This window comes from Carex rostrata, chromosome 22 (genome assembly GCF_964058835.1).
Source record: "Carex rostrata chromosome 22, lpCarRost1.2, whole genome shotgun sequence".
NCBI classification, from domain to species: Eukaryota; Viridiplantae; Streptophyta; class Magnoliopsida; order Poales; family Cyperaceae; genus Carex; species Carex rostrata.
The window spans coordinates 4,575,466-4,647,554 of NC_135939.1; the positions used below are offsets into that span (position 1 = coordinate 4,575,466).

General features: G+C 33.0%; 6 protein-coding genes across 7 annotated transcripts in view; 3 read left to right on the forward strand and 3 right to left on the reverse strand.

The window, feature by feature from the left end:
• The first annotated feature begins 7,049 nt into the window (after window positions 1-7,049).
• ACL5 (S-adenosyl-L-methionine-dependent methyltransferases superfamily protein) lies at window positions 7,050-15,052 on the forward strand. Its single transcript, XM_078323789.1, has 10 exons — window positions 7,050-7,292; window positions 8,039-8,105; window positions 8,268-8,362; window positions 8,667-8,769; window positions 11,898-11,986; window positions 12,954-13,110; window positions 13,300-13,375; window positions 13,562-13,620; window positions 14,149-14,285; window positions 14,871-15,052. Exons 1-10 carry the CDS (start codon window positions 7,153-7,155, stop codon window positions 14,941-14,943), a joined length of 996 nt encoding a protein of 331 aa, XP_078179915.1. The 5' UTR covers window positions 7,050-7,152; the 3' UTR covers window positions 14,944-15,052.
• A 1,412-nt stretch (window positions 15,053-16,464) lies between these two features.
• On the forward strand, window positions 16,465-17,607 carry LOC144573775 (protein BIG GRAIN 1-like). Its single transcript, XM_078323524.1, has one exon. It carries the CDS (start codon window positions 16,559-16,561, stop codon window positions 17,435-17,437), a length of 879 nt encoding a protein of 292 aa, XP_078179650.1. The 5' UTR covers window positions 16,465-16,558; the 3' UTR covers window positions 17,438-17,607.
• A 9,872-nt stretch (window positions 17,608-27,479) lies between these two features.
• On the forward strand, window positions 27,480-28,446 carry LOC144573748 (uncharacterized). The gene is made up of 3 exons (XM_078323495.1): window positions 27,480-27,834; window positions 27,948-28,068; window positions 28,182-28,446. The coding sequence occupies exons 1-3, from the start codon at window positions 27,489-27,491 to the stop codon at window positions 28,444-28,446; spliced, it is 732 nt and encodes a 243-aa protein (XP_078179621.1). The 5' UTR covers window positions 27,480-27,488.
• Window positions 28,447-37,727: 9,281 nt separating this feature from the next.
• LOC144573861 (phospholipid:diacylglycerol acyltransferase 1-like) lies at window positions 37,728-42,808 on the reverse strand. Its single transcript, XM_078323630.1, has 6 exons — window positions 42,007-42,808; window positions 40,910-41,132; window positions 40,545-40,828; window positions 39,655-39,994; window positions 38,752-39,017; window positions 37,728-38,360 (listed from the first exon to the last, which is right to left on the reverse strand). The coding sequence occupies exons 1-6, from the start codon at window positions 42,462-42,464 to the stop codon at window positions 37,880-37,882; spliced, it is 2,052 nt and encodes a 683-aa protein (XP_078179756.1). The 5' UTR covers window positions 42,465-42,808; the 3' UTR covers window positions 37,728-37,879.
• An 18,948-nt stretch (window positions 42,809-61,756) lies between these two features.
• Window positions 61,757-63,089, reverse strand: LOC144574362 (Mitochondrial substrate carrier family protein). The gene has a single exon (XM_078324318.1). The coding sequence runs from the start codon at window positions 62,973-62,975 to the stop codon at window positions 61,908-61,910; it is 1,068 nt and encodes a 355-aa protein (XP_078180444.1). The 5' UTR covers window positions 62,976-63,089; the 3' UTR covers window positions 61,757-61,907.
• Window positions 63,090-71,340: 8,251 nt separating this feature from the next.
• The window catches only part of APC11 (anaphase-promoting complex/cyclosome 11), a 2,146-nt gene continuing 1,397 nt past the window's right edge, over window positions 71,341-72,089 (reverse strand). For both annotated transcript variants that reach the window (XM_078323968.1, XM_078323969.1), the window contains one exon: window positions 71,341-72,089. This exon is cut by the window's right edge and continues 129 nt beyond it. In XM_078323968.1, coding sequence (XP_078180094.1) covers window positions 71,941-72,089 — 149 coding nt within the window. In that variant the 3' untranslated portion in view covers window positions 71,341-71,940.

Here is a 72,089-nt window from a genome sequence, read left to right on the forward strand (position 1 = left end):
TTGCATCAGTGTGTGTGTGTGTGTGTCGATCATAGCAGGGTATCGATCAGCATTCTGGACATAGGGGTGCAAAAGATAAGTCTTATAGTTGAAGTGAGTTTGCAGAAAGAATTAATTAGGCAATGACATTACAGTGAAGTTATGGACTAATAGATGGATAGGAGATTGTCTTAAGTACTATATTACAAATTAAAATATATTATCTATAGCTGTAGATAACCAGATCACAGTAGCCAAAGCTCTAGAGGGGAACACATAAATCTAGAATCTAGAATCTAGAATTGTGGGCTATCCGAATGAAATGATCATCTTTTTGTGACTTGCTCTTTTATTAGCTGTATATGATCATGGATTGGAGAGTTCAATAATTTTCAATTTGCATACACAAAAGTAGATGAATTACAGTTGATTTATTCTTCAATTCCCTTAAAAAATAAGCTGTTAGTGGAATTAGTAAGAGGAGCTGTTATTTGAACCATGTGGTTAGCTAGAAATAATCTTGCTTTCAAGGGGTACAAACTAATTAGTCCCATAAAATATAGGAGCTCAAATATATTATATATAGTTGATCTAGGGATCTGCACCATGCAAGGATCTTAATTTTGAATTTTGACAACATATATCATCGAATTTCACTATTTTCTCAAAAATACAGACAAGAATTCGATCAATCGTGAATTCTCAAGAGTCTACTATTATTTTTGTTTCTTAGAGGAGATGAATAAAATAAAATAAAAAACTTTATTTATTTTATTCAATTTGAGAAATATCAAGATTCATCAGAGGTCTTTGTTCCATATTATGATGTTTAGACTTGTTTTTTATAGGTTCGATCATTCTATAAGACCAATAAGTATGGTACCAGAGAGTTGGTAGTTTTCCTGAACTTGTGATTTTAGTAAAAAAATATCGGCGGAGTGTACACACTCTTATAAAAAAAAAATTAAAAATTAACAAGAGTATGGGTGTCAACGGGTACGATACGGGTCAGGTGGATGCATTTTTATACCCGTATCCGTTACGATAACAAAAAAAATCTTTATCCTTACTCGTATTTTCGAATATGGTACGGATCGGGTAAATGAATAAAAAAATATCATTGACATTTTAATTTGTGATTTTGTTACATTTCGTAAAGTCCAGATGTAAAAATTATCTTTAAATTAGAAAAATAATTAAGAAAATTTTCAAGAATATATCATGCTTTCTAATAGATAATTAAGTTGTGTAGTTAAAATATTTCATATTTTGTGATAGTAGATGGTGTCATGAAAACTTAATTATTTGACAAAAATAAATGTATATATATATTGTCAATTTCATAGCTTCAAAATAATTAGAAAAATTAATAGGGATCAACATGGAATATTTAGAATATGTAATGACTTGTATATAATAAGCTAAATATATATTTCAAGGATGTTATGTAAAATTTACCAAGTTCTTGCGTGGCATTCTCTAGCCGACAAAAGAGATGCTGACTAAGCATCATAACCATGCCCTCTATTTTAAATTACTTCTCTTGTTCTAAATAAAATTACACCAAGCTTCTTAATTTCATCCTTATCCATTTTACTGGAGGCTTTTCGTTCTTTCTTTTACCCACGTCAATTACACTCCTCTATATGAAAATTGAAATATAATTTTAGAAAAGGGATCAAGGGTGAAACTCGGTGAAGGGCTGCAGATGGTGGTGACCCTTAGTTCCTTCTTGCATGTGTGAATGCTAGGACCCTTTTGTTGACCCTTGAGTTGTGGTATACTTAGGGGTGCAAACGGATCGGATACGGATCGGATAGTGGTAAAATTATATCTATTTTTATTTTCCGGATACAGATACGGATCGGATATTAGACGGATACGGATACAGATCAGATATTAACTGGATACGGATATGGATATCCGCTTTTTATAATAGTGAATGACATAATTTTTTTCAAAATATATATTAAATTATATAATATATATCTACTATTCTGATACGGATAATTAAAATTCAAAATCATATCCGTATCCGTATCCGTATCCGCACGGATATTCAGATATCAGATATCCGTATTAAATTTTCGGATACGGAGTCGGATACGGTCGGATAATATCCAACCCATTTGCACCCCTAGGTATACTCTCTTTTCCTCACTTGTGCTTGTCTAGTTATAGTTAATGGAAATATTTATTAATATCTCTAATTGTGTCATCTACTTGTGCTTGGGTTATAATATGAAAAGTGAGCTTATTTGCAATCTATGTGGTAAACCTTTTACTCAAATATGCCTATTTAATTGTTGCCTTCATATATAGTTATCATATTTTACTTATTTCTAAACGGTATATTTGATAATACTTTTATGATATATATGATTGAAGTCAAATTGTGCATATGCATATTAGCTGTGTAGATAAAAAGTTGGAAAACATGATTTAAAAATGGATGCATTTGTTATTTTTTAACACGAGTCTCCAAATTAAACAAATAGCTCTTATATATCATTCCTATCATGAAATTGGGTTATTTGGAAAACTATGTAATATGTTTTAATATCTGGTGCTCTATATGATGATCACTGTACTGTCTGAACCTTGTCTTTTTCCTCCTCTATATATATTTCTTAAGTGGAACTAATACCAATCAGTAGCAATAAATTATTAGCTACAAAAAAATGACGATTTTAAGTAATTAATTTCAAATTGGAAATTCTTTTAGACGTAGATATGAATTCGACCACTTGAATCGAACTGGCTTGTTGGATGCGCGCGGTTGCAGAATGGTAACTTGGCTTCGAATCACATCGTACTCTCCGTTATCAGATGCGGAGTTATTGGACTTGTATGATATTACATTTTTAGATTTAAATTATTATTTGTTTGTCATGTTGAACAATTAATTGTTGCATTATTTGAGATGTGTGAATCATGTGCATAGCCCAATCAAATTATAACTGAATTTTGTGTGATACTGTTGACCTATCATTTTGTACGGTTTACCGTTTGTATGAATCTCGTATTCTGAATTATGGTTGAGTCACCACAAGTTTATGTTTATGGAAATCTGTTGAGCTCTGCAAAGTCTAGAGTCATGACTAGACTTTGGTTACGGAATCCTTATGCGCATATGGTGAACGGCCCTCGCTAATCCCAGTACCGGTTGGGAGGGGGAATCTGATTCTGATTCTGATCATGATTCTGACGGTGATTATGAGTGACTATAAAGAGACGTCTGATTGATGTCATATTCAGTTTGGGACCGGAATGACAGGTTTGTTTAATGTGTTGAGAATTACCAATTCTGAGTTTATTACATACGAAATATTATCTGACTATGAATCAGACTTTAATTAACTGTATAAGCCAAAGCACATCAGATGAGGGTCAGTGGAGGGTACTAAGTACCGGCAGGTGCGGGTTTAGCATGGCCACCTGCGTGACAAGTTGGTGGATCATCTGTTTGTGTTACCATACCTAATAATCTGAGTTTAAGCCAAATATATCTCTGTTGAACTTCATTTGAAATTCTACGAGTTAGGATTCGATTGAATATTGTGATTGAGCATATGCATTCATTTAATATATATACAAATTGAACTGTTAATATCAAGTTGCAAGGATTTAATTCTGAATATGGATTAATTGCAAGTCCAGTGGCCTGATTGTGGCAAATTCGCACTGGGAGATAATATTATTATTATTTATCATTCCGACCCTTTGGGTTATTTTCAAGTTTATTATACGGATACAAAGAGACGGTTCTATATCACATCTGACAGCATAACCACATGAAATTGAGAATTTGGGATGTTGAAACTGACAGGATGCGGGAGATATTTCTAAAATATAGTTTGTCGTATTCTGTCAGATAAATTTTGTAAGAAATACTGGGATGTGGTTAATATGTAATGGTGTAATTGGTAATGCATATAAAAGATCCACTGCTTTACGTATATGTTTTAATAAATATACGTGGCAGATTGTTATACCCGATTTGGAGTGTGACAGATTTCGATAAAATATTTTTCAAAACAAGAAAAAAAAAATAATGAATACAACTAATTTCTATCATAATTTTTTTTTTTTTTTTGAAAACTTGGTAGTAGCTACCAAGGTTCGTGAGGGGGAATCGAACTCTCGACCTTTGGGTATAACAACTCTAGGACATTTTCCTAGCCAATTGTGCTACCTCCCCTTTCTCAATTTTTTTTTAATTTTTATTAAAATACAAAATTTTATTGTATCATGTATAATCTTCATACAAATATATATCTATATATATAATTTTATTTTTAAAAATTATTTTATACGAAAACGGGTAAGATAATAAAAAATAAAATTGTAACCTTTATCCGTACCCTATAAGCTAACGAAAAAAAACTTACCCTTATCTGTGTTTTTGGATACGATACAGATCAGATAAATTAAATTGATAAAAGGGTGGCACCATTGACATCCCTAAACAAGAGGTACAATTAAAGTAATATAAGTCAATTAAGAGGAACTTATGTTGGGTAAAACATGTCATCGAACGTGTGCACTGGAAGGTACCATTATGGACCTCAATTCTCAAATGTCAATTAAAAGTGATCTAGACCTAACAGAGACATTGCCCTTCTTGATTCCCTCATATTATTGTACGTAACTTTCGGCCTACTATTTATGAATTAATATGGTACTGACATAATCTTGTAAAACGAAGTTCCATGATTAAATTTAAGCATATATATACTGAATTGGAGCTAGCGCTGTGACCTGTAGGGGTGCGGAACTTATCCGAAGCCCTTTGGATCATCTTCGTTCAAAGAGGTGCATGCGGTATCCGCGTGATGCTAAATTGCTAATCAATCAAACCGTCAATTAATTATTCTTTAGTGAAGAATAAAGTATTTTCTTTGCATTGTAAATTCAAATGCAATATGTACTTAATTAAAATCTGCATTACCCTAAAAATGGAGGACTCTATTATCTTCTCGATCAAATGATGTATTTCTTATCAACAGGATGGAATCAATTAATTGGTTCAATGAGAAATGTATATTAATTTGTCAGTCCTATTTCAGTTTGTTACTATTCGATAACGTATATTAATGTAAAATTGAAAATAACATAGTTTAATATTAAGTAAATAACAATTTTATGCTCGAAAGTTAGTGAATTTTACATACGATATTATAAATTTCTTCTATTGTAAATTAATAAATTTATTTATTAATTAATACTAATAATTATGAACTATGAGATTGTGGAATAAACTATTATGCCTATTTTAAGTACTCTTTTTTCAATATAATATCAATAATAGGAGCAATAGTTCGTTTCACAATATTCGTAATTCAGAATTATTAGTATTAATAATTAAATTTATCTATAATTGAAGAAATTTCTATTATCATATAGAAAATTTATTAATTCACTTAAACTAAACTATTATTTACTTAATATTAAATTATGTTGTTTTTTATTTTGATTTTTTAACAAAAACAATTGCTTCCATCTGAAATATAACATATCAGAAATAGAATAATGGAGGCCTCCATTGTTTAGATAATGGAGATTTTAAATAACATGTTATAAGTTGGATTCAACGTTCTTTTAAATAACATTTTAAATAACATATCAAAAATAACTTTATTGCATCATTAAATGGTAACTAAATCACGGTTGGAATTAACACAACAAGAATGAAACACCTTTCGCGAGGATAAAAAAGTGACTTTTTGCGACGAACTACTCTCATTCTTCAGCTTTTTCTTTTTGCGACGGTACTTTTCGCGAGGGAGTACCGTCATAAATTTGTTTTTTCTCTCGCGAAAAGTATCTACATTGTTGTAGTGTAATTAGCAACAAGCTAAATCGTGCGTTATATATATATCCACACCTCTTTGGAGGAAGATTGTCCAAGGGCTTCGGATAAGTTCCGCACCCGACCTGTAGAGATTATAAATAATACTTGATTGAAAAATTAATACATAAATGTTTATATGGGAACTTAGTCTAGGGTTGTAAACGGATACGGATAATTGTAGATACAGATATGAATATATTTTGTATATGATAAAATAATGGTGGATACGGATACGGATAATTTAATGAAGGTGGATATTCGTATCCATATCCGCAATTATCCAAATTCGAAATTGTTCCAACTAGCTCTGACTTTACTGCTCCGGATATAAGTTGTTATATAGTTATCTCATATTCATTTCAATCTTGGTTATGGAATAAATGATAATACCATCTGGTTTCCAATTTAATCTCTTTTTCGCTGATGATGATGTTATACAATAGCGTTATTTTCTTTCTTTTTTGCCTATATTTCTTCACTCTCTATTTTTTTTTTATTCAAGACTTTAACTCGTGAATATAGTATATTTTTAGTCTCTGTTAATTTGGTTTTAGCCATTAATTGTTTCAAGACAACAATAAGGCACTCTTTTATATCTTAAAATGTATAACTCAATTATCCGGTAATTATTTGTTTCGTATTCATATTTGAATCTGTATTCGTAGATTATTCGCTCCGTATCCATATCCATTTAAAGTGGATTTAGTATGAAATTTTGATATCCGTTTATTATTTGTATCCGCACATTGAAAGAATACAAATATGGTATTAGCATTATCCGCTCTGTTTACACCCTAGAACTCACTATATAATTTTTTTATTATTACTTTCTTTATTTCTCAAAATGAAACCTATGAATATGGTTGTATTAATTAATTAATTATAGATAGAAACCACGGAAGGGCGCTTTTTTATTTGCTCGCGTGCACCTCTCCACTCAAATCCCATTCTCTCATTGCAATTATGATTTCGTATTTTTTTTTACCCGCCGTACAATTTATTTCCTACGGACAATTTTAATTGAAGCCCCTGCACTTCTGGTATTTGCGAAGCCAACCTTGTATATGTAATGTTGGACGAATTTTAGACAAGGGTTCTAGGTCCCTATGTTAAATCTTGGACTACAATGAAGGTACATTTTGCAAATATCACAGTACAGTGCACATTATGATTTTCATTTATCACAGTCTACCAGTACAACCACCTTGTTTTCACCTATCTATCACTATATATACACACCAGACCTTTGGGTTTTTCAGAGCATATCCTCCCATTCTATAGTCCCATATCTGCCACCTGTCAGTCGCTCGTTTGCTAAAATGGGAGAAGCTGTGCTTGAGGTGTATGCAACAAATGGAAGCAAAGGATGTGGTAACCATCCAAAGAATGGATTGGAGAAGTGTGACTGGTTTGAGGAAGAAGTTGACAAGGATGTCAAGTTATCTTATGCTTTGAATTGGTGAGAACTCTCATTCCCATCTCCCTTCAGTTTTTTTTTTTTTTTTTCATTTTATAATTTCATATATGACACTGCTATATATATATATATATATATATATATATATTTAATTTGTTCATGCATGAAAGCAATTGAAAGGACCTTTTATTTCCCGGTTGGTTTATTTATATATAAATTATATATCTTTAAGGGAATCTAAGATGATTTTCATTTATGATTTATGGATACTTCTTTGAATTGTCCCAAATGAGTAAATATACGTACCATAAGAAACTTCAATCATTTGCAATTTTATTCACTTCTTAAAGGAAATTTTTTATTGAAATTTATAATTTTTGGTGTGAATAATCATCATAAGCAAATTCATGTTAAAGTCTTTGTTCAATATATACTTTTCAAAAGATATAAACAATTTCCTGCTTGAATGGTTTCATTAATGAGTTTCACCCACTTCTTCTCAAAAAGAAGAAAAAAAAAAGATATAAACAATTTTACCATAAAGTATAATACTTTTCGAAAAAAATATATACACATCTGAAAAACAGGTAAGAAACAAGAATAAGGGAAATGGACAAACAATTACCATATATTCTTGTATTTCAAATTAAGCTTGTCAACTTAATATTAGAGACAAATATTATAGCACTAACAGCTAGTATATATACTAGGAAAAACTTAATTCTATTTTACACCAAGAACAACAAAGCTTTTGATTTGATAATGCATTTTAAATTTGCTATGTGCAGCGTGTTGCATGAAGGATCAAGTCACTATCAGGACATTGTGCTTCTAGATACAAAGCATTTTGGAAAGGTCAGAACAATTTTTTTGATGGTTAGAAAGGTCAGAACAATTAATTGTATGAATTGTCCTAGCTAATTCACTGTACTAGGAATCATGTCTTTACAATATAGAGATATGCATTTGCTAGTTACTCATGTTGATTAATTGGTTTCATTAAATTCCATTTCCTAGGCGTTGGTGATAGATGGAAAAATGCAAAGCACTGAGATGGATGAGTTCATTTACCATGAGTGCTTGGTTCACCCGGCACTTTTATTTCATCCAAAGTAAATATCATTTTCCTGTTTATAAACATGCATGGAATTAACTTCAATTCTTTCCTATATATGTTTGCAATTTATCAAGAGACACTCTAGTAATACCAAATCCATCTTTAGTTTTATATTGCAACGAATTTTTAAAATTCCAGAATTTAATTATACGTAGCTTATTGCACTTATCAGGTACTTCTCATTTTAAGTGATTAAATGAGAATTAACATTCAATGTGTTTTTACTTATTTATGGTACTTTTAAACACAAGGATATCTTCTACTCTAAATTTTAACCTTGTTTGTTTTAATTAATGCAGTCCAAAAACAGTGTTTATAATGGGAGGAGGAGAGGGATCCACCGCAAGAGAGGTGCTCAAGCACAACACCATCCATGGTGTGGTCATGTGCGACATAGATCAGGTTCTATGACATATATATGATACATGCATGCATAATACATTCAATTTTTTATTTTTATTTTTTTGACAAAGATTCCAGCTAGTAATGCATGCATAACGAAATACTATTAAAAAAGGTAGATAAGTTGATATCTACCATCTAGTAGTGGTGGAAAAGGTGTCAACACCATATACGAGTTGGGGGCTGGCGTTACCTAGTGCATTCCCTCATTAAGTCACTAATTAAAATATAAATATGATAAACATAGGATTCTTGATACTGCGCATATATCCTCTCTTCTTCTTCTTTTTGTTTTGGGGGAGGAGGTGGGGTTGGGGGTTGATTGGTTGTAAGCTCTTGAATGATTGCATTAAAATATCATAGTAAATTACAAGTCTATTGATATTCTTATTATACAAAGATAGCATTGTATACACTAAACTACTTGTAAAATATCTCACTGCTAAAAATTAAAAAAAAAAAAAAAAGAGAGAGAAAGTAAAACTGGTATATATAAGTATAGCGCACTACTGCTTATACTGCGCTACACCTATATGTATGATACTGATTAGTTTGCCGTAGAATTTAGATCTTTTTTTAGTTTTAAGATTATGATAGCCGATTCAATTAAGCAGTTCAACGTGATGTTCACATTCAACAGTGAATCAATTTGTAAAATTTTTAGATTCCATAATTTTTTTTTTAATTATGTGAAAATAATATTATTTTAATGATATAGAAATTTCAAAACAAATATAACATTTTCTTATCCGAAGCATAATAAAAATAAAATTGAGATTTTTGAACTGGCTCATCAGAACTCCAAAATTAATATTATTTGAATTGCACCACTACTGGCTCCTCATGCATAGCATCATAAGGTTCATCAAACATACATTTTTTTTTGGGGAATAAATAAGTAAAAGAATAATATAGTAAAAACTTGAATTGAGCATTTTAGGCATTGTTGGAGAAATTTCGTAATCTGTAAAAACCAATGTTTTAAAATGCGGTTTAATTTGTTCATGCATGCGGAAGGCCACTACATACCGCTTATGCGGTATGCAAACGCATATGAGGATTTTAATGCGGATTTTAAGATAAAAATTCACGTATATATATATTCATATTCCTATTCATATTGTTGAATTTATTTTCACATAACCAACATGAAGTGTGCCTTATTGTATATAAAAAAATTACAATAATTTGGGATGGGGATAGCAAAACTCCGCATAATGCATATGAACTTTTAATTACATGCACTGCATATTACGTTTTTAATCCGCATATCCGTATATTCGGACCACATATGCGGCCGCATGCTCAAAACCTCATGGGAGGGAGTGCATGGCATTCTAAGCACAACACTGCCAACTACATAAGCATATGCAGCCGCATATACGGTTCATGCGGCCGCATTTTAAAACACCGGTAAAAACTATATTCATGTTGTAATTCTCATTGAATAAAAGCTGAAAATTTTATAAGTTGCTACATAGAATTAATCCCAGATATCAAACTGAGACATAATGAGAAAAGCCTTGCATACATAACTACTGATTAATTAATAGCTAAAGGCAGCAGTGAATTGCAGCTTCAACGGTGCATTAAAAATTAAAATGGACCACCTAGCTATCCCCGTAACCTTTTCCTATTTCTTCCTTGGAAAGACCACTTACTATATGAGGACCGCGCGTCCAATATTTGAAAGATTTTACAACTAGCGCGTGCAAGTATTTATATATAATACATCAAGTATTCATATCTTAATATTTAAAAAGAAAAATGAACACATCACTCATCCATTTTTTACATGTTTTTAGAGGTGATTTTTTTTCTCCATTCAATATATAACCAATATTTCTAACAATCTATGAGAAACTTTGCAAATCTAAAACCACAAACGTCTTCTACACAATTTTTTCTTTCAAATGAGATCCATGATGATATACTTATGAGTTTTTCGTTGCACAAGTATTTATACCTCGTCATACAAATATTCATATCTCATCGAACAAGTATTCATACCTCATTATGTAAATGTAAATAATTTATATATCAAGAGTATTACAAGCATATGTGCATACCTCAATTAATTTTACAAGAATAGTCGAATAGTATTGAATATTGCATTATTGCTTTCTAGTTCAATTTATTTTTTGAAAATAAAAAATAGTTGCCCCATGTTTCATTGTCGAAACAAATAAACAAAATTTAAAAAAAAAAACATACTTGATTGAAATGTTACAAACAAAAGAAAACAAAAACAATATTTAAAAGAAATAAAACATACTTAATTGAAGTATATTCATACATATATGTTGAATCCATACATATACGTTGAAGTATTCATACCTAAGATATCAAGTATTCATTCATACACGTTGAAGTATTCATTCCTAAGACATCAAGTATTCATTCATATACCTATAATTTTTTGAAAATTTGTTTTTCTGTCATTTCTTAGTACTTAGTACGCACTGGCCTAATTCACCATTAATGAAGTTTTGTTCTTTGCAAATAACTCGCTACTGCATGAGAAAGATGAACATAGACATGAAAGGGGTTAATTGTATCCACAGAGACAAAATTAATTGAGTTCGATCCATTTAGCGCTCATTTTGATACGGTCAACAGTGATGGATCTAATCCGACAGAGGCGTGCTTGATTGGGATGGAGTGACGGAGGATCTCCGGCAAATTGTCCACTAGAGTGGGAGCAGTAGGTAGAAATGAAAAAGCAGAGGCGGAGGTGGAAGAGGGAGACGAAGATAGGAGAAGGAGGCCAAGGTGGGGGAGGGAGGGAGAGAGAGGAAATAAATAAAGGGAGACAAAATCTGCTAATTAATTTGTTGAGACCACTGGATAGTTAGAATTGGTAATTATAGCTAGAAAAAAGAAGCTAGTTAGTTGGAGAAGAAATGAAAATTAAAATATATAATTACTCAAATTAAAATGAGAGCTGCAGTGTCATAGAGAAAGAAATAAAAGAAACAACATAAGCAAACAAAAAAAAAAGTACAATGCATCCATCATATAAACTTCTTTGATGAAAACATATTTAATGGAAGCACAAAAAATAGAGGCATTTAAACCCTCCTCTTGATGAAAACATATTGACAAATTTTGTATATATATTGCTGCAGGAGGTGGTAGCTTTCTGCAGAAGATACTTGACCGTTAACTACAAGACATTTGTCAGCGATAAACTATGCCTTGTCATAAATGATGCCAAGTACGTATATAGCTATATATCCTTTGTTTATTTATCTTCTTTACCTTTTCAGGATTCACTAATAGATTTTTCTTTGTAGAATTAGATGAAGATCAAAGTACTCAAAATCAAATTAATATCCGCTGAATTATTACCAAATCTGTTTCGAACCTTTTTAAATAGAAGTTTGTTAGTTGTGCGTTCTCTAGTATACATATATACCTAGAATTAACTCATCATACAAATATTGATTTTCAAGTTGCATATTAATCTAACAAAAAAAAAATTATGAGTTTATAATTAACATTGAAAATATTCAAACTATATTTACATTGAATGAAACAAGGAACAAAGCAAGAATAGATCGAGCTAACCTTAATATTGAGAATAGTAACTAATTCAATATTTTGTTAGGTTAGTGAAATAGTGAAAAACTCCATAAAAGACCAACAAAAAATATATAGTTCATATTTGTTAATCTAAACACACCCAAATCAAGAATGGTAACTCGAAATAATGCTAATTCGGATTAGTGATATTTTGTTAGGTTAGTGAAATAGTGAGAAACTCCATAAAAGACCAACAAAAAATATATAGTTCATATTTGTTAATCTAAACACACCCAAATCAAGAATGGTAACTCGAAATAATGCTAATTCGGATTAGTGACTATTCTTCACCTATCCAAACGCACCCTTATAATGTATAGGATATCACACAATGCAATTGCACTACAGGCAAGGATCTAAATAATTCCAAAAATATTACATAAAATTGCCACCACCACCACCACCACCACAACAACAACAACAACAATAATAATATAAACGGTATTGAAAAAAATGATGTGTTAGTGAAATTAATTTCTGATGATAACCTTTTAAAATGAAATAAAGATCATATTAGCATCACATGTGGGCTAGTCGTTTGTTGGAGTTGCAATACTGGAGACCATTATTAATCAAACTTTATTAAATGATTATTACAGGGCAGAATTGGAAAAACGGCAGGAGAAGTACGATGTAATAATAGGTGATTTATCTGACCCGGTGGAAGGAGGTCCCTGCTACCAGCTTTACACCAAATCCTTCTACCAGAATGTGGTCAAGCCTAAGCTTAACTATAGGGGCATTTTCGTCACCCAAGTACATACAAATTATACTTTATTATTTTAACAAAAAATATGTTGACCCAGTTTTTATTTCTTCTTTTACGTGCTTTTTGTATATACAAATTATTTAATTACGTTTTTTAGTTAATAAAATTTGAACATTTTTCTTTCTTTCTACGTGCTTTTTATTCATTCTTCTTTTCTTTCTTTTTTAATATTTCAGGCTGGACCTGCTGGTGTATTTACCCACAAAGAGGTGTTTACTTCTATTTACAACACTCTCAAGCATGTCTTCAAATGTAAGATTTAATTGATACTTTTGATTATTACCACCAGTGGCCACTCAATTGTTTTTTTCATAACGATCCGAATATACCTGCCGCAATTGATTTATTATGGTCATTAAAATGGAACTATTACGTTATATAGATATATGAATTATCTAAATTTAACTATTGGTTTTTTTTATGTAATATTTCATATAGATGTGAAAGCCTATACTGCCCATATTCCATCTTTCGTAGATTCATGGGGCTGGGTCATGGTATGTTGTACTTATTTCATTTTCATCATGTTCTATATATCTATTTAATTAATTGTTGATTGATTGCTACATATGAATTTCAAATCTGTACTTTTAAGGACAATGCTCATGCATTTTCTTTTCTTTTTATAAAAGAGATTAATCGTAGTAGATAAATTTATCCAAAATAATTAAAGAGCTTCTTCTATTTCCTTTATATATCATCCAATTTTCATATAGCATTACACTAAGACAAAATGAAATAAATCTAATATGCTATATATGTTCTCTAACCTATGAGCTTATTTATAATAAAAGAGACCTATCCATTATATAGAAGCTTGCAAAATATGACAATATATATATCCAGCATGATGAATATTCATTTTGGATTTTATTATTATTATTAAGCATGATATCCTTCTTTATAATTGGCCTCTGTGCTGATTTGCTGCACCAGTTTGCCAGTATTTTGATAGTTATCAAATAACAAATGAATGAAAGAATGCACAAAAGAATGAAGACATAAATCTTTTCTTTGTTGGTCAGGCATCAGATCATCCATTTAGCCTTACTGCAGAGGAGATAGACCTAAAAATAATGGAGAGGATCGAAGGAGAACTCCTCTACCTAAATGGAGACTCCCTCATCTCTTCCACAACCATGAACAAAGCAGTTCATCAGTCGTATGTTCCTCAATAATTGTTAATATTTATTTTATTAATATATTATTGAACAGAGGAAATTAGGCTTTGTTCTAGGGGTGCAAACAGATCAGATATTATCCGACCGTATCCGGATCCGTATCCGAATATTAGATACAAATAACTGATATCCAAATATTCGTGCGGATACGGATACAGATATGGTTTTAAATTTTAATTATCTGTATCCAAATAGTAGATATATATCATATAGTTTAATATATATTATGAAAAAAATTATGTTATTCACTGTTATTAAAAAAAATGGATATCCAATCTGTATCCATTTAATATTTGTATCTGTATCTGTCTAACATCTGATCTGTATCCGAAAAATAAAAGCGGATACGAATATGATTTTACCACTATCCGATCCGTTTGCACTCCTACTTTGTTCATACTCTAATTATGTGCCTCTTTGAATATGTAAGCCATTACGGCCTTCTATTTAAAAGAAAAAATTGTGATATTTCATCCGTTGTAAATAAAGAGGTGATTTCTAGTTGGTGGAACATTGAAATACATATCTGATTTTTCTAATTAAGTTTCCGATAAAAAATTATGCAGATTATTGAAGGAGACCCATATCTACACAGAGGACAATGCACGGTTCATCTATGGACATGGAAGGGGAGGATAAATGAATTAGAAGTTTGAGGGTTTGGATTTTTTTTTTCTGCTTTATTTTAATAGAAGAATGGAAATAATGTAATGCTTATTTGGATTGTGATAACAATAACAAATTATCCTGGCCCATAATTCTTAGTTATTAGTCCTGGCCCATAATTATTAGTCCTGCTTAATTATTAGTCCTGGCCCATAATTCTCTGCTGTTCGATAAAATTGGCCGGGCTTCTTGCTTTATTTTGTCGCCTATGGGCTACGAGATGAAGTCCACATGCCAAACCTATACAGTCATTTCCTTTTCACTTCGAAATTTTTGAAATTTCCGGAAGATTTTTGTATTGGAATAAAATTGGCTGAAAACGGATCCAGATTATCCGTTCCGAATCTGCTCCGAATTTGATCCAAATTTGAATTTGGATAATAATTTTGGATCTGGATTTGAAATATTAGAGTAGAACTAGGGTGTTCCTAAGTTTATCAAATTTTTTTGTGAAATTAACTCTGAAACCTATAAAATTGATTTAAAATTACGAATTCAAATTGTTGAGATTCTTCTATCTTATGAGTGATGCATCTATATGTGAAATTTTTTAAGTTTTGAATTAAGCTAATATAAAATTAAGTGGTTAAAATTAGAAGGTTTATAAATTAATATTAATGTATTCATTTTCTATCTTATGACTCAATTATCCGATAATTATTCACTTCGTATTCATATTCGAATTCATAACTGTAAATTATCCATTTCATATATGTATTCATTTAAAACAAATTAAATTTTAAATTTGACATTCTTTAATCATCTGTATCTGTATTCGTATTGATAATGAATAGTGGATAAGAATATTTTTTTCTCAATCCTATAACAGTTACTGAATTTATCATTATCCTCCTAAATTTTAATCAATCAAACAAGAAATAAGACAGAAAAAAAAATTATATTTATTTTCTCTCATTAATCATCTAAATACAAAAAAATTAAATATGCTAATCTTCTTTCCTATTTCATTCCAATCCCTTCTATTCTTTACCTCACATTACTTCCTCTACTCTCCATTCAAACAAGATGTAAATTTATAAAATAGTTCTCCGATACTATTTTGCTATATAATTTTAGTCAACGCTTTTTCACAGGTCAACACTTTTATTCGTCTTAGCCGTCAGACAAGCACGATATAAGACGTCCGATGGAAATCAGATCGTACAGATTTTGTTGAGGCTTCCAGCGAATCATTGCCTTCATCTGAACCCGACCCATTATAGAGGACGAAGACGCCGCACCCGCAACAAAAGATTAGTAATTCCAGATCCTTTGTGGCAAATGCAACCACCGCACTGTGCAACAAATCCCGTAACTAACATCCTACCGACTTGACAAGTGACAACTTACCATTAAATCGGGTTCATTTTCTAACAATATAATTCATCAGTGACAAACAACAAAACGTTACAAACCCTTCGACTCAGAAGATCACTAATTATGGCAAGAACATGCCACCTCACCAAACAGGCCAAATTATCTCTCCCCACTTCGTTGCACAACTCCATCGTTACACTTAATAATAATCTCAATAACTAGCCTTCACCCACACACCTTCCATCTCTCTTTCTCTCCTCTCCAACTAATCATGGACTATTGCCTGGAGAGGCGGCCTCCACCTCTTGTACCACCGCCACAACAGCGACAGACATCCAGCCACCCCTCCTTCTCTGCCACTCTTCTCGATGCCATCTACCGCTCGCTCGATGGCACCACGCCTGAGACTGAAAGAGCTGCTTTGAAGCATTCAAAACCGAGGCCTGAACTTGACCCGCTACCCCAAAAGAAGAAATCACACTCTGACTTCTGGTGGGCCTCGACGAAGAGAAAACCGGCCCCACCTAGCTACACTTCATCAGACACCTCCAGTTATGGCTTCTCTTCTGACGCAGAGTTTTCCCAGACTAAACCCGCAAAGGTGAACCGGGTTCAGTTCCACCCACCAGCTGCATTGCCTCCGAAATCTCCACCGCAGGAGAACAAGAAGAAATCAAATCCATTCCGTAAGAGGTGGAGAGAACTCAGAAAGGGACGGACATGTGCAAATAGCAAGAGTATTGGTGCTTCTGGTACAAGGGGAGGTTCAGGTTCACCACTTTCCAATTTTCTCAAGGCAATTTTCTCTTCTAGTAGGACACAAAAGAAGAAAAATAATATTATGAGCATGTCGACAGCACCACAACAAGGAGGAGTTGATGTACCAACAGTTCTAGAACCGGTACCACATCCAGAAGACACAGAAGATGTAGATATGGAGGCAGAAGCTGTAAAAAGAAGAGTTGATGAGATATTAAGAGGCTTAGAGAAGCAAAAACAAGAAGAAGGAGAAGGAGAAGAGGAAAATGATAGTGATGGTAGCTCAGATTTGTTCGAGTTGGAAAATTTGACGGAGATAGGTGCGGATGAGTTGCCGGTGTATTGTACCACAAGTCTGGTGGCTAACCACCCAGCCATCTGTTGCAAATGATTAAGTTCGTGGTATCAAAAATGGAACATCGCATGAATATAATTAAGAATTGTACTATCAATTAATTTCCTTTACATTTTGCTCCTACCTGAAGTGTACTTTCTGACTTTCTGTTACTTCTTTTTTTGGATCATGAACTATATTAATGCATGTGTATGTAGCGCTCCAAATCGGAAATAAATCCAAAGGAATAACAGCAACCAGTTATTTCTATCCCAACAGTTGATTTTAGTTGAGATTCGTCCATGAATTTCTATTTTTTTTAGATTAGTGCATTGAAAATTTTGAATGGTTGAAATCGACATAACAGATTCCTGTTATTCCTTCATATATAATACAGCAGATTTATTTCCCTCCAAATATGTCTGATCGAGGATAATTAGTTATTCCACATTCATTTTGTTATTATAATTGGGAATAATTTTACTCTTCGTGCTTCCATATGAGATGTAATTAATTAACCAAGTTTCAATATTTTCGCAAGTAATTCAACTGCTTAATGCCTCCTGGATTTTGAAATTTAGTGAAAAAATACAGATCTAGTTCTATTTTGCTCCTCTTTGTAAATTGTTTGGTCCCTCTCTAGAACTAGAAAATATGTCAGATCAGTTCAAAAGCATTGTTAATAAGAAATTTACGGGTTCAGATCAACTTTATTGTTTTCTAATATGTAAAATGATATTAATTTATTATTGTTATTATGTAATAGTATATTATTTTTATTTTTTTTATTATGTTGATTGTTTATTATTTAGTATCCGATTAGTTAATGGGTTTAAACTCAATAAGTTATTTGAATTTGATTTATGCTCCTCTCTGACAGAAATTATGCGTCTACCCTATATTTGAGTTAAGTAATATGTTATCTTATGCTAATTAGGCACTTAGGTCTATATGAATTAATTAGGTGGCATTTTGAGGTCTATAAGAAATTAGGTAGCGGCTTATTCATTTAATAAGGATGACAATATTATTTGTTTGGACTGACACTATGCTACGTACTATGCATGCATGGCGTATTTTGGTATGTATTATAAGTCAATATTTTTATTTTCGAAAGTTCAGATATTCTGATACTTTCTAAGATCTCCGTATAAATTAAAACATAATTGGCAGTTAAAATTGTATAGTTGTATTAAAAGTTTACTATTTGTTTAGATAGGTAAACATTTATCTGATCTAAAGATTCTAAATCATTTGAAAGTAGTAATATTTTACCTATTAAAAAAAAAAAGTTCAAATGTCTGGTGTCTTTTATGTTTTATTGTACCTCATATATTTTATCTTCAATTTTGAAATCTAAACAGTAGATCCAAACCGATTTCAACATCATATCCATATTAAAATGTGTCTCAGACAAAATTTTATATTTTTTGAAATATTTTTATTATTTTTTGTACATAAGTATAATTAAATTCATTGTTTTTAGATGGTCTAAAAATAGTGTCATGTTAAACAGTTCAGATCGACAATTTAAATTTTGAAAATGAAAATATTAGTCTATAGTACGGAACAATATGTGGTATGCCTAGTGCCCTAGTTAAATAATATAAAATTAAATTAGGAAAAAAATATTCAAGATATAATTATCAAATTTCATAAAGTCATATCAGAGTTCGACGAGATAAAAAACGAAATACGGAAAAAAAAAATAAAGAACAAAATAACAAGAGATGGATAGAGAAATAAAATGTGTGACAAAATAACTAAAAGGAAAAAAGAAAGGCAAAAATGTGAGCGAAAAAAAGAGACAACATTGGAAAGGAAGAGAAAAAACAAAATTGTTGGATAATTATGCATTTAGAGGGCATACTTTGCAAAATATTTTGGACCGGGGATCATTTATTTTTTAATTTATTATAAAAAGTATTAGTCATATTTATTTTGAAAATATATATTTTGTTTTCAACACACATGCAGATTAATTATTTACATATTTATATTTTTTTAAGAAAAAGGTAAGGATCAAGCCTTCAAATTTTATTTATATTGATACAAGCTTGTGTCGATTTTACATCCGGTAACAAGTTTATTTGAATTAAAATTAAAGAGAAAAAGAAAAAAAAATGAGAGGAGGGATCCACTTACCCTGTTGTTTGGTGACATTAATTACATCTTACATTTTCAAAGCTCAAACAATCAATTCAAATCATTCAACATGATGGATATATTAAAATGTGCTTGCATGCAGATGAAATTTTACATTTATTTTGAAATTTTTTACTATTTATTAAGATGGATACAAAATTTCAATGTCCTGAAAATAACGATTTTGTAAAATACTTAATAAATAGTAAAAAAAAATTAAAAAAAATGTAACATTTCATAGGCAGGCATATTTTAATATATTCATTATGTTTAACGATTTGGATTGACTGTTTGAACTCTAAAAACTTTGCATCAAAAATATAAAGTGCAATCGGATATCACCAAAAACGGTGTAAGTGGATCCCTCCTCAAGAAATAAACCAAAATTAGTTGAATACAAACATACATAGAAGCAAATAAGAAATAATAAAGGAAAATTGCTACAAACAGAGGCAAACCGAAGCATTGCTAATTCTTGCTGGTTAGCTGTTAATTCTCAGCTGTACCAAAACATGTGACCACCTGAGTTCGCCTTGTGATCAATCTTTTTTAATATTTTCTGTATTTGTGTTTAATTAGTAGAAGAAAAAAAAAACAACGAAAGGATACTCCGAAAGACACGTAAAATTTTCTATTTTTTTATTTTTTTTACTTTATTTTATTTTATTATGACATGATTGAAATAACAGAGAGAAATTAAAAGATGTAATGTAATTAGAGTGAGTCTATGGTACTATGCATATCACGGGTTGTCACCGTGCTACGGCTCTATATTTGAGTTTTCAAATCGTAACGGTTGATCCGAACCGTTCATCTTGTTCTCCATATTAATATGTGTTTGGAGACCAAATTTTATATTTTTTGAAATTTGTTTACTATTTTTTTAGATATTTAGAAAATCACTTGATCTGAAAATTCTGGACCATCCAAAAACAGTGATTTTCAACAAATCTAAAAAAATAGTAAAAAAATTTCAAAAAATGTAAAATTTGGTCTCCAAACACATATTAATATGGAGAATAAGATGAACGGTTCGGATCGACCGTTAGGATTTGAAAACTCGAATATAGAGCCGTAGCACGGTGCCAAATCGTAATATGCATAGTACCATAGACTCACTCATGTAATTATACCAAACTACTAATACTACGATTTCTTAGAAGATTTATCCAGAAATTTGCAGTAATTTTATGGTCCCTATCTGTACATCGGTAAAAAAAAAACAAAATCATGTAATATAACTTATTATACAAAAATACAAATTTTGAATTATCAAAAATAGAAAAATTGAAAATGAAGGTTCAGGCCTACTTTATGAGAAAAAGGGTTGTATAATAATTGAATATCTGTCTACTTCAAGAACAAACAAAATTAAACAACTCTATATGTTATATAAATTAATGTTGTTGTCTCAATTTTCATAAATTCAAAGTATGGTTCATGACGAGTGCGTATCCTCTGAGATATCTCAACTTTTGCGTGACCGACGTGTCCAGTGTCTATTCGGGGGTGATGTAGGGGGTCAGTGTCATGTGGGCTTTGAGATTCGTGCAGAACGTCTTTAAACGGTTAGGATTTTCCATAAAGTCACGCAAAGTTTGAGATATCTCAGAGGATACGAATTTGGTTCATGACATTGATCCCTATCATGTGCAAATCTATGTCCATATTCAGTTGTACAAAGTCATCAGTGTTTGTCTGTCAGGAAAATGACCTGAATGAAAATGACGCCTGAGAGTCCCTTTTTTTATTAATCAAAAACAAAAATAAAAAAATATCGTGAAAGAAAATCATTTTGTTGGAAAATTAAAATTTAAGAAAAATGGAATAGTTTATCCCGTTCAGATATTGTAGTTGGACGAGATAAACCATCACGTCTCGTTAATCTTTACTCTAATTAGCAATCTAACTAAAAATAAAAAATGGAAATGATAGATCATCCCGTCCAGCACTGTAACAAAAAAATTTCATATAAGAGAATAAGAAAAATTGCTACAGGGCTGGACGGGATATCCCGTCCAAGATTTTTTTTCTGCTTAGAAGATTAGCAGGGCACTAATCTAGATGGAAAATTGTGTACCGTCCGGTGGACGGGATAATCAATCATATTTTGATTTTCCAGCAAAATGGTGCCCTTTAATTGCGATAGTTTTTATTTTATTTTCGATTAATAAAAAAATTGGCTTGAGACTTCAACTATTATTACAAGTATATTGTAGTAATTTAATCATGAAATCCGTATAGGGTAAATCCTTCGTTGTAATAACAAGGGTATAGAATTTGAAAGCTTGACTGTCATCTTTCTTTCAAAAAAAAAAACATTGTAGTAATTTATACAAATACTTCGACTCTTTGCTAGGAATGTAATTTTGTGACGGATAGGATTGCGTCAAGACTTAGATTTTGTATTATAATTAAGTCAAGTTTTCACATGTCCACTACTAAAATTATAGAGAATATCAATGACATGTCACACCGTGTCTAAACATGACGTGACTGATTACATTAGTCACGTGTAACTATTGTTTCTAACTTTAAGTTAGTTTAAGAAAAAAGTCAATAATATGAAATAAAAAGTTGAAAAATATTGTAAAACAAAGAAATATAGTTGTAAGAAAAAATTATGTGTAAAATACTAAATTTATTCTTAGATTTGAATTGTTATTCTGAGACAAATAATAACATATATTTTATATTATTTTGTTCATGTGTAGCCACATTTGATCATATTACGCGTTGTGTATGGTGTGTCTTGTGTCATGTCGTTTTTCTTTTTTTGTAAATAGTCATGTTACCTAATCAACGCGCACATCACATTGTATCTTATTATTCCAGAACTAGTACCGTGCTGTAACTGTTTCACATTCCTTCTCTCTTTGTTATTTTTTTTTTTTTTTCATTCAGACTTGAAGAAGATTTAATGTCATAACTTTCCCATGCTTGCATGTAGGGATATCAATAATACTATCTTCTTCTTAATTTTTTTTTTTTTTTTTATTGTAATAGATTATTGTACCATTCAAAGCTCATAATATCGCCTTTCCTCCGCTGATGCAAGGGACCGTGGGCTTTTCGTAAATAATGACAAATCAATCATTATAACAATCAATTATATAATTAGGGTGCAAATAAAGAGTTTTTAATAGTTAACAAGAGATAATATATATAAGTCACTTAAGAGAAATTTATGTCAGGTAAAAATCCATAGATTTCAGCCAACGTGCACTGAACGGCACCTTAATTATGGACCTGAAATTAATGTCAATTAAAAGTGATCTTGACCTAACAGAGGCATTGCCCTTCTTGGTTCCCTAATTGGAACTCAATTTCTCTATCGAAATGTATTTGCAAATTTGATGCTAATTTTCCACTAAACTTTCATGCTACTATATGAATTCATATCCTCTGCATTAACTCAAAAAGGAATCTTTTGAGTTAATACATCTAGATCGTCCGATTAACTTTAAAATTTGTGCGAATTAAATCCGCACTAATATTGAAGATCTCTTACGTTTTAGATGAAAACCGAATTGACTCCGTTTACAATCGGACGGCTGATGTCTATTAACTCAAAAGATACTCTTTTGAGTTAATGCAGACGATGCGGACTCCTACTATATAAGCCATTTTTTTAGGGGCATTTTAGCCCTTTTATCCAAATAAAATTCAATAATGTTTGAATTCGATTATTGGTATTGTCATTTTGCACAACAGAAATTAATGATTGATTTAGGACCAAAAAATTAATTATAGTGCCTCTCACAAATGTTTTAACTTTGAAGCCATTTTTATCTTATTATCTAGACGAATGTTTGAAGGCTGCAAATAAAAATTACGAAATCCTGTTACAATTTGTGAAATATTTTTTGTGACGCTCTTAGAAAAAGTTCATAGTTGAACAATTGCCAATGCAACTTTAAAAAAAAAAATTCACTTTAAATAATTGGAGGTCAAGCTTAGCAAAGGAAAATTTTGTGTTCATGTTCTACCGGGTCTTAGTCGATCTTACTAAATGTCTAAATCAATCATTATTTTGTTGTGCAAAATGACAAAAACAATAATCAAATTCATATTGCAGAAATAATGAATGTGCTTGTGGATTTGTTTTAATTAAACATTATGTCTTACTCTTGGTTCCAAGTTCCAACAACCCACGTTACGAGCACAACTTCGAGGGGTCGTTAACCCGCTAGAGAACACCTAACAATCATTTCGGCTGTTGGAGGTATCAACTATCAACATTGGTGAGTTTATTCATTACTGTCATTTTGGCATTCGGCTGTTGGGCCGGTGTATCAAGATTCGTGAGTTTATTACTGAGGCGGGTCACTCGCCTCGCCCCAACAGTCAAAGCGGGATTCGTATCCTGCCAAACGGACGGTCCAGATTTACTCTCAGCTGATGCTTGTTCGCGATGGCGCACGGGCAGTATTATTTGTGCTTTGAGATTTGTGTCAAGTTAAAAAGAATAATTTTGGACTGTCTGATTCAATTTGAGGGGATGTGAATTCTGATAAGAATGAGGCTATGGTACTATACATAGCGCATCATGGTATGTATTTGGATTCAATATTATTCATTTTAATGTTTAAATAGTTACTTTATACATGAAGGCCATATGAAATCTACTTCTAAATGTCTCAAATCACCACTTATAATTACTTCTAAGTTCAATAAGATTAAAAAAAAAAGTTGCAGGGGTGTAAAATATAATCCTTCAATTCAAAGTCGTTGCACCATATGGCAATGCATATCTGCAACAGAGGATCTCAAATTCCCAATTCATTGTGGATCTCATAGAAGACAGGTACCTATCCCGAAGTAACCCAAATTTTGAGTTCCGATCTGGACCGTCCAATCAAGATTTAAACCAATCCGGTCAGAGGTGTAACGCCCTAGATTCCTTTAATATTTGTGCCGTCGAAATCCAGATTTATTTGGTTCCGAATTCAATAGGACACCTGGTCAACCCCTCACCTGGAGAATTCGTATCTCTCCAATAACTCAAAAGGGTTATCTTTTGAGTTAATGAATCTCGCCCGTCTGATTTTAAACGGAGTCAATCCGGCCCCTGCTTATGATATAGGAGCCCTTTAATATTAGTGCGGATTTAGGCTACACGAATCTTAAAACAGATCGGATGGTCAAGGTTCATTAACGCAAAAGATTGTCTTTTGAGTTAATGCAGAGGATACAAATTCTCACTGGACATCGCTGCATTGGAAACAGAATTCACAACCTCTGAGATATCTCATATTTTGTGTGTTTTCATGGAAAATCTCAACCGTTTAAATATATTCTACACGAATCTCGAAGCACAAATAATACTGGCCCCCGCGCTATCCCCGAATAGACATTGGACAAATCGGTCACGCAAAATATGAGATATCTCAGAGGATACGCACTCGAAACACTTAGAAACGAGGGATTAAAATCTCTGTTTAAACTGAAAATTGCAATGATGAAACAAGGAAAATCTATGGTGGGGGCCAATCACCAGTCCAGAGAGGACGGTAGATCACCCGGCACTTTCCTTCCCACGTGGGTACCTGGAGGTAGTGTATTTATACTCGGGCGGGTACGGGTACCCCGGGTATACCCGTCTCGGGTACGGGTACCCCGGGTATACCCGTCTCGGGTACGTCTCGGGTACGGGTACGGGTATACTCGGGTACGGGTACGGGTATGGCGGGTATAATTTTCAAAACCCATACCCTACCCGTCCTATACCCTTACCCGTGTACCCTTGACGGGTACGGGTAGGGCGGGTACGGGTATTTTTTTTTTTTTTTGCTGTTTTTTTTTGCTGTTTTTTTTTTCTGGTTTTTTTGTTTTTTTTTTTGTTTTTTTTGTTGGTTTGGGGGGGGGGAAAAAATCAGATTTTTTGAATTTTGAAATTGGATGAACAGTGGTCGGGTATACGGGTACTCGGGTAGTCGGGTACGGGTTTAGTCGAGTACGGGTAAACTCGGGTAGGGTATGGTCGGGTATTGGTCCAAAATAACGGGTCCGGTCCGGTTTTTGCCCGTACCCGCGTACCCGAGTACCCGACCCATACCTGGGCTCGGGCACGGGTACCCCGGGCAGCGGGTACGGGCGGGTATACCCGATCCGGGTTTTTGCCAAACTCTACCTGGAGGTGCCGCATGTGATATGGCCACCCACACGGATGCTCATGATCCGAGGAATTTTTTATTTATCGAAATTCTTAAAGGCAAATAGAAAGAGTATGCGAGGCATGTTTTGTCACAACACGTTTAGGCATGATGTGATTATTCGTGTGCCGTAATTATTTCTTGATATTTTAGTCATGGTACGGTACATGAAAAATTAACTTGATAACGACACGGTACAGCACGAGACCAAAATTAGGATGTATTAGTCACGTCACGACATAGCACGACACAACATGTTTTTTCCACTCTAGCTCCATCTATCTCTTTTAAGATCTCCAACCAAGGATCAAGTACGATTTCCACAAATGAACGCACTGAGTTCAAAGTAAAATCCATTTTCCGTGTAGCTAGCTGGGGTTAAAATTATAGAAAGAGGTTGGGCAAGACGGCCATATTTGAAAAAAGAAAAAGAAAAAACACTTCATATGACCATATTTATATATTTCTTATGGGACGCAAAAGAACAATGACCGAGTACCTTGACTACCTTCACATGACAAAAAAAAAAAAAAAAAACATAATAACAAAATTAAGAAAAATAAATGGTTTAAGAATATGTTGGGCCTCGAGTAGTTTTCTCATTACATACTGGGCTTTTCATGGATCAAGATTTCAAAAATTAAATCGAGCTTTTAAACCGCAGGGCAAAACGGGCAGATGGAATTAATCACGTTTCTAAAAGAGGCACCGAGTCATGTGGCCTTATCCGAAAGGAAACTTCACATGGACTTGGTCTATTGTAATTGTCTCTGAAAAGGGCAAGGGGGTCGGACTCGAACTACATGTCACTCTATACCTTGTCCATTGAAACAAAAATAGAATTTCTCATGCGACTAAATTGAACCTGAGTATAATTCGTTGAATCTAAAACGAGAAGCTAATCATGACTTGAGCATTTGAAAAGAGATTTGTATACTTACCTGCAGTCTAGGCACATTGACAAATGAATTATTTGATTTCAGTTTGGCAAGTTCAAAAATTCATGATTCGAAAATAAAAATAATTTGAGAATAATTTGGAGTAAAGATTTTGTGAGAAAAAAAAAAACAATCTTGTGAAAAAAAAAAAAAATATTGTGAGAAAAATTAAGAAAAAGTTCATAAAATTCACAAATTATTTGAATTTAATCAGGTCAAAGTTTAGTTAACCGAATAATTCAATGTTCGGTTCAACATAACAAAAAAAAATAAATTATTCAGATTTAATTCGCTTACAATTCACAAATCTTGTGACTATCCTCAATCTAAAGTCTAGACTCTAGAGACTCCGGATTTTATAATTTACTAAAGACTCGCTACAGGATAACACTCGGTAACCGCCTCAGCAAATCGGAACTAGTATCCAGTTGTCTTCTTCCGAAATTCCGATCCAGTACAATACCTGACTGTGTACAATTAGATCTGATTCGTTAGTTTTAATCTGGCACAAATCTGTAAACGATTCCCCTATTTACCCGACTACCGTGATACTTTTGTCCTGCTGGACCATTGTACTCAGTCCGGTACCTGAGGAGATACGAACTCCTCAGTTTCGCACCTTTCTACCTAAAATTTCCAAATCAAAAAGTGGTTACTGACACTCTCATCCTACCGTACACCTGCGCACACACCCCTTGCCCTTGGTCCCTCCTCTCCTACATAAAACGCACCGCCATTCCATCAAAATTCTCTTTTCTGCAATACTACTACTGAAACCCCTGCGTTAGTCTCCGCCTTCAACCAGCATAGAGAAAAGAGGTGAGGGGCCTTATAGGCCCTATTGTTTTCTGTGCTCTCACAATTGCTGCAATGGATCTAGAGGAGAACTATGATCCGGACTGTGATGTATCTCGTTTCCTTGCTTTCCCTGATCCACCACTTGAAGGGCTCGTGTTATCTCCCTGTGCCGAGCAACAGTCTCAGCACATGCTTGATGCCAATGCAAGACAATCTTTGTCGTTGGTTGCAAGTGGAATAAATAGTGTTTCTCCGGTTCCAAGCATGCCACTGCCTCTTAGTGTTGAAGGCGTCATCATTTTGGCTCTGGAAGGGGTTAATGCTGAGCCTACATGTGAACCGATATTTGAACAGTATTTACCGGGACAAAAGGACTGCACTGGTTGTGTTACCTTGAGAGAAGTGACTCACTGTAGTGGTGCGTCTGAGATGAAAAATTGAAAATTCTAAGTTTCGTAATTCTCTTTAAAAATGGATCACTAAAGATAATGTTCTAAACTTTTTTAATTTCATTATTTTCATCGTTTGTAGCAAGTCGAAATCTGACCTTCGCAGTCCATGGTGGACTGGGAACATTCGATCATGCAGTGTTTGATGTTGAGTACTTTCAAGAAGGTGGCCAGTTATTCAAACGCGAACTCTTCTATGTGAAGTAGGAAATTTCACAATCGCCTTTGTGCCATTTACATACTTGTATTCGAGAAAAATTGTCCCTCTCTATCTGCCTTTGCTTCTTATTTTTTGTTTTTGTTTTTGTTTTTACAGTTTAAGCACAAGATCACATGACTGGGTAAAAACCTTCATGGTTGGTTGTGTAACTCGTCTACAAACAGATTTAACTGGAACCACAAAGGACTCTCTGTGCTCTTTTTATGATACCCTTTGTGCTGATATGAATACCCCCATTGAGGAGACAATGGACTTCGACTTTGGGCCGACATTTTACTTTGAGGATTCGGACTATTATTCCATTCAGCTACTTCCAAACTTTGAAATAGGAGGTATGTACACAGCATTGGTAGACCTTTAGAAATTATGTTTTTTTTTAGGGTAAGATGACAACCAGCCATCTTACAATTTTCATTGATAAGAAAGTTATTTACAGTGCCTAAGTGGGCTAAAAGTATAGATCAATAACTAAATTACAGAGAAAGAAAATATTATACACAATTGGCTCACACAGCCTATACTTAGCTACCCTAGCAGTGATCGATCCATTGCCTGATCTCACTTCTCGTTTCTCTCATGAGGATTTGCAGGGATTTCGACCTTTGGTTGAAGATCCTGTTGTTCCTCTCGAGCCATATAGCCCACAGTCCCGCTGCCCATACTGTATCCCATGTTTTCCTCTCAATCATGTCCAACCGTAGCGACACTATTATCCACGATGCACATGCGATCTTGCACCTATCATTTGTTGGCCACTGTTGAAAGATGTCAATAGAGACCACCAGTATAGTGATGTATATGCACATTCCCAGAATAGGTGTACATCTGTCTCGATCACTGTACCACCGCACAATACACATCCCTGTGTTGCTTGGGAACCTCTGCGTATCAGGATCCCCTCTTGTGAGAAGTTTGTTTTGTAACATGACCCAGAGAAAGACCTTCACCTTAATTAGGCAGTGTTTTGATCTTCCACAGCCTTTTTTGATACACGCATATCTCCCCTGTGTGAAAGGGTGGTGGTGGTTATGGGGAGAGGGGGGGGGGGGGGGGGGGGGGGGGGGGGGGGGGGGTGCGCAGTCAATTCTTGATATAATATAGATAATATAGTATGGATTGTAAGTAATCTTTCTTTCATTTTTCTTCTTCTTATTTGTTTAACTAATTCATGATCTTGAGTGCTAGTGAAGCACTGACCTGCTTGGCTGCTTCTAAACGTCCTTTATTTTTCTTTTTTAAGGCATGCAAACAATTTTTGAGTTAAAACTAGTAATTTCTATTACACAAACATTCTTACATATATATCCAACATTGCCCTAACTAGCATTAAAATGCAAATAAAACTATGGTTAATGGGAACTGTTCTATTACAACTCCTGATTGGATAAATTTCTATTGAAAAGCATGCATGTAGGATAATTATTTCAGCAGAGACAACTAGGTCAATTCTGGATATAATATATTTATAGTATGAATTGTAAGCAATGTTTCTTTCATTTTTCTTCTTATTTTTTTTTAAAACACTGACAGCGGCTGTCCGTGTTTTCTTCTTCTTATTTGTTTAGCTATACCATTCATAATCTTCAGTACTAGTGAAGCAGTGGCCTGCTTTCAAACTTCCTTTCATTTTTTAAGATGCAAACAATTTTTGAGTTTAAACTAGGAATTTCTATTACATAAACATTCTTACATCAATATATCATACATTGTCCTAGAATTAAAAATTAAAAATGTAAATAAAGCTAATGATAATGAAATTTTTGTGGAACTCTTCTATTACAACTCCTGATTGAATTATATTTCTATTAAAAGAACATGAATGTAGGGTTATTTCAGCAGACAACTAAACCAATTCTCGATATAATATAGTTTTCTTCTTGTTATTTTAGCTATCATCCATGGTCTTCAGTACTAACTAATGAAGCAGCAACCTGCTTGGCTGCTTCTAAACTTCCTTTCTTTTTCAAGGCATGCAAACAATTTTGAGTTAAACCTTTTATTACACAAACTTTCTTACATACATCCTGCATTGTCCTAGCATTAAAATGTAAATAAAGCTATGGCAATGAAATTTTTGTGGAACTCTTCTATGACAACTCCAGATTGGATAATATTTCTATTAAAAAACATGAATGTAGGGTTATTTCAGCAGACAACTAAGTCAATTCTCAAAATAATATACAATATGAATTGTAAGCAATGTTTCATTCATTTTTGTTCTTCTTATTTGTTTAGCTATCATTCATAAATCATAATCTTCAGTACTAGTGAAGCAGTGACCTGCATCTAACCTTCCTTTCTTTTTTTAGGCATTCAAACAATTTTTGAGTTAAAACTAGTAATTTATACTACACAAACATTCTTACAGTTACACATATCCCTCATTGTCCTAGCATTACAATGTGAACAAAGCTATTGATAATGATAACTTTGTGGAACTCTTCAATTACAACCCCTGATTGAATATATTTGTATTATACCCAATAAGGCTGAATGCTGCTCAATGTATATAATCTCTTTAAAATATTGGTAATCGTATGTCGTTGTTATTGTTGTTGTAGTTTCTGAGGTGCTCAGGAAGTTTTTTAAAGTACATGGATTTGAATATTGTGTTTTGCTATTTTTTTTTAAATAAAAATACATAGGGTGAAATATATTAAGCAGTTTATTAGTTAATGTTTTAAACGCAAGAGTACGTTTAGATCTCTCGAATGTATCTCACTTTGGCATGATACTTGGAGTTTGAAGTATAATCTATTTCATTAATAAGCAAAATAATGTTTATATACAATTCAAATTAATAAGTTGGAACTGAAACATCCAATTTTCACTAACAGAGTGTATTTTCTGTAGAATTTCTCATAAATATATTCAATATGTCAAACTTTATGTGTTTGAAGACAGACAAATGGTGGTGTATGAAGACAGCTCAAGTAGAAGGAAGAAGATAGTGCAAGTTCTTAGTGACTGTTATAATAGTAATATAAGCTTCCATTGTGTTTAGCAACTTATGTTTTGTGTGGGACATATTTTTTAGGGGATCTAAAACAATATATAGGTAAGGAATAGGACTGTGAACTGCACTAGACTAGGAACATGCAAGCTAATAAGTTTGGTCAGTCCTCAGAACAAACAATTTTGAGGAGCTAGTGCAAGGTCATGGATCCGGGGTACTATTAACAATATAAGTTGTAACTTAACCTGACTTGCTTATGTTAATGGGCATTAAAATGCCTTTTTTCAAAATAATAATAATAATAATTGATTATTTTCAAATGTAAAACTAAAAAAACTAAACTATTGTCTTTCTAAGAATTTTAATGAGTTTCATATTTATTTTTTTCAGGATTATAAATTTAATACTAATCATCTTAATTATGTTAAAATGAAAAACTAATTATCTTTTTTAAATATTTTTATAACTTCTCTATTTTGCATGTAGAATCCTCAAGGACAAATGATGATGTACTGAATGACAATGGTTCCAAAATTGATTTGCCTATTGGAAATGAACCAACTATTGTGATACCCAATCCCACAGCTCAAAGACCATCTGGTAGTACAAGTGCATCAACTGCAACACCAACTGGGGCAAGCACCAATTTCATAGAGGTCTCTGGCAGCTCAAGTGAAGGTCCTACTATTGTTGAATATGCCCCACTACATGACTCAACACTTGAACCTTCTGATGTTGTCCAACGAGCACCAACCAGAACACCCCTTGCTTTGCAGGTACCCTTGAAAGAAATGATTTTAAATAAGGGTTCGATTAGATCTGATTGCAATAAATATATAACAATGCGAATGCATTTCATTGCTATATGCGTAACAGCGCCAACGAACAGCCAATATGAGGCTGGTTGAACTAGTAAACTACTTGCACCTTCCAATGGCTGAAGCTGCAAGGCAACTGGGGGTTTGTTCTACTGCATTGAAGCATGTTTGCCGGAGAAATGGACTTGCACGTTGGCCGAGCCGCCAAGTAATCCCCCCCTACTTATTTAATTTACATATATATATATTTTTTAATCTCCTTGTGACTTTCTGTCCTACATAAAATTATATCATGACTCAAGCTTGACTTATGTACATTGATTTTACAGATTCAGGCTATTGATAGGCAGATTGCTAAGTTGGAACGTGACATGGCCCGTGGAAGTAGGCGGCATGGATTGTTTGGCATCAGGGAGGCAATTCAATCGCTTCAGGTAAAGAAAACAGCAATTTATGAGAAGATGCTTAATGATAGTTGATGACACTATTATCGTGTTAAATATATTTAATTAAGACTGAATATATGTTGAGTATATAAAGACATTATTATCATGCCAAATCTATTTATTACTGATTATATCTTGAGTATAAAAAGCAATTGTTTAGTATGTAGACATGCTTGAATATAGTACTTATGAATAACTGTTATTTGATTATGTAGGGAAATATTTATATATATTTATCCAGAAGAAGATAAGCATATGCTTGAATGATCCCATCAATAAATGCTATTTGCTTGTGGCGGGGATAAATAGTTGTTCCCGGCCATGACAATTATTATCAATATATAAATGTGATTTTCCATATATATTTTTTTTTTGAGAGAAGTGGGTATACCCACCGATTTCCATTACTAAACGAAAACCATAGTACATCGTTTTTGTTACCTGGGCACCATTACATTGGGAGTCTCTACATTAGCTAACAAAACGAAATAAGAACAAGCATACAAAAGTAAGGCATCAAGATAATACGTACCCACTTGTATGGCAACAACAAAACAAAGTAAAGAAACTAACAACATCTCCTAGCCAACTAATCACATAGACCAAAGCAAGTAAAATGACCCTGCAACAAGTAAAAATTACAAAAAGTTGCATCCTTCAAACATTAGACCCCTGCATCTTCAATATCATCATCCTGAAAATGATCGATCCCAAGCATAGGGATTATATCCAGCCCATCCACCATAGGGATAGTAAGCAAATCTCCTGACAGGCCCTTTATATTTCTGATTAGTGCACCAAAATTTAGCAATTGCAAGGATTTGTGTTTCTAAAGTACTAACCTGTTTGACAATCCCCCTCTTGAAAATTACCCTGTTTCTCTCAATCCATATAGACCATAAAACAGCACCTATAACAATCATAATTAAATTGGCATCCTTAAAAGGGATGCATGCACCTATGTCCCACAGCTCCTCAAGAGTTGTACAAATAAAATCAAAATTATTATATTGTGCAATCCAAGCCCATAACTGATTAGCTAAAGGACAAGTTAGAAATAAATGAGAAACAGTTTCAGATGAATCACAAAAGACACCTTGGATCACCCTGCCAACCCCTTTTTCTCAAATTATCCCTAGTCAAAATGCAGTTTTGTTTTGCCAACCAAAGAAAAATTCTGATATTTAAAGGTATATTAGCAGACCATATACTATTAAAAGTAGAAGTAGGTATGCCCCCAAACAGTAACCATGCATATAAAGAATGAACACTAAAGCGACCAGTACTAGTCCATCTCCAAACAATTTGATCATTGGTATGACTCAAGTGAAAATTCTGAAATTGCGATAATAAAGCACACCATTCGGTATGATATATACTCACTAACTGCCTACAAAAAGCAATTTGCAAACCATTGGACGTAAACACCTGTGAAACTAAAATCTCTTTATCATATGCAATATCAAACAAGTTAGGATAAATATTGTGCAAAGCACAATTACCTATCCATCTATCAAGCCAAAATCTGATGGAATGTCCATTCCCAACTTGCCAATCAGTACTAACTTCTATAATTCCTTTATTTTTCATGATGTCCTTCCAAAAAGGAGAAAACAAACCAAAAGTACCAACTACACTATATTTATGTTTAAGAATTTGCTTCCAAGTGTAAGTGTATCGTCTAAAAATCTCATTAACCACTTAGCTAGCAAGGCTCTATTCATGACTTGTAAATCAAGTACTCCTAAACCACCTAATTTTTTACTCCTACATATATACTCTACTCCAAGTAATTAAGGCATATTTTTTCCTAACTGTGTTACCCCCATACCATAAAAACCGTCTTCTTAACTTATCAATTCTCATTCTAATTGTTGTTGGCATATTATACAAAGATAACCAATACAAAGGTATAGCTGAAATAACGGAGTTTAACAATGTCACCCTCCCCCCTAAAGAAAGCAATCTGCTTTTCCAAGACTGTAACATTTTCTCAATCTTTTCCACTAATTCATTCCAACAATGCATAGGCAGTTTTTTCCAATGTAAAGGAACCCCTAAGTAAGTTATTAGTAAACTAACCAATTTACATCCTAATTGAGTAGCTAACACCTGTCCTTCTTGTTGTGATAAATTTAAAGCTACCATTTCACTTTTATCATTTCCATATATATATTAAAATTGTTGTTGCATTAACTCTGCTTAATTGCATTGATAAATGATCGATGACTTACAGTGCTTACAATGTACTAAATTGGTTAAGAGTACAGGGCCAATGCACCAAGGTCAAATCTATGCGGCTATTTATACGAAAAACAATATGCAACTTGTATGTGTGTGTTTGTGGTTCGTTTTACTTGGCAGCAGAGAGAGAAATTCATGTTTTTTCTCTATTAGGATTATCCTACAAACAGTTATGGACTTTGTATTGGTTTCGTTATATCTAATGAAACTGAGCACTATGCCTTTTTGTCAAAAAAAAAAAAAAAACTTGTATGTGTGCGCGCGCGCGCATATGTGTGTGGCAGTGTGGGTGTGTGTGTCCATACAGAAATCTACATATTCGACCATATATAACAAGTAGATGTCCGTGGCTTAATTTTGACTATAAACTGAATAGAACGTTGTTAAAATATTAATGTAATTCTTGACAATGTTATCCACAATTTTTAGAACGCCACTGATATAGATGGAGTCTAAATTTCACCTTACATTTGCATATGCATATGATAAAGCAATAATAAAATATATTTTGTGCGTATAACAATGTTAAATTTAAAAATAAATTGGTTTGGTATTTTTAAACTTAACAATCCTACATGATGCTTCTTTGAGTTAATATTCCATTGTTACCATATATTATATAGTAATTATTAGCATGGCTTGTTGCTTTTTTGTTAGAATATACTTCATTAGTTATTTAGTAATTATTAGCATGTCTTGATGCTTCTTTTGTTAGAATATATCTCATCATTAGTTACGTCAGTATTATTTTAAATTCAAAATGAATTGATACATTTAAAAAAGCACAACTACAATCTAATTTTTCATCTAAGAACTTGTTTAAATAAAGACATTTTTATGAAAAAATTTAAATAAAGACAATTTCAACAGATCGAGCTAGGAGGAAAATGTTTTAGAAGATTAATAAGCGCAATCTTTTACAACTCCAGTAATGCTTCTTCAACAAGTTCGTATAATATATGATGTTTTACTTGCCACCTTACACTAAAAAAAATATATGATGTTTTACAAGAACAAGTAAGGGCAATTTTAATTTGATTCAAAATCAGTTAAACATTTTGTTTTGTAATATGTTATGGCAATCTCAAGGTTAAAAAAATAAAAAACCTTAATAAAGTTTATGAATTGGACTGCAAACAAATAAAGTTTAATCTTTGGCCATGAATAGAATAAATGAATAATAGTTAATGCGAGTATATATTAAATGTGATTCAGAAGAAGAAAATAAAACAGCATTTGTGAATTGATTTGCTGATCAAAATTAAACTTCAAAAAACCAGTGGCAAATTTACCCCAATTATATATGCTACCAACCATGCCATTAGAACCCTAAACATTAGGGTTAAGAGAAAGAGAGAACTAAGAAGAACAGGCCGGGTGAGAAAGGAAATGAAAGGAATAGATTAATTGGAGAACTTAGAAGAGGTATGATTGAGCTTTCCTTATCATTGTATTTCTTATAATCAGAGTGTTTAACTTGATTCTCCCACCGCACTTCGCTTCTGATTACAGGAAATTTTTGAAAGAGAACTCTCTTTTATGTTTGATGAGTTGCAATTTTTTTCTGAGCATTGAAATATAAATATGAGCAGACTAATAATTGGTATACTTGCGTGCACACATTATCCTTTTAAATATAAATATCGATCATATTTGTAAACCAAACAGCCTTTACGGATAGATGCAGCCAAAAAATACCTTATGGCTACATGAGGAATACCTGCCACATTATCCTTTCAAAAGAAAACAACACGCTTTCTTTCCCGAGTTTGATTTTATCAAGACTTCTATATATTCTGTGCATTCGGGTTTCTTGATTTATGTCAGATAGGTCATAGGTGTCCACACTGTTTTTAATCAAATTTATCATCTTTAGGCCATGGCCTCTTTAAACTCTTTTGCTGGTAAACTTATATTCAAGTTTCCTGTTTTCTGCACAAAAGGAGCCATATGCAAGGTAACCAGCTGTTCGTGCCAGTACTTTTCATCCTTGTGGCAGATGTATTGTAAATATGACCGAAGCCACAAACACCATTTTTCCTTACCTGTTATTTGTGAATTGTGAGCTCTCTAATGCCTTATGCCTTTCTTCACTTGATATGCTGTTGAAAGTCTTGCGTCATATTTTTTTTGTTCATCGTCTTTCAACAAAGTCTTGCATCGCTTTTTTTTTTTAGTGAAGACCCGTAGGCTTAAATTGCTCTTCAATTTGTTTTTCCCTCTGAGACAGTGGGTTGTTATCCCTTCTGGGAACTCGATCACCAAAAAAAACCGGACAGTTTTTTCAAAACCAGTGAACCAAACCAACCGGTCTTTCATGTTTTTATTGAAGTTTGAAGTTTTGAACTAAGAGGGGCCCATTTGGTCATTTATTCCTGGTAAAAGAAAAAGGCAAAATGAACCTAACATGTGATATTTCGTGAGCAAATTTGTGTAGTCTTTTGTGTTGCTATAATGTATTCCATTTTAAACAATTATGTATTTAAACATGATGCTTCGTCATAATATTATTTCTTTTTTTAAAAATAATTTTGAACTTTAGAAAATTTAATATGAATTATTAACGGTTCTTTTCTATCACAATACATATTTTTTTAGTCTTTCATCTTTTCTTGTTGATTTTTATCTCATCTATAGACAAATTAAACTTTTATTTGACATATTAGTTCAACAATACACATTTTTATTCCCTTACACTTAGTTAAAATTAATCAAAGACTAATTAATACTTTTATTTTTATTTGGATAATAACTTTTCTATTAAATAATTCAGTGCTATTTAAAAATCAGCTATTTAACCAATTAACCCACCGGTCCGACTAGTAAACTATTGACCCGAAGTATTACCGAGTCGATGTTCAATCCGGTTCTGATAACATTGCAATTTAAAGTCAAAAAGCCCTCTTTTGGCACTGATATTGCACCAACATATTCTGCTACAAATTTACAAAAGGCCTCTTCTATAAAAGTAACTCAACAGAAGGACTCCGTTGTTTTTTTTATTAGACTTTTCGGCTAGCCATGGGCCCATGGATACTGACTGTTACAATTTTCATTGTTTCTTTTATTATACTTCAGAAACAGAACGTGATAGCTGTTTATATTTTGTTTTATCATAATATATTATGCGCTGCAATTACTGCTCTGGAACGATGATGCACTTGTTAAAACTCAAATATTGAGAAATTAAGAATTAATTAGATGCCATCGGGAATTAGTATTCGAACATGTTATTTCACTAGGTAAACCCCAATCTCGCAATAAACTTCACCTTTGTATTTGTACAAATATAACCATTATTTGCCATCCTAAATTAGTTATTCGACCCCATTAGAGTTTCAAATTTATCTTTTCTGACCATTTGAAAACTTCTGAAAAAACCTGATCACCTATCTCCTCCCCAGTGGCCCCTGCTGCAACTCTGATAACATCCTCAATTAGAGCGAAATTTCCCATTATATCCACATGGGCCCCACTCTGCGAGCCCCTCCCCTGCAAGAAGTTACTTGGAGGTGAATGGCTATATTCTCGTACAACAGTTTTGATACCAGCTGGGTTAAACCTGGTTTTACCCCGCCATCCTCTGGCACACATGAACCCGGCGCTCAGGACTGGTACAGTCTCATCTCCATCTGACAAATAGACCCCACCTTTTAGGCAAGGGTTGTTGGGTCCACCTTCTGCTGATGTGTTGATCTGGAAAGGTATGGAACACTCAGCTGATGAAGCCATCTTGTACACATATGCTCGTTCTGTTGGCACACCAACTCCATACATGGAGAATATTTCCATCTCAGGTGCATCAGGTAACCTATTAAAATATATTGCGACGAAATTAGCAAAGAAGAAATGTATTTTCTGCAAAAAATTGCAAATGATAGCCAACATTTCATCTCTAACAAAGCCGCCTACGCATTTGGAATATGTATCCCAAATAATGTGCATGTCACAAGTGAGCCTTGATGCTTACTAAGCTCAAAACTGATATTGACTTTTAACTTTCTCAAGTTTCATTTTTGCAAATGTGCCGAACAGCATTTGTAAATTGCAAATATGTAAATGTCAGATGTGAAATCAAAGTTGCAATAGAACCCATCAGAAAACACGCCCTCACATGTAGTCGTGAATCAAGCAATAATGCTTGCCTAGAGGGTTTCATATACAGATAAGAAATGAACACAGCACTACATAGGCACACTCACTTGGTCTCCAAGGGGTTGGACCAATACTTGTAGTGGCTGTACTTTGGGTCTTCCAGGTCATCAGCAATCCCATATGAGAAGTGGTCACTCCCACGACGCATCATTTTAGGAGCTATAAACTGGAGGAGGTCGAGAACTGAGCCGGCTGTGTACACCTTATAATCAGCCACAGCTTTCCTCCCAACTGACCCCAGCTCATGGTATTCTGTCCATACCTCCTGGCACGACGCATTTGAATCCGCCATCGCATTTCCTTTCTTGCTATCCTGGAATTTTGTTTTTGTAATGAGGCTATTACTAGTTTTCTATCAGTATGGTTTCGATTTTTATGATATTTTGAGATGCAATAATTTAGGCATTCATCACGATTGGACAATTGAGAGGCAAACTTAAATGTCAAATGAATAATTTACACTTTTGAAAGAATCGAAGTTTATGATAGACGAAAAACTTTGTTGGACAATTCAGAGGCAAATATAACAGTCCCTGTCGTTTGAAAGGGACGCCAGAAATTTTGCATTATCATTTTGCTTTGCCATTTTGGTGCTTGGTTGCAGAGGTGATTTTTAATTAAAAATAAATTGAGGCCTTACTGCACAGCAAGGGAAGATTATGGCAAAGTTGTGTTAGATTAAGGCTTAATTGGACGTCTATAGGGAATCAGTACTAGCATACCTTACAGAAAAGCTTGAACAAAATATAATATAGCAGCTAATTTTGAACTACCATGTCAAAAAACTTTAGAATGTAAAAGCAACGCTCAGCTGTTGATAGATACAGTGATAAGTCAAAATTTACAGAACCACACTGCCACCTTTGCTCGTAAAATTAAGTTGTACTATACTATGCTAACCATAGCATGCACAGTGCAACTACTAAACCATTCAAAAAGTAAGAACATACCCGAAAATCTAGTTGTTCTATGACTGATGAAGCTGCCTCTGCTACATCCTTCCCGAAAGAAACCATTCTCCCATAATTAACCCTCGGCCTCTCTACACCTGTCTTTGTCTTGTTTCCATTTCCATTTGGAGAACCATTGTTACCGTTCTTCTGTTGCTTTTTCTGGCCGTTGCTACACTCATACCCGTCTTCTGGGGCCCAGTCGAGGCCTCCCCAGATGGTGTCTCCACCTTTTGGGATCATTGACATGGTTGCATCCCATGTACGCGTCATGCGCATGACGTGCCGCAGTGTTTGTAGCCCAAGAAGGTCAAAATCCAGTACATCAGGTGCAAGAGCTCTGTTAGTTAGAAAGGCACTCACCTGATATTAAAATGCAATTTAAAGTAGAACTCTAACAATACTACAGCCAGTAATTCATCAATCCATTAGAATTTGAGATAGTTATTGCATTGCAACTGTTATCACATTTAAGTCCCTGAAGTCAAAGTGCATCAACAAAGTAAGTTAAATTTAGCCCACTATTGCTTAAAGAAATTTGAATTCCAATTGAGTATGGTAATTTAGTTGACACATATTGAATGCGCCAATTTAATAATGTATCGGCAAATATTTTGGGCAAGAAGAAATCTCCAGTGGAAGTATTAAATGGTAGGAACACTCACCAAAACAAAAGTATATATGCTTCAATTAGGAAAAAAAAATGAATTAACAATTCAGCAAACTATTTCTGCAGTAATAATTACATAGCAGTGGGAGATTATTTGGAATAATTATCAATTTTAGGAGGCCCTTTTTTTCTTTCCAAAATAAAAAGAAAAACAATTTCAGTACTCTATGATTTTGTTCTACATTGAAGTATTCCTCAAATATCACATAGTTGTCATTACCTAGCAACAGCAACATCTTTGGCTTCAGCAGAGAAAAGACCGGTAAAGGCTTTTGGAACCCCTAGAAAAGGTCCCCCAATATTCATCACAGCTTTAATGTGTCTAGCACACCAATCGGGCCCACCACCACCACCCATAGGAACCGGCGCTTCAACCCACTTCATGAAATGCAAGAAATAAAGCACACCCATGGAATGTGGGATCACCACCACTTTCTTCCCCCCATTTGTCGCAACCATTAGCTCTATGTTACTCTTTATTCTACTCAAGGATTGATCACGTACCTATCAAAATTAATTTTACAGTATATTTTCATAAACAACTTTGAGAAACTGATTTGAACGGAGTGAAGTTAAATTGACTACCTCCGTGTTCTGAAAAGATATCCTCCAATCATAAGCAGCCATGTACATTGTCTTCTCTTCATACCCAATGCGTGCCAGGTTGGCAATCAGTACTGCCCAGACGAAATAGCCAGGTACGAAATAATCAGCTGCTACAAGCCCACTTACGGGCCTCACCCTTATTCCTGGAGGGTCCAGTCCCGTCTCATTGTCCAGCGACATATGCTCCACCCAGCATGACGGCCTGAAAAAAATGTAATTCAGCCAAATTTGTGCAATTTATATTTTATTAATCTACCAGTAAAATACCACATCTTGTATTTCCCTTTTGCTAGCTTTTATTATTTTTTTCTTTTTTCCTTTTTTTTGTTTTGCTTTTTCCTACTTGCCAAGTAGTGCCATTGAAACAAGTACTTGTAGTCAAAGGCCGTTTCAAAAGCAAAACTGCTTATGAAATCATCGTGACCAGAACCGATTGCATGTATTTTCCGGTAATTTGATATGAAGAAAGAAGTTTTAGTTTTTTTTTTTTTTTTCCTATAAATGTTCTTATTTCGATTAAATCTGTATATAATATAAGTAAACTGTTAAGTCTACTGATGTTTGAATTTACACACTAAGTCAAACCATTACAGGAGTATTTAAAGGGATGTTTAAGAATTAACATTTCCCTTAGTCCCTACTTCCTACTCTACTGAGTGACCTAATTAATAAACTCTCTTTCATGCTCAAGAAAGAAACTTTTTGTTCACTCTGAAAGAGATGCTTCATTTAATTTGGAATTGTACCAGGTTGTAATAAATTAAACTACCCTGCTCTTTAAGTTACTATGATGCTTCAGCCTAACATCGTACTTTTCTAATTTCATATATTATGAAAAACCAATTCAACACACTTGAACTACTAATTTTCAAATTTAACTCTAAATTTCTCTCCCAAATCCCAACTTTCCTCGTAATCTCCTCCCAACGATAACAAACCAGAAAACTGAATTGCAAGGCATGCAAAACAATTAGAAAAATAATAATAATAATAATAATAACAGCACAAGTTTACCAAAACAAAACCCAACAAAATGACTCCAAATTAAAGATAAATAAACCCAAATTTATACATACCTCTTGTACACCTCACCAAAGGTACCGCCCCATAATCTCTTCCTAAAGAGCGCCTCTGCGCACTGGTGCCCCTCCCAAAGCTCCAACCCACCTGTCACAATACCGGGCACGAACACTACCGGGTGCTTCGCCCGCAAACCTTCCTTCTTCAACTTGACCCCTGGCGGGTCGGGCAGAGGACCCGTTATCGCCTCTGTCACGTATTGTGGGAATGAAGCAGGCATCGCATTGTACAAGAAGAGAAGAAACCACCAAGTCGAGCACACGAAGCCTATCCACCAACAACAACTATCGAGGCAAGACCACCTAGCCTTGCCACGCCGTACCGAATCCAGTACTGGTACCGGACTTGCCTTGCTACCCTTGGTCGAGTCGGCATCCGACTCATTTACCAGTACGGGTACAGGTGCCCGGTTCTTATCAGAATCGGCTGGCTTTCGTCGCCTGAGCAAAGACATGATCGGAGGAGATAATCAACCCACTGGAACCCTTAAACCCTAGTACAGGGAATTTTCTATTCAACTTCTTTGGTCATGGGAGGGGCACTGTGCTCATAGTTCTACAGAGTGGGGAAGCATCGAGCTTCGCTCGGGCGAGAGGGAGAGAGAGAGGAACAAACAAATGGAGCTGTGCTTAAATCGGACCGCCGTCGCGGGTCTTTATAACACGTGGAGGGAATCTAGGTGCCATTTGGTAACGTGGGGCCCGAAAAGGTAAGCAAGGGAAGAGAAGAGATGTAGCGTGTCTGTGTGCTTTTTGGAGCGAGGGATCGGCTGTTTCTTACTAAACACTGGGAGTGTGTAAAGCTGTTTTGCTTTTCCGGTTCAGTTTCATTCGTTTTTGGGTTGAATTGTGTATAAGCAACCATTATTTATTTCATTCAACATGCATGATATGATAGGAAACTACTAGATTTCCTGTTGCTCAAATCAGTATACTTATACTTGTGGGTTATAAATATGAATTGGGGATCAGCTAAAATCTCTAGCTCCAATTTCATATTCCTGAAATCGCAGAGAGATAGGAAGATGGAGATTAAACGAACTTGAAATCGGAGCTGAAATTGCAGCAAATTTGAAATCTATGAATATAAAGTTGAAATTGTACGATGCTTCAATTGCATAATTTTAATAAAATATCGTGTTATTTTATTTAATATTAGTGAAGTAATCAATCATCCTAATATATATAAAAAAAATGAACTCTGAGTTATACTTATGTATTAAGCATTATTTTTAATTATTTTCTTAGATTAAAAATACATAGCAACTAGATAAAAAAAATTAATTAACTCAATTATGTTATACCGGTATATATGTAATAACAACATGCTTCTGCAACTTTACATGTTATATTAAAAAAATAATCATCAGATTTATTTTTGTTTAACTCAATTATGTTATTTTATTTTCAAGAATACAATTGATGTCATTCAATCTCTAAATTGTTTTGTATTAATAATGATTTTTTTAGAAAATAATATTATAATATATAAAATCTACATAGTAAACCAGTTCTATACAAGCATTTATTATTCAATAAAATTGAGTTAAATTGTTGTATTCACGTTATCTATATGTGTACCGTGTTGAATACTTATTTCCTATATAGTCTAAAGACACCACATGTAACGGTGATTTATCTTCACAACACGTGTATGAAATACAGACAAATAAGAAATTTCACTCCTGGAAATTATCGAAAAGGATCGTACATTTTATGAGAAACTCCGCTCCTAGAAACTATCGAAATTAATTGTACATATTTATAACGAAGGTGACAAAAAGATGTTGCCAAATGTCAAATTTAAATTAAAAAGAATTCAAAACAAACAACGTAACAAAGAGGTTTTGTTTTATTTCATTTCATAAATTGGTAATAAATTGAATTTTAGTCTTAAAATTTTCAATTTGAATCATTAATTTCGAACTACATTAGTTTTACATCAATTTGAATAAGATTAAGATTTTAACAAATACACAACATATTGATAGTCATAAATAAAAGTAAAAGCTTCGATTTAAAACTCTTTGAATTTATTCAATATCAATAGTGCAGTTAATTATACAACTTATGGACTATAAGAAGAATTTGTATCCTCTACATTAACTCAAAAAAGAATATTTTGAGTTAATGCATATGAACCATTCGATCTGCTTTAAAATTCGTGCAAACTAGATTCACATTAATATTAAAGGGCCCCTAAATTATAGACTATGGTGAAATTGGCTTCATTTAAAATCAGACGGACAAAATGCGTTAACTCAAAAGATACTCTTTTGAATTAATACAGACGATGTAGACTCCTATAAGACCTCTTTTATGAATTTATACTAAATAAAGTATATCAAAATAATTACAGCATTTGAACGATAACTTTTATAGCACGAACAACATTATCGGTTGTATTAATTATGAACGATGTGCAATCCGCAGAAGATCTTGCCGTATTTAAATTAAATTAGTCTGGAATTTCATTTTCCCATGATAAATTTAAACGGAAGTTGGAAGAAGCATCACCGTGGGGACAACAGAACAGAAACGGTTTTGTTACTCGATGTCACAACAGGATATGTGGCCGTCTATCTTGAACCATATCTGACCATTAAGTTTAAATCGGAGGGTTTTGTTAATATGTTGTCATAATGACAGGATTGCAGCGGATGCAAAGTAGACAAGCGGGAGTAAGTTGGCGGTGCAGCACATGAACCTACCCGAGGATTGTTGTACAGTAGAGACGTGTCAAAAGAAAAGAGAGACTGAACAGAACGAACTCGCTTCACCCAGGTACCTGAGGTGCATTAAATAAATCTGGACCGTCATTTTAATTTGGCACGAATACAAAGGCCATCAGTTTACTTAGATTGCACCTCAGGTACCTTGGGGAAGACGGACTCGAACAGAACTCCCAGATATTATTTGCTCTTTTACTGAAATTGACAGATGGAAATAGAAAACGATGACCACCTGCTGTGATACATCCGTTAAAATAAAATCTAGAGCGGGTCATCACTTGTGGATTTTCTGACCTGTTACATGGATTATTATTTTGAAAGAACTAAGACTAGCGGAAGAGCGTAGGAGACGTATTCGCTATCGTCAAAAAAAAAGGAGACGTATTCGCATGAGATATCTCAAACTTAGCGCGACTTTACGGAAAACTTTAACAGTTTAAATAAGTTCTGCACGAATCTCAAAGCACAAATAATAAGCCCCCTGCGCTATCACCGAATAGACCGGACACGTCGGTCACGCAAAAGTTGAGATGTCTCAGAGGGTACGCACTCGTAGGAGACTGGAGAGTGGAGACCAAATTAGACCCCAAATCCGGCTTGCGGGAATCCCGCAGGAAATTTTTTATACATTTTTCGGTTTCGCCCTTTTCGAAACAACTGGGGTTGCCTTAGGAATTCGGATCCAATAGGGTACCGCACAAGGGAATCTTTTACAATGATTCCCTAATTGGTGGATCCGGACCGTTCTTTTAACTTGGCACAAATCTCAAAGCTTAAAAATACTGTCTCCTATTGCGATCCGAATCTCAAACCGGTTGAGATTTAATCTCAAACCGTAAAGTGAGGGTGATCCTCTACAATACTACAAAGGATACGGATTCGTTGCCTTAGTGGGATTCTACACTAAAGTAACTCAAATTTTGTGTGTAGATGAGAACCATCCGATTAGAATCGGGAACAATTCGGTCTGTGGTGAATGTACATATTCTTTCAATATTCGGATCAAAATTAGATCGGACGGTCGGAATCTAAACTCAAAATGTGAGTTATTTTAGGAGATCCGAAGTCACCAGAGCAAGGATGCCTTAACCAATATCTTTTTTATTAGTCTGCGGGTTGAGATAAAAACAAAAAAAATATTTTAGATTAAATTATTTTATATTTCTATTTATCATAAACAATTAAAAATATATTTATTTTTTCAAAGATGATGAGACAAAATTAAATTTTCTTGAATTAGTTTAATAATGTGCACTAGCTAGATTTCAAAAGATATTCTTTTACATTCTTTAGTATTATTATTAGAGTGAGTCTATGGTAATATGCATATTACGATTTGGCACCGTGCTACGGCTCTACATTCGAGTTTTCAAATCCTAACGGTCGATCCAAACCGTTCATCTTGTTCTCCGTATTAATATGTGTTTGGAGACCAAATTTTACATTTTTTGAAATTGTTTTACTATTTTTTTAGATTTATTGAAAATCACTGTTTTTGGATGGTCCAGAATTTTCAGATCAAGTGATTTTCTAAATATCTAAAAAAATAGTAAAAAATTTCAAAAAATGTAAAATTTGGACTCCAAATACATATTAATATGGAGAACAAGATGAACGGTTCAGATCGACCGTTAGAATTTGAAAACTCAAATATAGAGCCGTAGCACGGTAACAACCCATGATATGCATAGTACCATAGACTCACTCATTATTATTATGTTATTTTATTTTATTTTTAGAGAGAGAGCATGTCCAAAAGTTATTCTAACTTAAAAGAAGGCTATTTTATGGCGAGTGATAACTGATATGACCATCCTAGCTAGCATGCGTACACCGACTCCTATAAAAGATCAATTTATCATGTTATCTTGCACAAATCACTTCATTTAAGTAAAAATAAAACCTTAAATAATAGAGAGAAAATAATGTTGGATGCTATACCACGACATTAATAATAATAGGTGTAATCACGTGTTCATTTCACAAATAGAATCAAACACTTGTTAGTACTATTTTGATCTAACTTTCTTATATAAATTTTGATTGACATGATTCAAATTTTTATATATAAAATAATAAAACTTGCAACTTTTATACATTGGTTATTTTTTCATATTCACAATCTATCATGGTCAAAGTATCATATCAAATGATGAAAAATCTTATGCATAAAATTCATTTGACACACAATATTTTGATCATATATATCTTCATCATACTATAAGAATGGGACAGTATCCGTGAGAGTATTCGCGAGAGTATCGTTACGGATATTCAGTAATACCGATATACTCAATAAAAACATTTTTCTATCGATGTACTCTCACAGATAATCACTTTTTACTCTCACAGATACTGTCTCATTCTTGTAGTAATATATCAATACCAATTTAGCTGATTCAAAGTATTGTAATAATTGAGAAATGTTTCTCATGTCCCTTTATTTACAAGTAGATGAATAAAATTTCTATTATTGCTAAATTTTGAACTTACAACATCTCATATCAAATATACTTAGCCAGTTATGTTAGAGACTTACACTGAAAATATTATCTTAGCAACTATATTAATTAGTAATAATTCTCAACATGGTATACTATTATAATTATGTAATTTTTCCTATAATCATACATTTATTGCCGCACCATGTATGTTATAAGGACCAACATTCGTTGTTTTTCTTAAGTGAAAAGCAGAATTCTGCTATCTCTTTTTCTCTCTATCTCTTTTTAAAGAGAAGAAGAGAGAGAGGAGAGCGAAACAGAGAAGACAGATAGAGAGAAGAGTAGAAAACAACAGAGATTTGAAAAGTACCGAATCTCATTTCATGTACAAACATAAATTACTTTTTCTTCTAGAAATGCCATCTACCTTGCCTCACACACCAATCATATAAATCTGTTCATCCATTTTTTTTTTCCAAAACAAGTTGCTCTATGCTAATCCTCTAGAACTGCCACTATGCAGTTGTTGATTGACATTTCACCACCTAATATCGCAGCATGCCTCCCAAGGAGATTAAACTCTAATGGATAAGAATGTGAAGAAATTGATGGTGACAAAATTGATAGAAGATTTGTTGGGTAAGATTTGGGTACCCACCCGCGTCTCGATTGCAAAAGAATTAATACATAAAGACTAATTACCCATGAACAAAGTCAACTAATACTCAACACAGGCAGATTGACATCAAGCATGTATACAGAGTTAATTGACCTTATTAATTTAAAAAAAAAAAAAATTGATATGTGAATTTTTATAACTTTTGAGTAAAATGTCATAGATAATTTAAATTGAATTTCATTCCCAGCATGAATATTTTATACAATTGATCTCCATTTATATTTGATTTCTATAGTTTGGAAGTATGACTCCGCCTTAACTTAATATATTGAAATTACTCCATTAATTTCAAATAATTTGTAGAACTTTTATTTCTATGAAAAAACTTTAATGCCACTGATTGTTTACTGTACTAAAGCTGGCTCATCCATTATGTTTTTTTAGTTTACTGAATTAAAACTTTTATAGTACAGCTGATTTGTGATGTGTATGCTGTGTTGGCTTCAAAATATTAAAACAATTACCAACTTGAACAAAGTGTTATCATCAATGTAGCTTTTATAAATAGAGAAATCACATGTGTCGATCACGTGATGTGATTTGTATACTGCGTGATGTGGTTATTTGTATGATAGGTTGTTATTTACAAATTGATTCTGTCACATCACGTCATACAAATTGATTCTGTCACATTACGTCACGTCATGTGACTAATATTTTCAAAATTATTTCTTAATTATAATTTATTTTGTTTCAGTTTTATTTGATATATTTTGATATTTTTTTTGAAGTAACTTAAATTTGAAAATAATAATTAAATACAATCAATCACGTCACGCAAATAGCTAAATCACATGTGATTATGAATCCTGCTGAACATCAGTTTTTTAGCGAGAATTAAGACAATCTTCTTTTGCCTCCTTTTGTCCGGATCTTAATCCCCTACCCCTTCTGTAAAGCGCCTACCTCCTTCCTTTAGCTACATTTAGATATCTTATCTCCTGCTCCTTTCTTTATTTTATCTAACAATTTTTTCTTAGCGCGGATTAATATTCAGTTATGCGTGTTGGAGGTTGGACCGTTGGAGCAGCTGGATTAGAGAAAAAATGGAAATGAGACACCAAAAGCAACGCAGAATCAAATGTAGAAAAAAAACAAAGTACGCTAAGCTAAGCAGTAAGCACCAACTTCGTTACTAGAGTCTAGAGACATCTATAAAGGATCTGTCAACGTACAATAATTGTCTACTATCTCTAACGGGTAACGGCCAATTAAATGAGAATTTGTTATTAAAATGGTTATTATTAATGACATCATTAGCTGGTATTGACGACATTCCTGATGTATCAAATTTTACCATAAAAAAAAAAAAAAAAAAAAAATTTACCAAATCAACTTAATTGTTTTGTTTTTACAAAAACCATAAGAATCGAGATGCTATTTTGATTCTTTTTTTTTAGGACTGAATTATCATTTCGGTCACAGCCAATTTCACAGATATACGTTGAAAAATTGTGAAAATATCTCAGACCGAATTTCCATTTCGGTCCCAAAAAAAAAAACCGAAATGGCATTTCAATTTTTATGGTTTTTGTAAAAAAAAAATTATTTTGGTTTCATAAAATTTTTTTTAATTATGGTTTATAAAAAAAAAAATTCAAGGATTTCTGTGTTCATATGAGCATGGGATTATAGAATTTAATTTTCAAAAATTCCACCGGCAGAAAACATGTGGGAATATACGAGAATGAATTGTTCTGTTGCATTGCGGGAATTATCTAAAAATTTATAAACTTTTAAATTGTATGTTACAATTTTATTTTCGTCATTGTTTTGGTATCGTTAAAAATATAACATTTGACTTGATATTAAAATTTATTTTGATTCACTAATCTCAATGTTGCTATATGGAAATCGATATTTTTACACCATTATTATAATTTATTGAAATATTATTATGCAGGACTTTATTCAATCTATTTTTAAGAAAATGAATAGGGTGCTATATAGTAATATATATAGTAAGTTGCCACATAAGATTCATGATTAATGTTTTTTTTGTCAATTTCAGAAAAATATAAACTGCCCTGAATTTTGTATTAATATCAAAAAAAGTTTCAACAGTTTCATAATATATGCATTCATTTTCAACTTATTTCCGAATATGCTCAGATTAGAGAATTATTTTCCAGATTCAGTGTCTTTTTTCGGAAAATAATTCTTAAGTTTATAAAATTATGTTTCTGACACTGTTATTAAAACTAGACCGAACTAGACGAATGGATCGGAATTAATCGGACCCGGAACCAAAGCCGTTTCTGTTCGAATAAAGAACCGAATATGCATACAGACCGAAAAAATAAAATAAAAAAACCGGACGGTTTTCACAAAAACCAGTGACCGGTTTGAGTTGGTTCTTTCATTTTTCAAATTTTAAAATCTGAACCATGCATGCACTTCCAGGACCATTTATTGCTTTTACCTTTCCAACAAAAAAAGTAAAAAGCAACTATATTGAAATTTTTCAATTTATGCATTTATTTTTAACTTATTTCTGAATATGCCAAAATAGTAGAATTATTTTCCGGTTCCAGCGTTTGCTTCCGAAAAATAATTCTCTAGATTTAAAGATTCTCTTTCCGGAGATTTAATTTCCGGATTGGAAGTTCCGAAAAATAATTCTATGGTTTTATTTTTTATTTTTCAGTTAAATATAAAATATTAGAAACTTTGTAATATTTCTTTTAAAATAGATGGAATACTATATAATTGAATTTATTAGAAAGACTACGTCAAATAACTCAGATCAACATTTTTCAGGCCGAAATTTTTGCGGCTATAAGAAGAATTAAAATATTTCTTTGTGTGTTATTAAAAAAAAATATATATTTTGAATCTAAGTTATTAGTTTCAGTTCAAAAGCTACTTTCGACTAGATAAAGAAAATATTATCTAAGTTATCTCAAAAGCCGTCCTAAAATTTCAAGACCACATAATAATTGTTTTATAATTTCGCTTCTAAAAATCATTTTTTTGTTAAATTTTTCCAAAAAAAATTCCCTTATTGATGGCGTAATTCATATGTACTCGAAAGAACAAAATTTGCCTTATTCAAATCGAGAAATGACAATGATATACCGCTTCAATTTTTGCTGCTCTTTTCTCCTCAAAAGAATAAAATGGAATTTTGCAAGATATGATATGGCCTTTCTTGATTTACGTGAGAATACAAACAAAAATCATGATAAATTGAATAGGAAAAAGCCATTTGTACATCTCGGTCGAATAATGAACTCTATACCCGTTAAAAGAACGAGACAAAAAAAAAACCAATAAAAAATGGAAAATGCATTTAGTCAAAGTGCACTAGGCATATTATTTTACAACACTTATCATTTTTTTTCCTTTTTAAAAATTGACGTTTTGGATACTTCATATTTATTAATGAGTAAGGCTATGGTACTAACCATAATAACAAATGAATAGTTCTTGTTCAGTTCGGCAGGGTCAAAATTTCATAATCGAGAATAAGTAGGATATAATTCGGGAATAATTTAATACCACAAGGAAGCAAAAAAAAAACCAAAAAAACCTTTAAAAAATCACGTTTTTTCTGCATTTTATTCGTAAATAATTCGTGATTCACATTTTATATGCGTTTTATCGGTGTTCGATTCAGAAATGTCAAAAAAATGAATTAATCGCGTATCTAGTTACTATGGTACTATGTATAATACATATTAATCCGTAATATAAATTAATTTTTCATTATAAAATTTAAATAATTGATCTGAATCATATAATATGCTCTCCATATGAAAAATGTAATAGTATGTCAAATTTTACCTTTTTATTAGATTTATTTTATTATTTTTTAGGTAGATAAAAAAATTGATCTAAAATTTCTAGACTATTAAAAAAGTATTGATTTTCCACCTACTTAACAAATAGTGAAAACATTCTTAAAAAATTGTAAAATTTAGTTTGTAAGTACATTTTTTATATGAAAATCATATTAAACAATTTAAATCGATTATCAAAATTTTGAAAATAAAAATATTAAATCGTAGTACAAACTAATTTGTGCTATGCATAATACCATAGCCTCACTCTTCATCAATTATAAAAAAAATTGAGTACACACATGAAGCAAAAGGATAATAATTTAACCCTAGAATAAAAAGAAGTCATCGCCAAATGCTCCACACTATTCGGATATGTTAGTACAAAATCTCGTTCTTTTACGATCAATATACGCCAACAAGAAGTTAATAGAGATTTTTTTTTTAAACGACCTGTCAAGTGTCAAGTGTCAACTATCATATTACCAATTTTTTATGAGATGTTGAATTGTTTGATATGTGTTGGAATCAAGGTTCTAAATAGCGTGCTATAGCGTTTTCAGACCATAAAGGCTATAGCGCGCTATTCCACACTATAGCGGCGCTATTTGATAATAGCGTTTTTTTTAATCAGTTTGCTATGACGCGATAAATGCTATTTAAACCTTTGATTGGAATATCTCTATTTCACATATCAACTGAAATTTCAAGTGACTATAATTTTAGCAAAATGGAAGCTTGTATAATGCAAAATATTTTCTGTCCAACCCCAAGAACCAATAGGTGATTCAGTCACTTGACAATTAAACTATTTTTTAACAATTGGACTATATATTTTTCGATTTGGCACCAAGCATATTATTGTAAATTTATAAATTGTTGCAAGTCCAAAATATTATAGTTTCAATATAGAATTTGTAATATGCTGATTGGTCAATTGTTAAGTTTCTCAAACTAAACTATAAAACATGAACTTCAACACTATGTTTAGGTTATTTAATTTGAGATCTCCCATAGTTTTCGATTTGGGAGCAAGCATGCAATGATGCAAGATTCAAACAAAATTTCACAATTTAGATATGAAGGTTTAAGGAGATGGAGCTGTAGCACAGTTGGCTGGAAATAAAAGTTTTAGGACTGTGACTATTCAATGATCGAAAGTCCAAACTCAGCTCACGACTTCACAGTTAGGGGAACCCAGCTTAGTCCCGGAGGAGGGAGAGTCAACTGCTCCTTCCTGAATTTTAAAGTTTTATACAAATTTATAGATTTGGTTCGACTTTGCTGCCCTCATTTGGAATTTTATTTGTCCCTCTATAATTGGTAATTAGAATAAAAAGTTAAGTTATTAAAAATTAGAAGTCAGAGCATTGGAAATTAGAAATTAGAGCATTGTTCTTTATCGAATATCCGATTAGCTAATGAATTTGAACCTAATTAACTATTCAAATTCAATTTGTTATTTTTTTGTTCATCCCTGACAAAAATTCTGAATCCGTTCCTGCTTACAACGCTACAAAAATTTCACAAAATTAAACAAAACAAAAAAACAAAAATGAAGGTTCAAAATTGTACAATTTTCTTGAAGGAAACGCGCGCATTCCTAGCTACTTTTTGGCTGTATTTCACATATGACAAATAAAAAGAAAACGACAATGTCACTAATACAAATAATATGATTTTTATTTGTTTATTATGAATATTTTTTTTTGCATTGCAGTTCAAGCAGAAGTTGAATACTCTTACCAGTTACCAGTTACTATTCAGAAAATATTGCTGTCAATATAGATAATTGGTCAAGATGATCCAATTGCGTGCAAATAATAGAAAAAATATTGTGAAACAGAGATTATTGGAGCTAGAACGAATAAAATGGTGATGAATATTAAGAGTAGCTAGCATAAGCATAGCACCAGCAAATATATTCCCTTTTATTCAGGAAAATTGGGATATAAATACAATGGAAACGACAAGAAAGCTGGTTATAATCTTTGCAAAATTTAAATTCAGTTTACAGGCGTAGAAGGAAATAATTTATTCTAAGTTTTTTTTTTGTAACTAATGGCGTCACAGTTCACAACTACCTCAAACAACGTTAGAGCTTGTAATACCGTCAAAATTTAAGGGCTTCGTTGTATAATTTCCTTTAATTATAGATTCGAGGAGGAGAAGTACAAAAGAACAAAGAAACAAATTAAAGATTACATCATCAGTCCACTTTAGCAGCTTTTTATGTCAATATTACGGAAACTTTTTATCCTTAGACATTATTAAAATAAGATGTACGAAAGTAGAAAGAATGTCTCGTTTTCATTATAGAAAGAGTTAACTTATTGTGACTGATTCATATGTTATAGATCCGATTTAATGATCAGATTTTTCTTTTTCTTTTTTTGAATTTGAATTTGAATTGAATCGTTTAATTAGAGAAAAATTAAGTTATGGTCTACAGATGATCCTACAAAAAAAAGAGGAAGCTGATATGAGTACCCGCGCATAAACTGCCATAACTGTTTGCGGAGACCAAACTGCCATAACTTTTTTTTTTAATATTAATAGTCAAATCTTGAAGTATGTAGTTCAAAGAACACAAGTATTTATATCTATATAGTAAACAATGTAAATGATAAATTAATTATTTTTAAATAATTGTACCAGCACTTTTTTTTGAAATTTCTGATGTCGTACCCGCACCTAAACTGCCATAATTGCTTGTGGGGACCGCAACTGTTCCAGATCTATAATTTTATTTTAAAATATTAATAGTCGAATCTTGAAGTATATAGTTCAAAGAACACAAGTATTTATATCTATATACAATGTAAATGATAAATTAATTATTTTTAAATAATCGTACCCGCACCCTTTTTGAAATTTCTGACGTCGTACCCGCACCTAAACTACCGTAATTGTTTGTGGGGACCGCAACCGTTCCATATCCATATCTATAACTTTTTTTTAAAATAATAATTAGTTGAGACTATATAATATCTTTTTATAATAATAATTAGTGGGGACCATAATACATTATTCCTCTAAATAGAGTTACTGTAGCGCGGGTACTGTGCGGATACTGTAGTGCGAGTACAGAAATAATTATTCAAAAAAAAATATTTGGATCTGAACTATTGAGTCAGTTCTGTATATTTTGAATCGGACACAAAGAGTTAGATTTTTTTATATTTGTTGAAAACGAGACACTCTTTTGATTTTAATAATTTCAATGAATAACATTTTTTCCCCAATATTATCATTGGTTTCTCTCGTGGGATGATCAGAGACACCGACATTTTTACAAATACCATTTTCGGAAAATTAATAAACCAAAACATCCTTTTCGAAATTTTTTATTAAAAACAGCATGGCCGCTTCTCACAGAAGCGGCCACATACAATCGGGCCGCTTTGGAGGGCAGCGGCCACTGGAAAACACAAATTTTCTGAATTTTTCTGAATTTTTTTTTTTTTTTTGAAAACAGAAATTTTTTTATTATTTTTATTTTTTGTATTAAAATATTAGAAATGTTGAATATATTTCTTTGAATATAGATGAAATGCAATATAATTTGATTTATTAGAAAGACTGCAACAAATAACCCGGATCAATATTTTTCAGGCCGGATTTTTCGCGGCTGTAAGAAAAATTAATATATTTCTTTATGTGTTATTGGAAAAAAATAAAAATGTTTAGATTCTGAGTTATTGATCCCGGTTCAAAAGTCACTTCTAGGTAATCCAGAAAATATTATGATCCTTCTAGTACATTTAATTTATAAAAAGTTGTATCTATTTTTGAAAAAAAATAAAAACTTTAATTTATTTAATCATTGTTTTTAAAAAATAATTCTCAAAATAGATATAATTTTTTATAAATTAAATGTATTAGAAAGATCACAATATTTTCTGAATTATCTAGAAGTGACTTTTGAAGCGGGATCAATAACTCAGAATCTAAACATTTTTATTTTTTTCCAATAACACATAAAGAAATATATTAATTTTTCTTACAGCCGCAAAAAATCCGGCCTGAAAAATATTGATCCAGGTTATTTGTTGCAGTCTTTCTAATAAATCAAATTATATTGCATTCCATCTATATTCAAAGAAATATATTCAACATTTCTAATATTTTAATACAAAAAATAAAAATAAAAATAAAATTTCTGTTTTCAAAAAAAAAAAAGAAAGGAAAAATTCAGAAAATTTGTGTTTTCTAGTGGCCGCTGCCCTCCAAAGCGGCCCGATTGTATGTGGCCGCTTCCCACAGAAGCGGCCATGCTGTTTTTAATAAAAAATTTCGAAAATGGTGTTTTGGTTTATTAATTTTCCGAAAATGGTATTTTTAAAAATTTCGGTCAGAGACACAAAGGAAGAATGACAATATAGTAAAAAAGAAAAAAGAAAAGAAAAGAAGGAAGAACAGAGAGAATGCTTTTGTTTCAATTCGGAGCGATGATAGTGATGCTAATGCGGGAAGGTATTTATTAAAAAAAAAATGAGGGAAGGTATTCAATTTCTACATTTCTCCATTCTTGGATTAAGATATTTTGCTTTCTTATACTTTTATAATATACGAGAAGGGAAGGGACCCAATTACGATATTTTATAGTTGTAATAATTTACAATACGATTTTTTAAAGTTCAAATATTCGATTCAAACCGTTTAACATGATCTCTATATTAAAATGTAATTGGAGATCATATTTTATATTTTTCTTATTTTATTTTTACTATTTATTAAAATGGGTATAATATTCAATGATATGAAAACAACAACAATTTTGTGAGTGAATCCCTCCTCTTAAATATATAAAATTTCAATTCTTACTTCTCCACTGAAAGGGAATGGAAATTTTATAAAATATTTTTTTTATCAAATTGAAATAGCATTTATTGCGTCATAGCGGAACAGATAAAAAAATAACGCTATGTCCATAGTTTTCATGGTCCAAAAACACTATAGCGTGTTATTTAAAACCTTGAAATTACATAATTTTTCAAATTGTAAATGATAATTTTCGGGGTACCTCTAAAATCCAATAAATTGAATAACATTTTTGTATTCGCATTTTAGTTGTAGTTAATTTTAAAACTTTGACTAGTATCTAATTATCGGTTACCAGCTGATGTGATACTTTTAATTAATTTGGAAATTAAATACGAAAATTAATTTCAAATTATATTCGAAAATAATTTGAAAATTAAGTCCAAAAATTAATTTAGGAATTAAAGACATGGGTTAAATGAACAACGTTGTAGCACGCTAAAGTTCACATATGTAATTTCTTACTGAATTTTTAAAGAATTTAAAAAAGTATTACCTTTTCAAATGTAAAATATTTTGTTTTGTATGCAATAATACAAGGATCCTTTAAATGTAAAATATTCCTTAGCCAATATCCATTTCCTTTATGAGTAAAAATAAATAAAAATGAATCGAGATAGAAGGACCCGTGCTTATATTATTACTTCATTACATAAGAAGCATGATATTTTATATTTAAGAAAGTAAATTTTTTTTTTTTAAAAATGGCTAAAGATAGAAGGATCCGTGCTTATATTATTACTTCATTTGCATAAGAAGCATAAGAAGCACATTGAAAAAAAAAATGTAATTTCAAAATATTTTACATTCTTATAATAATAAGGATTGCAGTTATCAATCATGTATAAAAATAGTTTCTATTTAAAGTTGCGTAAAATTTTTGTACGTAATTATGCAAAAAAAAAAAAAAAATTCATACGTACCAATTAGGAACTGATATGTATGAACAGTTTCTTTAAATATGCTAACTTAAAATAAAAATGTGCTTTAATCAAGTACCCTAGGGAAGAGAATCTTTTGAGGTAACGTATCTTGATCATACGATCTGTTTTAAGATTTGTGCAGATCAGATTTTCACTAATATTAAAGAGTCCCCTATATTATAGACGTGAGCTAAATTGACTCCGTTTAAAATCAGACGGTTGTGATTCATTAACTCAAAAGATTCCCTTTTGAGTTAATGCAGAGGATACTCATTCAGGGAAGAGTAGGAGGGAAGAGGGAGGAGGAAGGAGAAGGTAGGGAAAAGTGGAATCTACGGGGGTATTTTGTCAAAGATTTTAAAAGAGAAGTATTTTGTTTGATGATTTAATAAGGGAGGGTATTTTATAAAATTTGCTTGATTTTTTTTTTTCAATTTTCCATCTTGTAAAATACGAACTCAAATTTATAATCCTTAATAAAAACAAATAAAACGTGATCATGATGAGTAAGGAAAAATAACCATTTTTAATACTTTTTTTTGGGTGACAAAACGGGGGATGGAAAAGAAAAATAAATGGAAACTGACCCCCAAAATTAGGCGGGAAAAAATAAATTATATTTGTGTTTATAAAGTGAAATTTATTATAACAGCTTCCAATTCTACTAAAGAGTTCAGTTCATACAACACACATATATTACAAATCACCAATAAAAATAAAAAAAATAAAAAAAAATCAGAGCCCAGCCCTAATCAATATACAAACCCCTCCTAATTCCAAAAAATGCTTGAAGGCTCATATAGTAGGCTAATAACAATTCATGAGTATCACAGCAATAAAACAAAAATCACAAAAAAAAAAAAAAAATCTGAAACTCAAAAACATGAGGAAAAAATAAAACCCCCAAATGTGATACCATGTAGAGAATATATAATTTTTTTTTTTTTTTGAGAAAAAATGTGGAAGTTTTTTTTTTTTTTGAAAAAACTGATAGTGGCTAAAATGTGGAAGTTTTTACATAACCAAATGTGGAAGTTTTTTGAAAAGAAACAAAAAAGAAAAGAAAATTAGTTACATGTCCAAAAAAAAAGGAAAAATGAAAAAAAAAGGGAGACCATGTGTCTTTTTATTGCCTATAAAAATGTTTAGCGTACTTCTGAACTGGTTCAATAATTCAACGTAATATCATCAAGCTATTTACATATGGAATGTAATTGTTACTTTTAAAATCCCAAATTGATACATAAATAATTCAATTTTAGGTCCGTATAAATTGCAAGGGGAATTTTTGTAAAATATTCTTCCTATCAATAGTTCATACAACATTCTTTCACTCCTAACATGTATTCAATCCTTTAAAATTCATTTTTCTTTTTCGCTCCCATTCCTTTTTCTTTTACTCTCATTATTGCCAGATTTCATTTTTCAGAAATTCAAATTTTAGTTTTATATTTACAATTTTGCAATTTCAATTATTAATTTACCTATTTAAGGAAATTAACTATACATTTAACATTGTCGAAAGACAACTTTTGCTCAGGCAGACAATTTAAGATACGTAATTATAAAAAAGGAAAAGGGCAAAGTCAATGAGGACTGCAAACGAATTGAACCGAATCAAACATAACTCAGTTTCAGTTCGAGTTTGAATCAATTTAGAATCGAACTGGTTCAAAATTGAAGTAGGGTTTCAAATTGAAAAGAAGAGTTTGAGTTTGATTCAGTGTAATTCGAACTAGCTTCGAACCGAATTGATTCGAAATTGAAGCAGTGTTTAGAACTAAAAAGAAGAGTTTTGAACCAAATCAGACTCAGTTCGAGTTCTATTCAAACCAATTTCGAACCGAATTGGGTTAAATTTGTTTTAGAATCGAGCAGATTTGATTTATTTCGAACCGATTTTTTTTTTCAAATCGAAATCAATCAAATCACGAGCTACGAGCTTTTTGTACACAGTAGTACCTATTTTTTTAATTCATTGGTCACATATGTGAAACCTAATGAATTGATAGATACACATGGGCCAATTCTAGGCCTTCTTTTTTGGTCTATCTCTAAATTGCAACAACATAACCGGCCATTAGTAGCTAACTTTAAATGGTCAATTATTATTAGCTGCTTTTTCTTTTTCTTTTTCCTTTCTAAGTACTACATTCTGCACTGCTCACCTTTTTTTTTTTTTTTTTTAATTTGACAGTGGGTGCTTTGTTTTGTTCTTTTTCCTTTTTAAGTACTACATTCTCCACTGCTCACCCTTTTTTTTTTTTTTCTTCTTTTAAATTTGACAGTGGCTGCTTTTTGTGTTGTTTTTCCTTTTTAAGTACTACATTCTGCGCTGCTCACCTTTTTTTTTTTTTTTCTTTTTAAATTTGACAGTGGCTGTCAAGGAACACATCCTGCACACATGATAACGATTTTAACGGTGTCGATTTGACTTGATGTCAGGCAGAACCAATAAAATTAAGGGGAATTTCACGAAGACCCCTCAAAAACTCAAATTACATATTACCTCCTCTAAACTTCCAAAACTTACAAATTTACTCATTTTATTATCTTTTATATTAAAACTCATTCTAAATTTATAAAATATCCATTTTGCCCTTTATTAAAAACATAAAATGCCCATCATACTCAAATTTGAATATGAATGATTCATCTACTGTCCAAACTGCTTTAAGATCCGTGTACGTTAGATCAGCACGAATCTGGAAGCGAACATGCATGAATATTGAAGCGACGTGCACATATCTTAATGCAATGCATGCGGATCAGGATTGCCTTAAGATCTGTGCGCGTTATATCAGCACAAACATTGAAGCGAGCACGCACGGATGTTGAAGCGACACAAACAGATCTTAATGCGATGCACGCGGATCGGACAGTACATGAACCCTTCATATTCAAATTTGAGTTCGATGAGCGTTTTATGCTTTTAAGAAAGGATAAAATAGGTAATTTATAAATTTAAAATGAGTTTTAATATAAAAGACAATAAAATGGATAAATTTGTAAGTTTTTGAAGTTTAGAGGGGGGATACGTAATTTTAAAGTCTTAGAGGGGGAATACGTAATTTTGAAGATGTCGATGGGTATACGTGAAACTCCCCCTAAAATTAAATTGAAATAATATATGATATGTGCGCTTCATCAAGCCAAATCAGCATTATTAATATCATTATCCTATGCAAACGCTCTCAAATTAAATTTGTAATTTAATCCTCGTAGATTTAATTTGATTTGAGCCTCTTCAGCTGGAATCTATGATATTACTATTTATTGCTTATAGGTTCTTCTCCTTCCTCTCATAGTCTCCTATTTTCAAGAAGTACAGTACAGGCAAGGCTCTAATAAATCATAAGTTGGAAATACAACTCATATTTTTACTCTTCCACCAAGCATTACACAAGATCCTTGATGTAATGAATTTAGTCAGTCGACACTCTCGCGATCATGTATTGTAACTTGTGTGTGGAAACTTTGGAGAGTTTTGGGTACCTAAGCTACTGAGGTGGAAATTTGATTTATTTCAAAATCAAAAGCTTGAGATGTAGACGAGCTTTTTTGACATCAGTGACAATTACATGCATCAAGAAACAGAATTAAGAGGAAGATTCCTTGCTTGACAATTGACAAGGATGTAACTAAAGAGCAAACTACTCCAGAGCCTTTATTCTCAAACAGGATTGGGGTAGGCTAGAAATGAAATCTAACCGAAATCAGAAACATATGAACTTCCCACGAGGTCACCCATCCCAGTACTCTTGTCTAATTCACGAGAGTTTCATTTCCATAAAGAGGCTGTACTACTTTTGTCCAATTCATGAGGGTTTCATTTCCATAAAGAGGTTGTTTTTTTACCGCTGACCCACCAAGTCTATCACGACTCCTCATTTTTCCATAAAGAGCAAACTACTACAAGCAAAAAATAAAAATTACAAAAATTACATCATCCATTACAATACACAACATATCACAAACAGAACAAAAGGAATAACATTGCTCTATTGAAGAGAGGAACTATAAATTCATTTAACTGATGTCAAATAACACTATGATATAACCCCAATCATCTTGCATTTGTTAAAATCTAACCACAATTGTACCTATTTATTACTCAATAGTCAATATATCAGACATACCCTATTCCAATCTTGTCCACATCTTGTTTCATAATCAGAAAACAAACATGTATAGTAAGCTTAAGCTACAGTTGAGCTCTATCCAATCTGTATCTGCTCTGTATTTATCCCTCAATGCACCAACTTTACCAAAAAATTTATAATATGGCCAAGTTGCATACTGGTCTGATGATACAAAAGAAAAATCGGAAAACTTCTGTAAATTGAAGCAAAAATACTTGGTAGAGTAGGCAAAATCCTAACAATATACACATTTGATTCCTATACAAAAGCATCATTCCCTCATTGTAGAAGGTTAGCAAAATAAAGAACAAAAGAAAAGATAAACCAGTGCTAAGAGAAATTAAGAAAGATAAACATCTATGTACATATCTCTTAACCTTCATCCCGTTTACAAGAGACCCGTTTCAAAAACTCATATGTTGTGATCATAGTAGTTGCCGAGACTGACATAGAAGCCCATCTCGGCCCAAGCCCTCGAAAGCATGCTCCCCACCCACCTTCTCTGACAAGACTCCTCACAGTCCGATAAACAGTCACACGTCCACCATCCCTCTCATCCATCACCTGCATTCTAGTTTTTATTGTGTCTAGAGGCATTGTTACCAGTGCTGCTGCCCCACCAGCAATTGCTGCACTCGCTGCTTGTACAACCACAACAGTCCTTTGATCTGGTTTCAGAATCAAATCCTGTGGGTCTGATTCCTGGAGCCCATACTGGTATCGGCAGAGGTAGAACCCAACCCCTTCCCAAATGGCCTTTTGTGAGAGGGAATAACTCGCCCACCACACAGCATTTGATGGCGCGTAAGTTAAAATTGACATGCCGAAGCCACGGTATAGACCATAAATTCCATCTGAACATAGAATTTTCCTAAAAGCATCTAATCCACCTATGTACTTATAGTGTGTGCTGTTTCTACTATTACCTTGAACCATCAGTCTCTGGCTGACAACATCAATTGGGGTCCACACGAATTGGGCCGCAACAGCAGCTGACACCCCAGCCGCAGCACTTGCAACAGCTGAAGCGGTTGGGTCAGACATGCCGAGTTGGAGTGCGGCACGGCCGACAGTTGATTTGGTGAGCTCCAGTGCAGTCATGTACAGGGCCCGTGCCGGGACGGTACCGGCAAGAGAGGTAGCAAAGCCACGGTAGAAGGCAAGCGGTCCCTCCTGGCGGAAGATCAGGAAGGTGGCAACGGTGGCCGACGGGAACGGCGGTTTTGCTACCTGAAGGCGGGTCTTGAGCACCACGGTCGGGTAAAGCGCGGTGGAGACGGCAGAGAAGAGAGCGGCGCCAAGGAAGAAGAAGCGAGACTTGTCGAGTCTCTCCCAGTCGATTTCCGCAGGGAGTTGAAGAGAAGGCGAGGGCTCGTCGGAGTCGTCTGCCTCCGCCATTTGAGTTGCGAGCGGAGCTTGTTTGTTTCTATGGTCGCTCATTCATCTCCATTAGGGTTAGCGGTTTCTTCATCTTTGTACAGCATTAGTAGAGGAGAATTTCATCTTACAGAAGTGTGCCTATTGGGAGGGGGAGAGGCCATCTCAGCCATTGATAGATCCAAGGGGTAGGAAATCGAAGGTCAGGAAGGATAAAGGGTGGGAGAACAACTGAAAGAGGGTTTAATGGGAGAGGATGACGTCGACGGACAGGAGAGATTTGATTGGCTTGGCGTAAGTCTTGGTTAGAAAATGGTGTAAATAGTAGTTAGCAACTTAGCATCTTTTTGTTGATCAAGGATCCCCTCCAATATTGTAAAAGATTTCCTTCACTTTACGGTTTTAGATTAACTGCCATCCGCTTTGAGATTGGAGCTAGAGCAGAGGGCAGTATTATTGGACTTTGAGATTCGTGTCAATTTAAAAGAAACGGTGCGGATCCAATAATTGTAAAAGATTTCCTATTCGGGTACCGGGCAGGATCTGAAGTCCTTTTTGTTTTCAGTGGTATAATTTGGCACGTTAACACTAAACAGTTACAGCCTCCAGTAGTAGAATTGGAAAGAAGGCTTGCAGAGCCTGGAGCGACGGAGGCGGTGGATAAGTTGGAGTTTCAACTTATTTAAATTTAAATTTATACGTAAAGAATTTTAAACCATTTGATTTTGATATGGATTTTAAAATTAGGTGATAATTGTACCCAAACAAAGTACCTGTGCGCATCCCCCAACCTTCTAGAATATCGCCGACAAAAAGATTAGATTTTACTTCATATAGCGCAATAACAGTACCAATATTTCTTTATTGTATAGAATTTCGCTGCATGAAGAGAAAAACGCTATGTTAAACAAATTTAACAAAAACACCATCAAATGTAGCGAAACAATCGTATAATTTAAACATATAAATAAAAGCGTTTAATTTACTGCGTTCAAGTGTTTAACTTTCATTGTAAATGAGTTAAATTTTCATTTTTAAAAACAAAAACAAATCTCCGAATTCGTCCCCGAGCAAAAATTTACAGATCTAAACTGGAACCAATCTCCAAGCGCGTCCCCGAGAACGGAATTTACACCTCTATATTTGTACTTCGAGGGCGTCCCCCAGCACAAATTTTCTTCATTTGTGCAGAATGTGCCAGGAACAATACATGTGAACAAGTAAAACATGTAAACCAATATGTACTAGCAAGCAAACAACATAAACAAAGCATTGAAAATTTGTGCATATAAACCTGTGTTTACAAACACATTTTAAAGCATATAAACCTGTGTTTATAAACACTGAAAAATGTGTTACAAACATATAAACCTGTGTTTACAAACACATTTTAAAGCATATAAACTTGTGTTTACAAAAATTAAAAAACCTGTGTTACAAACATATAAATCTGTGTTTACAAACACATTTTAAAGCATATAAACCTGTGTAAAGCAAGTAAACCAATATATACTGGCAAGAAAACAACATAAACAAAGCAATGAAAAATTTGTGCATATAAACCTTATTTACAGACATTGAAAAATTTGTTACAAACATATAGACCTGTGTTTACAAACACATTTTAAAGCATATAAACCTGTGTTTACAAAAATTAAAAAAATCTGTGTTACAAACATATAAACTTGTGTTTACAAACATTGAAAAATCTGTTACAAACATATAAACCTGTGTTTACAAACACATTTTAAAGCATATAAACCTGTGTTTACAAAAATTAAAAAATATGTGTTACAAACATATAAACTTGTGTTTACAAACACATTTTAAAGCATATAAACCTGTTTTTACAAAAATTTAAAAAAATCTGTGTTACAAACATATAAACCTGTGTTTACAAACACATTTTAAAGCATATAAACCTGTGTTTACAAACATTGAAAAATCTTCATTTAATGGATTACTTGTTCAAAATGGAGACTGTATTTTTAGTTATTAAATATCAAAAACTGTTAATTTGCATAATTAAAATTAGAACCAATCCCCCATCACATCCCCGAGCTAACTGGGTTTAAATTGTACTTTAAAGTACTTTAAAGTACGTTCAAGTAAGTAGTTAATTAATGATTACATGACTGTTAATAAGTTGGGGGGACTAGCTCGGGGATTAGTAATTACAACTCCTCCTAACAGACTGTCCACGAAATTAAAGCGCAAGACAAAACCGTGCAAAGCTAACATTTAAAGCAATCAATGTAAAATAGCAATGCATTAAAACATCGATGCGTTAATTAATGACAAATTAATAAATTACCGTTATTAGTGGACGGTTAAACCTAGTTAAACTAGTTCGGGGACGGACTCGGATTTGGTGGCTAGGGGTACAGGAATATTTCTCTTTAAAATTATTCATTTTTATTATGTTCAGTAAAATTTTAAATTAATCCGATTTAAATAATCTCAACTTTTAAATTACCGTAATTCCGCAAATGATTATTATTTTTAAAATAAAGCATATTAATGCCCGTTTCATTAAATATTGGTAGGATTGTAAAGAGTGCGTATCCTCTGAGATATCTCATATTTTGCGGGACCGCCGTGTCCGATGCCTATTTGGGGTAGCGCAGAGGGGCAGTACTATTTGAACTTTGTGATTCTTGCAGAACGTACTTTAATGGTTTTGATTTCCCCAAAAAGTCACGCAAAATATGAGATATCTCGGAGATGCCGAAATTTTTATTAATAGGAAAAATATTAATTAAATTTCGAGATTGAAGAAAGCTTTTGTATTTTTTTTCAGAAATAGAGAAAACGGGATGGGAAATCACGGCCCTTGGCCGTTATGGTTTATCACGGACATAGTTAGTGCCTAATTACAGTCCACTAAACTCAATAACTGATATAACTGATGAACCGGAAAAAACCAAACCGGTCCGTTATGGCGTAATACGGACACTGTCTGTGATGGCGCACTACGGCCATGGATTAAGCAGCGAAAAAAAAATTAAAAAACAAAGCTGTCCGTGATGCGTAGTAACAGACATAGGAAAAAAAACAGAAGCCCGTGATGGCCCATCACGGACAAGGGCAAAATATCACCCCATCGCTCCCAGACCCTTCTCCTCTCGCTCTCTCGCTATTTCTTTCCCTTTCTCTGTCTCTGTCTCCGCCGACCACGCCCAAAAGAAGAAAAAAAAATCGGTGGCCCTCACCAAGTCAAGCACGTGCACAGGACGTTATAGAAAGTAACGGCCAGGACTCCTCTGCATTTATTTTCTCTCAAGTGAGTTTTTTTTTCTTTTACTAAAATTAATAATTTCTCCATAATTGATTAATTTGATTTGTTGTGAAAACCATTATTAGGTTTAATTCGGTGAAATTATAACCAATTAGTAATTTTGGAAAATTATTGTTAGATTTAATTAGGTTTAGGTTTAATTCGGTGAAATTGCAACCAATTAGTAATTTTTTAAAATTATTGTTAGATTTAATTAGGTTTAGGTTTAATTCGGTGAAATTGCAACCAATTAGTAATTTTTTAAAATTATTGTTAGATTTAATTAGGTTTAGGTTTAATTCGGTGAAATTGCAACCAATTAGTAATTTTTTAAAATTATTGTTAGATTGAATTAGGTTTAGGTTTAATTCAGTGAAATTGCAACCAATTAGAAATTTTTTGAAATTATTGTTAGATTTAATTAGGTTTAGGTTTAATTCGGTGAAATTGCAACCAATTAGTATTTTTTTTAAATTATTGTTAGATTTAATTAGGTTTATGTTTAATTCGGTGAAATTGCAACCAATTATTAATTTTTTAAAATTATTGTTAGATTGAATTAGGTTTAGGTTTAATTAAAATTTAACAAATATTATGTACAAAATTCATCATATTATGTATCTAAAAAATGTACAGTTGAATCCAAATTATTTAAAATATTATTCTTGCAGGATGGCAGAAAATTTTAGCGATCTGTTATGGATGCCGCATGCACAACATAAAATATCGTTATTCTCTGATCTTGTAAGTTACTCAATGAATCTTGTAAAATTCAAATTTCACATAATTTTTTCTATGATGTATAAATGTTTGAATTACGATATTGATTTTAACCAAATTGTATATCAATGACAGACTTATCACGGATTGGATGTTCGACACCCCCGGGCTGTGATTCCATACCACGAGCGCTGCGAGCCGTACTTGCTGAGGCTAGGTTTGTTTCAGGTTGCTAGAATGAAAAAAATAAATATTGACAAATGGCTCCTCGCTGGCCTCATTGAACGGTGGAGACTAGAGACGCATACGTTCCATCTTCCAGTGGGAGAGATGACAGTCACATTGCAAGATGTTTCATATTTATGGGGATTGCCAATAAAAGGGGCTCCTGTGACTGGTTTTGCATACGTAAAAGCATCTGAATTAGTGGAGCGGCTTCTTGGAGTTGGGCTTGCAGCTCCGCTGCTTAAAAAGACGAAGAGAATGGGGCCAAACGAACAAGTCGTTCGCACGACTTCTGGATATTCCATACCGTAAGCCCACACAGCTGCCTTAAACAACCTTTCTGTTGGATCGTCCGTGGGTTCGTGCGCAACTCCAAATTTTGTGCCAGGGATAGCTCTTTTAATTGCTTCCAACAGAGGGGTGAGAAGGTTGTACGAGCCTGACCAACTACCGAATAATTGTGCGATTGCCAGCTCTCGGCCACACCACAACTTGTTATATTTGGGAATAATTGCCTTGTATTCTTTATGGACTAGCCCTTTAATGGTTTTAATGGTCAATGCAACATTTTCCCTAATATCTTCTCGTATAACATCGGCGATCATTTCTGCAGTTAATTGTGCATGGTCAGTACGAGAAGCATCGGCATTGCACGTATGTGGTCCTGAAATTGTTCTAATTTCCAACTTAGACGAAAAAAATCCAGACACGGCATACAAACGCCACTGACACCTGGGGTCCCTGCATTCGACTATAATGCTGGTTCTATTGCTACCAGTAGTTTTTATTTGAATATTGTTTTTTATGTGATACTAATATATTTTATGTTTTAGAGCCTCTTTCGAAGAGAATTCTTGACCTACAACAAGTGCATCACAGAGGGGTTTGGTCCTACCAAAGTAGCTGACGTCTGCTTCTCGGAATGCTGAGGTGTCATTGAAACTTGCCACAGGGTGACTCATACCGCGATCAGATATGGGAAAATGTTGAGCCTGAACACGGGGTTGCTGCGATTGTCTAGAGGTATCAGCAGGGATATCTCCTTCTGAATCCGCTTCATTTTCCCAATCTGTATCATCCTCACACAAGTCAACGTCATCTTCATCATCACTCTGAGGCACATCGTCATTAGGACAAGAATTACCTACCCTTGGGGGTTCAATCCATGGACTGTGATGATTACTGTATTCCGTCCGACCCATATCTGTCTGAACAGGCGGAGACAACCCGTTTACATCGGGATAAGGGTCACGATAAAGGTCTTGCCTCTGGATTGGTTGTGTCTGATAGGGTTGGAATAAACTGGGACCCGCTTGTTGAACACTGTATTGGGTATGTATAGCTTCAGGTTGTGTCTCCGGTACCATACTATCAATGAATAGCTCTGGTTGCATTGAACCAACAATTGGAATCAACTCAACGTATAAATCAACATAATTAAATTGGGTACTCGTTTTCACACTTTGGGTATAAATACCTCTCCAAGTCTGGTCGCAAACGATTTCTAGTATCTCATAATAATGCCGAGATGTTGTACCAACATTGACCCGTGCAAGTATTTTTAGATTGTACTCACTCTCAGAATATCCAAGCTGACGATAAATTTCACCTTTCACATCATACCAGCCAAATTCATCAGTTGCCGTCAATGAGAATTGAGGACCAATGTTATATGCCGCTCCTTTACGACCGTGTCGTACTTCACCACCGAAATGAATCCTTAGCAGGAGCATGATTAGTTGTTTTGATAAATTAACCTACACAATAATAAATAAATTAGATATAATTTATTATTATGTTAATTAAAAATAAATTGCATATTATAAACTACTTTATTTATTTACATATTGCATATTATAAACTACTTTATTTATTTAATTCGAATGCTATATTTAATTTCCAAGCAAAGAAGGTTGTTACAATGACTTCTTTTTTTTTTTTCCATAATCATTTTGTTTGTGATTCCATTTATTAGTCGAAGATGAACTCTATTAAAAGTTAAAACAAATATCATAAACCGTACAAAATAATAAAAATTTGTACGTTAGTCATATAAAGCCTAGTTCGCTAACATACATAATAAACTTCCCAGCATTAAACCTAAACCTAATTCAATCTAACAATAATTTTAAAAAATTACTAATTAGTTGCAATTTCACCGAATTAAACCTAAACCTAATTAAATCTAACAATAATTTTCAAAAATTACTAATTAGTTACAATTTCACCAAATTAAACCTAATAATGGTCTTCACAACAAATCAAATTAATCAATTATGGAGAAATTATTAATTTTAGTAAAAGAAAAAAAAAATCACTTGAGAGAAAATAAATGCAGAGAAGACCTGACCGTTACTTTCTATAACATTCTGTGCACGTGCTTGTTTTGGTTAGGACCACCGATTTTTTTTTTCTTCTTTTGGGCGTGGTCGGCGGAGACAGAGACAGAGAAAGGGAAAGAAATAGCGAGAGAGCGAGAGAGAAGGGTTGGGAGGGATCGCTATATTTTTTTTTCCGTTGTCCGCGATGGCCCATCACGGGCTCCTTTTTTTCCCGTCCGTTATTACGCATCTTATTTTTTTCGCTGCTTTAACCCCTGCCCGTTGTGCGCTATCATGGACAGTGTCCAGTTTACCCCATAACGAACCGGTTTTTTTTGGTTTTTTCCGGTTTATATCAGTTATTGAGTTTAGAGGAGGGTAATTAGGCACTAACTATGGCCGTGATAAACCATAACGGCCAAGGGCCGTGATTTCCCATCCCGTTTTCCTTATTTCTGAAAAAAATTCAAAAGCTTTGTTCAATCTCGATATTTAATTAATATTTTTTCTATTAATAAAAATTTCGGCTCGGAGATGCGAATTCGAGTGTCAACGGGTACGAAAAAAGGTGGGTGGGCAGAAGTATTTTCATATCCTTATTTATTATGTTAACAATTTTTTTTTTCTTAAATATAGGTATAAGATAAATGAAAAAAATACTTTATCAATATCGGTCTTATCAAACACACGATGTGGATCGGAAAAACAGATCAAAGAGTACTTAAGCTATGAATAAAACTATATCATATTATTCATCACCGTGTAAATATAAATATATATGATTTCATAATATTTAGTTTTTAGTTATTACTGTATAGGATAGGGTAACGGGTAAGCAATATTCTTTATCCGTACCTTGTATTCGATAAGTTAAATGAATTTTTTTTTCTTTTATCTGTAATCATCATATCAAATACGAATCAGGTAAATGAATAAAAGAGTGTCATTGACGTCCCTAGTTATCGGTTACATAGTGCTACCAGTATCAGTCATACATTAGCAATTCCAAATAATACTCACCTAAGAAGGTGCCCATCACTGCAACTTTATACTCTTTCAGTGCGTTCATTTTCGCCGCTATTTTTTGTTGCGATCGAAGACTTCTTTTTTTCGTTTCAGATGATTCATCTTTCTGATAATATTACAACTGCTGACACTGAGATGATTACCAGAATCACATATCAAACACAGTGCATTAATTAGATAACTGATTCTGTTGCAACTACTTTTAGTTAAGCCTTTTCTATTTATTTATTGCTATATAATCACAAGTGTAATTGTAATTAGTGATATCAAGAAATACATAATTCAATATTCAAAGTCTCTATTTCTTGATTGCATCCAACTGTCTGGATCTAAATAAATATGATATTTTCCTGATAGAGACTTTTCCTTCAGTTACCTAGCCACTTACAGATCCAAAACATGGGCGTTTTGCACCAATCGAGATAGAGATACAATACAAATATGAATCTGTGTAAATATATAATTATAATATGAGGTTGGCTAATATACTAACGTTGGTATAAAGCAATTTGTTATATCAATTGGGTTTTTATGATTTCGAAGTACAACAATCGATTTGAAGTGCTCAACGTGTTCTCCATATTAAAATGTGCTTGGATACCAAATTTTAAATTTTTTCAAAACATTTTACTAATTTGTTTGGATTTTTGAAAATCCCAGTTTTCAGATTTTTTTTACCATATTAAACATTGAATTTTAAAAATCCGAAAAAATAGTAATTTTTTTTCCAAAAAATATAAAATTTGGTCTCTAAGTACATTTTTTTTTAATATGGAGAACACGTCAATTCTTCAAATTGATTATTTGGACTTCGGAATCACAAATGCTCTGTACCATCGTTGATATATTAGCCAACCTCATTATAATATCTCAATTAGTGATCCATGCATAATATGGTGGTCTTCTGACAGTTGGTTAACAAGTTAGATTTTAAACATAAAAACAATCTGTAAGAGTTCAATTCAGTTTAACAAAAAGGCAAAAGTAATTTGAAATTGAATTTATTTAGAGTTTTACTCATATGCTCACAGTAATGATCCGATGTCTTAAAATTCGCAAAAATATATTTCAATGACAATATTATCACGGTACATAAGTCATATCATGTACACAAATTAATTATGCTAATTGAAATTTACAGTTGGGAATAATTATCACAAATTGAAGAATTTGAGCGGCTAATTATTAAAATTAAGAGTTTTTTAATCTTTTAATTATGCTAATAGATTAATTTTTAATCTTATTTAAGAATTCAGAGTTAATATTTTGTTATGAAGACCAGACGAATTAAATAAGAGAATCAAACAAAAACAATTTCTACTTGGCCCTCAAGCTCTTCATTTGAGACTTAATACACTAAAAAAGGTAAGCTACATGCCATTCCAAAGTGTTGATATATCATGCCATTATGTAACAATAGCATACCAGAAGAGAAAAGGAAGCTTGGGGAGGAAAGAGATCAGGCTTTGAATTGCCACTCGCGACGGCACATGGGGCAGTGAGGGGTTGAATTCTGGCTGTTGACCCACTTGAGGATGCAATGGAGGTGATACGCATGGTTGCATACTCCCCATATCAGTGGGCAGTCGTCCCCTGGGAATTTGCAAT

What these genes read in the sequence shown, in the direction of transcription:
- ACL5 (XM_078323789.1), top strand. Translation starts at nt 7,153, where the DNA reads ATGGGAGAAGCTGTGCTTGAGGTGTATGCAACAAATGGAAGCAAAGGA. An exon ending in GCACTTTTATTTCATCCAAA is followed by an intron (nt 8,363 to 8,666) that starts GTAAATATCATT and finishes TAATTAATGCAG; the next exon opens with TCCAAAAACAGTGTTTATAA. An exon ending in GGGGCATTTTCGTCACCCAA is followed by an intron (nt 13,111 to 13,299) that starts GTACATACAAAT and finishes TTAATATTTCAG; the next exon opens with GCTGGACCTGCTGGTGTATT.
- LOC144573775 (XM_078323524.1), top strand. Translation starts at nt 16,559, where the DNA reads ATGGACTATTGCCTGGAGAGGCGGCCTCCACCTCTTGTACCACCGCCA.
- LOC144573748 (XM_078323495.1), top strand. Translation starts at nt 27,489, where the DNA reads ATGGATCTAGAGGAGAACTATGATCCGGACTGTGATGTATCTCGTTTC. An exon ending in AGAAGTGACTCACTGTAGTG is followed by an intron (nt 27,835 to 27,947) that starts GTGCGTCTGAGA and finishes CATCGTTTGTAG; the next exon opens with CAAGTCGAAATCTGACCTTC. An exon ending in CGCGAACTCTTCTATGTGAA is followed by an intron (nt 28,069 to 28,181) that starts GTAGGAAATTTC and finishes TTGTTTTTACAG; the next exon opens with TTTAAGCACAAGATCACATG.
- LOC144573861 (XM_078323630.1), bottom strand. Translation starts at nt 42,464, where the DNA reads ATGTCTTTGCTCAGGCGACGAAAGCCAGCCGATTCTGATAAGAACCGG. An exon ending in AAAGATGTTGCTGTTGCTAG is followed by an intron (nt 39,995 to 40,544) that starts GTAATGACAACT and finishes TCTAACTAACAG; the next exon opens with AGCTCTTGCACCTGATGTAC. An exon ending in TCCAACCCCTTGGAGACCAA is followed by an intron (nt 38,361 to 38,751) that starts GTGAGTGTGCCT and finishes ATATTTTAATAG; the next exon opens with GTTACCTGATGCACCTGAGA.
- LOC144574362 (XM_078324318.1), bottom strand. Translation starts at nt 62,975, where the DNA reads ATGAGCGACCATAGAAACAAACAAGCTCCGCTCGCAACTCAAATGGCG.